At 50.9% G+C, this 70,528-nt stretch overlaps 1 long non-coding RNA gene across 1 annotated transcript; it reads right to left on the reverse strand.

Annotated features, from left to right (window-relative positions):
• Positions 1 to 6,067: 6,067 nt before the first annotated feature.
• On the reverse strand, positions 6,068 to 12,598 carry LOC125726841 (uncharacterized). Its single transcript, XR_007388443.1, has 2 exons — positions 7,409 to 12,598; positions 6,068 to 6,855 (listed from the first exon to the last, which is right to left on the reverse strand). It is a non-coding gene; the product is annotated as an uncharacterized LOC125726841 (long non-coding RNA).
• Between the last annotated feature and the right edge of the window lie 57,930 nt (positions 12,599 to 70,528).

Genomic DNA, 70,528 nt, shown 5'->3' on the forward strand with positions numbered 1-70,528 from the left:
GCCATAAGGCAGTGTGGAATAGTCAGGCAGTAGCTGCCGCTTGGTGTACACAACCTTGAAACACTTGTTGACTGTCTTAGTTTTCAAAAGGAACCCCCTTTTATCCCTCAAGATTTGCTGCGTAGATGTCCTGATCTCTCGAGGGGGGGTCACGTGGGTTACTCACAAAATCGTGAACTAACTCTGTGAGGGATGCGATGTTGACAACTTTCGAATTGGTGTTGTGCAGCGTTATTCCCTTAACTTTCAAGTTTGTTTTACTTTTTGCGGTTCTGTACCCATACGTTTTGGGTCCCCCTGAAACAAATTCCACAATGTGATCATCTGGGTCCAACTCGCTTGTCAGCTCACCGAGAAAGTCACCCAAAGGTGGCATCCAGTCCCCCGGCTTGCTGACAAAAATGACAGAGTCTGTATCATGGTACAGCGCATTTTATTATTTTTGCCACAACAAAAGTATGGATGTATGTAAAATAAAAAACAAAAGGGTTGTATTACATTCAGCATAATAATAGGTTAACGACAATTACACACATGCGACAGCATGGCTATTTCATACCATGCTGTTGCTTGGTTTCTGTTTGTCGCTATACATATCCCAAAAGCCCCGTATCCCCACGTGTATATCACTATTGTGCTGAGGCTCTATAAAATCACGAACCAATTCGTCCAACTTGCTGCGTACATCCGCCACATTTTTCAACTCGTTCAAGATCGCCTCAATAACCCTTTGAACAATGGAGGCAGGCGGTGGATTCGGGTTAAATGCCTTGATACCGTTCAATATAACATCAAGCAGCCATGGTGTATATAGCCTTTTTGCAACCCTTTCAAAATTATATATAAAATAATACGGCTCGGGTCCGTTGTAGCAGGCGTGCCACCGTAGGACCGTACAATGGTGTGCACACGCCATACAATCATCATCTATAATCGTGTCCGTTAACCATGCGATCATGGCCGTGATGAATTTTATGCAGTACAGCTGCCGCTTTCGTCGATCATCGACGTCTCTCGATGTCGTCGCACCCGCAATAAACCCTCGTTGGACCACAGCCTCCACATGACAGCGCACTTCTTCATCTGTCAGGCCTCCAATGCCTGGACCTGTGTGGATATAAACATTCTGTCTTTCCCCCAATTTAAAACAGTAAAACCCATTGATATGCTTATCATTGATATTAACTTACCGTTAATCCAGTCCTCTGCTTTACCGTCCATGCACATCTCCCTCAATTCCCTTGATAACACAGAAAATTCTTGGTCAAAAGTAATCGCTAAGGCTTTCACAACAGCTACAAATCAACCAATTTTAAAGTATGGCGAAAGAAATTTATCATACCTCCAGTTTGGTGTTTCCATCTTTGTCGTGAGCTGATCGTCGAAATCGTTCCAAGTTTTCAGTATTTTGGTGATAGGCGTCCCCTAATATAGGGTTGATACTTAGGAGTGGGCGTGTTCGGGGGCCTCCTTGTTTACGACATTAGTAGGGGTGTCGTGTGCTTTATTCCTTAAACTTTTATATATTTTATACGTAAGCATGTGTAATTAATGGTTTTTATTCTTTGTTTAGCCCATTAGTGGTACGGCTGTTTGTGGAGTCAGTCGGATACCCTGTTGTTTAATTCCAACTCCTTGCATAAATGGCATATATACCACACCCATACAAATTTAAAATAACGCTATAACGAAAGAATTTGTTGCTGCCTAAATTTCAGCCGTTCCTACACAACATCCTGCTGTTCTGTTGATCTAACGACACTGTCAAGTATTGCCTGTCGACCCGAGAAAAAGGTAGTTGCATTGCAAAGGTAGATGCATGAATTCTTGGTCCAGCGACAATTGTTCCTACAACCCTGCGCATTCCACACACCCTTTAATAACCATGATTAAATGTTTTTCCATCTCTTAAAATAACTACGGTCTTAGTCTAACAAAGTTTTTTTAAATGTTTTTGAAGTACGTAGCTAAATGCCCCTAACTAGGCCCGGTATCTAATAAATTAATAATGCGTAGTGTGTATTTATTGAAAATAAAACTAACAAAATACAACTAAATTATTTTATTAATTAAATCTTATTGGCTTAAAACTTTATACTAATTTGTCATACGCCTGTTTAAATTGCTGCTCCGTTAGATCGCGTCTTTATTTCAATTAGACATATATTATTTATTACTATTTACGAATAAAGCAGATTAACAAATAGATGTAATGTGCTTTCGGCCGGATGAGTATACCTTTGGTGCCATATGGTTTTATCTTGTGTGTCTTAGGAGAGGACCAATTCTAACATCTATAGGCCTCTGGGTACGTATGCTTAAATTCTTTATTAATTAACGTTGGCTATGTTCATTATAACCCATTTATACTTATTGTGGGTATCCTTTAAAGGATCGATAATGATTTGCTGTTTTCAATAAAAGACAGTGTTGTGTGGACATCATGGCGGCACGAACAAGCTCGGCATGGAGAGTTATTTTAACAATGGTCCGACAGCGTTATTCCTTGATTCATGCTGTTGAGATGCTTAAGCTGTTTTATTTTAAATAACAAATTGGCCGAGAAGAGTTTCATTGCTTAAAAACGATGTGGTTAAATGGGGTTATTTCGTCCTTTCCTACCTGCCATCTGCTGTTCTGATAAGCTACCCCCCTGTCTAACGATATTGTCAAGTATTGCATGTCAAACCGTAAATGCTAGTTGTCTCATGAATTCAATATCCCTGCTCGTTTGTTCCTACAGACCAGCGCACCCCCCCCCCCCCCCCCCCCCTTTAATACGCAAATTAAATGTTTTTCCACCTCTTAAAATAACTACGGTGTTAGTCTACCAAAGCTTTTAAAATGATTTTGCTGTACGTCCCTAAATGCATCTCACTAGTAACGGTATCTATTAATTAATAATGCGCTGGGGTGTGTTTTATTGAAAATAAGCTAACAAAATACAACTAAATTATTTTATTAATTAAATCTTATTGGCTTAAACTTTATACTAATTTGTCATACCCCCGTTTAAGTTACGGCACTTTACCCTACTGATTAAGCCATTGAAGTTAGATACTTCATCCAGCCCCCCAGGCCCTCAGCGGGGCGTCCGGGGCTATGCTAGAGTCCCAGAGCTGTGGTGTTAGACACAGCGGGGCGCCCGGGGGTATGCTAGAGTCCCAGATCGGTGGTGTTAGACATCGACTTTTATTTCAATTAGACATATATTATTTTATACTATTTACGAATAAAACATATTAACAAATACACGTAATGTGCTTTCTGTCGGTGCGTGAATGCTGTCTGTCTGCTTGTCACACTCAGGACCAGCGGTTAAACGAGATGTTACACGCACTCTGCAACAATTTGTCAATTGACGCGTCCTTCTCATAGGCTTATCGCTCACTGCCGCGGCCATTAGCTGATCGACATGTCTAGACATGCAATACGCATAAATCCCCATAAAACAGGATTGCTGTGTTTTTATCGTTATAAAATAGGACATTTTGTTAAAAATAAACCGTTAACAATACACAACTACTGCTTTTACCATTCAAAACTGCCCGACTCTCTTTCCTCTCTAGCTAGAAAAGCTCGACGCATCCGGTGACCCCTTAAAATTATTATGCCTTAAAACGTATTTAAAATGTCGCATTGATAAATTCATATAATGTATTTTATTCTTTTAAAGACTACTGATTCCAATTTGGGGCCATATGCTTTTATCTTGTAGGCCGTAGGATAGCTCTCTTTCTACCGGCTATAGGCCATGGTACGTATGGGGTATTATGCTTAAATTCTTTATTAATTAATGTTGGCTATGTGCTTTATAACACATTTTATACTTCTTTTACACACGTTTACTTATTGTATACACACTTTACAGTTCCGAAAACGACTTGCCTCAGCTGTTTTCAATAAAAGACAGTGGTGTGTGGGTGTCGTGGCTGCCCGCACAAGCGCGACATGGAGAGTTATTTTAACAAGGATCGCCAGCGTTATTCCTTGATTCTTGTTGTCGAAATGCTTAAGATGTTTTATTTTAAATAACACATTAGCCGAAAAGAGTTTCATTGCTTAAAAACGATGAGGTTAAAGAGGCTTATTTGAAATAAAAGATCAGCATGTGTTGTCATACATCTTTTCAAGTTCTGTTTATACCTTTTGATTAACCATACGTAGATAAATTTAGCTAAATGTAGCAATCCGGGGGTGTTGTGTTAGAGATCGACTTTTATTTAAATTAGAAATAGATTATTTTACACTATTTACAAATAAGCATATGAAATATAGAATTAGTGTGCATTCTGCCAGAATGGCGGCATGCTTCTCACAATCCAGGCCAACGGTTCGCATCACGACAACAATTTCCGCTGGTAGCCATTTGACAGCTGCTTCACGGTTATAGGGGTTTAATTTGCTAAAACAGGCGCTCCGCCGGCGTCGCCATTTTGAAAGGGGAGGCGGCGTGGGTGCGCATGCGCCAAGCGCCGGACTAGCGATCGGCCATTCCGCCCCGCGTTGTTCAAACAGAGTAGTCGCATGTGGCAGTGCTCCGGGATCGTTTCGTCTTATTTCTTCTAGAAGTTTGCCGCTTGCATGCTTTCTTCAACCTGGTAAATATAACTAAAGTCTTTTGTGTTGGTTAAATGTAATGAGTGTATTCTTCTTTTAAAACGGCGGGGTGTATGTTTGTTGGTTTCGCTTGTTTACATTTGCTCTTCTGCTGCTTCTTTTGGGCATGTTTGTTTAAATTCACCCCTGCTTTTTCTTTTAAAATAACCCTAAGGGTTTTCTTCTTTAACACACTTGGTGCTTTCTTCTTTTAAAACATTTGGGTGCTTTCTTTTAAAATACGCCGCGGTGCTTACTAACAACACAGGGCCGGACGGACGCCCCCGCTGAATGTGTATGCGCTAGCTTGCCATTATCCTGCTCTATGTTTTATTATTCCTTAAAAACGTAATTAAAAAACATGTAATGTATTTTTATTCTATTAAAGTTTAATCTCCCAAACCCCCCCTATCGGCAACACGTGGCATAAGCATGTATTGATACCATATATGGGCATAAACCCTCGACCAATCAGCATCAAGGATAATCCACTTCCTCTTATGACGTCAGAAGCGGAGAATTAAGCTCCGCCCAAGGTACCACCTAACAATATATGGTGTCAGCCTCTCAGTCGAACTCAGCCAACTTCGAAAGAGGAACTCCCCTCGCAGTATCTTTTATTGAGGTACACAAACAGGATATGCAAATAACATTCAACATTGTTTATCGCCATGTATGGGGGTGGAAATTTTCAAGCGACAGTTCTTAAGAAGTGTTATTGCTAAATTAAGATCAAGGTGCTGCAGGGTGTTATTTCCAAGCGTCTATCAAAATGACAATAAAAAAAGTACATATTTCTCTAACATAATATCAAAAAGATCTGAAATATTCACAATGAATATGAGTCTAAAAGTTTGGAAAGCACAAAAAAGCCCAGTTATGTTAATTATCTATTTTATTTCAATGGATTAAAAATAACAAATAATAACAAAATAACAAAGGAAATTTAAGTGCATATTTTATTTGTACCATTTGTTTCTGTCAGCGCTACTAATGATTACAGCCTAGAAAAATTCTGTGTTTCTAGGACATTATTCTTTATTTTTGTGACTGGGGACCTGTAGTCTATTCTCCAGCTGGGGTCATCAATTGTAATGGAATAACTATATTTTATTCTTCAAAACAAATATAAAAATAATTATGCAATAAAAATGATTGTGTGAGCTTGCTGGAAAACTGTTTGGCTACACATTAACTCACATCAAAGTATATGATGTTTCTGTGATCAGTTATGGCCAATAAGCAACATCTTATGCATGATTTAAAGTGCTCAAAACAGCAAACTGGGATGTCTTGGTGCTGGGTGATACTGGTAATTTAATCAGTCTCAGTTAGCCTCATATCACACCAAATCCCATCAGTCTAAGTGAAGTAGTTCAACAACGAACATAAATCTACCTGATGGCTGTGGGGCTTCTTTGGATAGTATGCTGCCTTCTGTCTTTTCTGAATGAACACAAAACAGTGATTGGTTTAAGAAAAAGGCATTTATTTGCTTAACACAAACTCCAACAAATGCATGTAAGGTGCAGAGTGCTGCAAGCTGGGTGATCATTGCCATGGTGCCTGGGGTGGGGGCACAGCTGGCAGAGGGTGGCAGTCCTTGATCCTTCTGTTGGCCTGGGGGTACAGACTGTTCTGGAGTCTGGGTGTTGTGGTATTAACACTCCTGTACAGGTTTCATGAGAGTGACGATTAGTTGGGTGAGGTGGGTGAGACTGCTGACAATGCTGCTGGCCCATCTGCAGATTCTCCTGTCACAGATGTCCTGCAGTGAAGGGAGACCTAACCCTGTGATTTTCTGAGCTAACATGATCACCCACTGCAGTGCCTGTCTGTCCTGTCCAGCGCAGCTGCCAAAGCACGCAGCTATGCAGCAGATTAATATGCTCTCCACTGTGCACCTGTAGAAGCTGCCTAGGACTGTCAGCAACATGCCAAATTTCTTCAGCCTCCACATAAAGAGTAGGCTTTGGTGAGCTTTCTTAAGCAGCCATACCATGGTCTTTGACCAGTTTAGATCCTAAAACCAGCTGAAAGAAGCAAAACACACAGCCACAGAAACACAAAGTAAATGGCTGAACAAAGCCAAGGGGGAGAGGGAGGGAGCACGCAAGCTGCATAGGAAGCCTCACACTGCATTGCTTGATATGATGAGGGGCAGCCCTGCCCCCTGCTGGTGGGATGGCAACAGCTGTTCACTGAACATCTGCTTTAATTAAGTTTTGCATCATTTTCATTCCAGTGCTGGAAAAGCTAGGAAACATAAATGGGTGATATGTAGCTTAATTAATTAATGTAAGTTAATTTATGTGCAAAGCTGAATTTTACACCACTGCATAAAGTTAATTAAGAAGTTTAACCTTTTGAATGGCTGGATAGGCCAGCTTTACAAATACCAAATTGAAATTCGATTCAGATGATTTCGGTTCAACTTGCAATATGCAAGGCTCATTTCAGCGGCATAGATATATACATTTTTAAAAGATTTACATCCAGTGCCTTGCTGGAGTCGACAGTCAGATTAAACTCCTCTGCAAGAACCACGTTGAAAAGGTCTGAATTGACTCCTTTACTGGCACCAGTTGAAGGGCAATACTGAGAAATTAGCATACAATGTATATAAAATGGTAGGCAGCAACAATCAAGGCACCATTAGTGTAAAAAATTTAGCTTGCTAACCACGATATTTAGTATCTTTACAAAAAAGCATTCGTACTAAATAAACAATATTGCAGATACTCAGAAGGCGCTTATTAATAAAAATACACCGTGCAGTTGAAATTACATAATGCAGCGTCGGGGGTACCGATGCAATGCAGAAGCAGAAAGAACCACGGAGACTCGCCGGGCGGAGAGAAAACGCTCTACATTAGTCGCCCTGAAAAGAACCATATCAGACAAGCAAAGCGCATCCAATCAATTACATACACGAAACATAAGGTTGCCAGACACCGAACTGTAAGACGCGTGCTGGAAGATTTACGTAAATTAATTACACACGAGGATGCAACACACAAGCGCAACATTAAGGAAATGTAACCAGTAACATTAACAATAACGACAAAACAAGGGCTACTTACAACTTGCATGCGAGGCATGCTGGGACATGCGCCCAGCCGGCGCTACGATACAAATAATCCCTTCAAAGACTAACAAGCTGTAAAAGACGGACAACTCGAGTCCCTACGTCGTGACTACAACAATTTGAGCTCCTACCCATGACATCATTAAACAAGGACCTATTCGCAGGCGCATTGTTTTGAATTAGACGTCTAAAGAGCAAAGGAATAAACTTTCACAGCTAATATATTCTAATTAATTCAATGTAATACAATGATAACAGAACAATTACTATTAGTAGGGATGTTACCTTCAATCTAAAGAAATACGGGACTTAGGAAATACAAGACACCGGAACACAGAGTGGGACCGGGGGATTCTGATTGGATGCTTAGTTTCAAATGATTCCGATCTCTCTTTTTATGCAAAATAGTAAATAGATGAAAATAAGTGGGAGGTAACGATTAGTAAGGCGACTAGCTGCTGCTACGAAAATTACTTTTACCAGTTACTACAGCTTTTTTGTAAATCTCTAAGCGACCCATGTTTATATTTAGCTAATAATTGCGTGGTCAAAGCAGTGGTAAAATAAACTTACATGTGGACCGCATTTCCGTTTTTATTTGAAAGGGCGGTGAAACGTGTTTGTTTTGCAAGTTTACCCTGTACTTACGTAATCCCGTTTCTCATTGGCTATCGGGTTTAATCGCGATATGACGGGCAGCTGTGTTGACGCAGTTCTAGAACTTCTACGTCACTCTGTCCTCTGGCCACAGAGGGACAGGACGTACAGTAGGTGGGTGGAAGTACTTATAGTTAGGTGCTATTCCATTACTCTGAACTTGGTGCCAGCATCTACAGAGAGCCAGTGAAGAGAGACAAGGTACGGTGTATCATTGGAGCATTTGGGCTAACTGAATACCAGACTTCTTAGTTTTGAACGGATCGGATGAAGATGGAAAAAGTATGTGAGCTGTGCTGTGGGCTATATCCATGACTGGATCGGGACATTGGACTCAAACAGAAGACATTAGGATCAGCGGGTGAGTTTGGCATGCTGACCATCGAGGGATCGAATGCCGGTAGGTGCTGTTTCATTAAACTAATCATGTTGCAAGCGCCTATATATATGGAGCCAATGAAGACAAACGAAGTTGTATCTTTGGCGTATTTCGTCTGATTGAGTACCAAATGTTCTGCTTTGTCTTAGAAAAGTTCAGTTGGACATGGTGAATGTCTGGGGCTCCGCTGCCGCGTTTTAGTATCTAGTGATTTTACTTTGCAGCTGCAATATCACGGGATCCTTACCGACCCCAACATTGTGTGCATGGACTTGCTGTCCCTATATTTCAGTGGATTCCTCCCATATTTTTATTAATCAAAAAGGAAAGACCTGATAAGAAGAATGATAATATGAAATAAATTAAAATAATTCAAATAAGCTAAGAGAAAAAAAAATGATAAAAAATATAAAGATAAAAAATAAGATGATAAAAAATAAAATCACTAATATATTTGTTGTTGCTGCTGATGTTCTTGCTGCTGCTGATGTTCTTGCTGCTGCTGATGTTCTTGCTGATGTTCTTTGCTGCTGCTCATGTTCTGTGCTGATGTTATTTGCTGCTGTTGATCTTACTGATGTTATTTGCTGCTGCGGATGTTCTTGCTGCTGTTGATTTTCTTGCTGATGTTCTTTGTTGCTGCTGATGTTCTGTGCTGATGTTATTTGCTGCTGCTGATCTTCTTGCTGATGTTCTTTGTTGCTGCGGATGTTCTGTGCTGATGTTATTTGCTACTGCTGATCTTCTTGCTGATGTTATTTGCTGCTGATGATGTTCTTTGCTGCTGCGGATGTTCTTGTTGCTGCTGATGTTCTTGCTGCTGCTGATTTTCTTGCTGATGTTCTTTGCTACTGCAGATGTTTTTGCTGCTGCTGATGTTCTTTGTTGCTGCTGATGTTCTTGCTGCTGCTAATCTTCTTGGTGATGTTCTTTGCTGCTGATGATGTTCTTGCTGATGTTGATGTTCTTACTGATGTTCTTGGTGCTGCTGATGTTCTTGGTGCTGCTGATGTTCTTGGTGCTGCTGATGTTCTTGCTGTTGCTATTGTTCTTGGTGCTGCTGATGTTCTTTCTGCCAGTGGTTTCTGATGTTTTTAATCCCTGCCTGTTCCTGTGCAGCTAGTTTCACTTTGTAGATCATTTTGTTCTCTTAGTTACTTTAGTGGTCCTTTTTGTTTTGTAGTGTTCTCCGTGTTTTTGGTTTTTGTTAATAAATCCCTCGCCCCCATGCCAGAACCTCTCGAGGTCATGACAACAATGCATATCTTAACCTACTGATTGTCAAGACCTAATATAAAGAATGATAGTAAAAACACAAATCAAAATATAACTGCAGGCTGTAAGGAACGGGTCCAAAGCGTAAGATGGTCGTCTTGGTAGGACAAACAGTAGAGGAGCGTACTAGAAAGTCAAACAGAACTATAGGTCAGCAGATGTCCGACAGAACAGGACTTGTTTGGGTCAGATAGTCTGAATAGTAGGTAGAAATGAGGATGGAGATTGTTGAGTGTTGGTCTAAAAGATCAGCAAATGTAGGACAGAATGTAGAACCCAGTGGTGGAGTGCCTGAGCTTGACTGAATGCATGGTTAGGCGTCTGATGGTCTGACTAGTTGGTAGATTTAGGCACCTTCATACCTGGTCTGATAAGTCTACATCTTACAGGGTTGCTTTGTTTATACTGCTTGTGTAAACATAGGCTGTGTTGTATATTATTAACAAAGTGCTGAGTTGCGGGACTGCTGCATGTAACAGCAGTAATATCATGCTGTATCCTGTTCTAGGCTGTTCATTTAGACAAGAGGACGGCTGATAGTATTGAATTGAATTTTATAAATGGTGCACTGACTCCACCTGCTGGCCAATTTATTTAAAAATTCCAATTGCTGCAGTGTACACAGCCTGAAGTATCATTGAAGGTTCTATGAGAAATAAGGACATTTCAGCTGAATTTGCTATGGTGGGTGTTAGACATTTATAGACAGTGGCCTTAGCGCCTCTGTTTGACCGATTGGCACCAAACATGGAGGGTCTGTTTGTGGTCTCGTGCTACATTAGTCGGTCAAATTTGGTGAGGATTGGTTGAAGCATGCCTGAGATAAAGACACCTGATTGAAATGAGTATGGAAATGGTGCAGGGTTGGTTGTGGCTGGTGGCCATACTGTACAGGCAGGTCAAGTTATTTTTATGAATCATCCATAAGGGCAGTGTCATAATTGACCTGAGACCAGAATGACCTAGCTGGGGTGTACATTGTAGGAATATGGCATTTATTGAGTTTTTAAACATCATGACGGGATGCAAATCACTGTCATTGGACAGTACATATATCTTGATTTGGCAGGACTCACAGAACTTGCAGTACAAAGGATTTTGACTATTAATATGTCAGTAGAACAGAATGAGGAAAATGTCAGTTTCACTGATTTTGCAGGTTTAGAGACACATGTTAAATTGCTGTGCCACCCCCGTTTGACCGTTTGGCACCAGATTTGGAGGGCCTACCCCCACTACTGTCCTAACAGGATTTATTCAAGTTTGGTAGTGATTGGCTGAGACAGGCCTGAGATACAGCTGTCTGATTGAAATGGGCGTGCCACCTGTATGGTGTGAGTATGGCTGGTTGCCGTACTTTACAGAAACTTTAGGATTTTTTGAGTAATTATTTATGAGGACGGTCTCCTGATTTGAATGATACCAGATTCATGTAGGTTGGATGAAAATTCTAGGAGGTTAACGAAAAGTCCTGTTATCAGACCTACCTAAATCATGCAAAAGTGCAAATATGGAGAACTAAGTTCTACATGTTGTTTGATTTGGCTTGACATACTGAATTGGCTTGGCAATAAATGTCAACTGTACGCTTGACAGTTCTGGAGAAATAGGCAGAAACGGCAAAAGTTGTTGCTGTAGCGCTCTCATCTGGCAGACTATGGTGCTCTTACCAGGGTGAGGTCAGGGTCTGTAGTCACATGGATCATCCAGATTTAGTTGAGATTGGTGATTGCTAGGCCTGTGAAATGCATGCTTGATTTTCATTGGCTAATTATGGCCACCATTGTATGACTTATGACTGTCATATTACGGGTCTGACCTCAGGTTTGGCCATAGTACACATGTGCCAAATTTCCTTTGGATAGGCAAAGCAGTTCAGGAGATATTGGAAGTAGGCATTTGTAGCGCCCCCTATTGACTAAATGCAGCCCGCTTTGTTTGGTGTCCCCAGAATGGAACATGGGGTTAGCATTTCAAATTTGGTCATGGCTGATGGCCGTATCATACAGAAATATCATGCTTTTTTATATATGTTCATCAGCTCAGAGGACTGATCAGTTTGACACCTCATTTGTCTGATTTGGTCAGACTTTAAGGCAGAAGTAGGATTTCCAAATTATGCAAATTAGCAAAAAATCTAAGTAGGTGGGGCTTCATAGTCCAAATGGCAAGTTGGTAGGGCAAGGCTGTCTGTATCGGAATTTCGATTGTAGGACTAACAGGACAGGAGATATCAACCAAAACGTGTTGGGCTCATCTGGCTGACAGACTTGGGTCGGACAGTCTGAATAGTGGGTAGGAATTGACATCTTCCTGCCGAATTTGGTCGGCCAAGGTCTTACAGTTTAGGCTGCCCATTCAGATTTAGGGAAGAAAAATAAAAACAAATCCTACGAAAAACAATAAGGTTCCATAGCACTACGAGCTTTGGACTCTAAATTAAAAGAATAAAAAAACTATGATAAAACAACAAAATGAAATTTATTTCTCACATAGAAAACATCTAATACAAAGAACATCCATTTAATGAAATTAAAATGCCAAATATGATTAAATAATAAATATAGCTTTAATATAACCAACAATTTGTCATCCTCTCCTGCCTTCTGGAGTGAGACCAAGTCAGACTCAGACACTAATAAATATTTTCTCGAAATAAGACTCCTCGGACTCCTTTTTAAGAAAGCGATATTTAGAGAATTTTGTGCCTAGAAGCCCAGCTAAAATAAAATAATACAATCTCTGGAGGGAAATTTTTTCCGCCATCAGATCACTCGAGGAAGGCGTGAGGTAGGAGGCTGTGAACAGAGCTGCGTGGGATGAGCTGGAAGACCACGAGCTGAGCCGCGTGGCGTGAGCAATGAGGCTCTGAGCTGAGCCGCGTGGCGCGAGCGAGGAGGCCGCAGGCTGAGCTGCGTGTCGCGAGCTAGGAAGCCGTGAGCTGAGAGGCCACGAGCTGAGCCGCGTTCCGCAAGCTGGGATGCCCCAAGCTGAGCCGCGTCCTGTGAGCTAGGAGGCAGCGAGCTGAGCCATGACCGATGAGCTAGGAAGCCGTGGTCTGAGCCATGTCCCGCAAGCTAAGAGGCCTCAAACATTGCTGAAATCATAGTCTAAAGCCTCCAACAATTTGTCATCCTCTCCTGCCATCTGTAGCCAGACCCAGTCAATATCGGACACTAATAAATATTTTCTCGAAATAAAAGACTCCTCGGACTCCTTTTTAAGAAAGCGATATTTAGAGAATTTTGTGCCTAGAAGCCCAGCTAAAATAAAATAATACAATCTCTGGAGGGCAATTTTTTCCGCCATCAGATCACTCGAGGAAGGCGTGAGGTACGAGGTTGTGAACAGAGCTGCATGGCATGAGCTGGAAGACCACGAGCTGAGCCGCGTGGCGTGAGCAATGAGGGTCTGAGCTGAGCTGAGCTGCGTGGCATGAGCGAGGAGGCCGCAGGCTGAGCTGCGTGTCGCGAGCTAGGAAGCCGTGAGCTGAGAGGCCACGAGCTGAGCCGCGTTCTGTGAGCTAGGAGGCAGCGAGCTGAGCCATGACCGATGAGCTAGGAAGCCGTGGTCTGAGCCGTGTCCCGCAAGCTAAGAGGCCTCAAACATTGCTGAAATCATAGTCTAAAGCCTCCAACAATTTGTCATCCTCTCCTGCCATCTGTAGCCAGACCCAGTCAATATCGGACACTAATAAATATTTTCTCGAAATAAAAGACTCCTCGGACTCCTTGTTAAGAAAGCGATATTTAGAGAATTTTGTGCCTAGAAGCCCAGCTAAAATAAAATAATACAATCTCTGGAGGGCAATTTTTTCCGCCATCAGATCACTCGAGGAAGGCGTGAGGTAGGAGGCTGTGAACAGAGCTGCGTGGCATGAGCTGGAAGACCACGAGCTGAGCCGCGTGGCGTGAGCAATGAGGCTCTGAGCTGAGCCACGTGGCGCGAGCGAGGAGGCCGCAGGCTGAGCTGCGTGTCGCGAGCTAGGAAGCCGTGAGCTGAGAGGCCACGAGCTGAGCCGCGTTCCGCAAGCTGGGATGCCCCAAGCTGAGCCGCGTCCTGTGAGCTAGGAGGCAGCGAGCTGAGCCATGACCGATGAGCTAGGAAGCCGTGGTCTGAGCCATGTCCCGCAAGCTAAGAGGCCTCAAACATTGCTGAAATCATAGTCTAAAGCCTCCAACAATTTGTCATCCTCTCCTGCCATCTGTAGCCAGACCCAGTCAATATCGGACACTAATAAATATTTTCTCGAAATAAGACTCCTCGGACTCCTTTTTAAGAAAGCGATATTTAGAGAATTTTGTGCCTAGAAGCCCAGCTAAAATAAAATAATACAATCTCTGGAGGGAAATTTTTTCCGCCATCAGATCACTCGAGGAAGGCGTGAGGTAGGAGGCTGTGAACAGAGCTGCGTGGGATGAGCTGGAAGACCACGAGCTGAGCCGCGTGGCGTGAGCAATGAGGCTCTGAGCTGAGCCGCGTGGCGCGAGCGAGGAGGCCGCAGGCTGAGCTGCGTGTCGCGAGCTAGGAAGCCGTGAGCTGAGAGGCCACGAGCTGAGCCGCGTTCCGCAAGCTGGGATGCCCCAAGCTGAGCCGCGTCCTGTGAGCTAGGAGGCAGCGAGCTGAGCCATGACCGATGAGCTAGGAAGCCGTGGTCTGAGCCATGTCCCGCAAGCTAAGAGGCCTCAAACATTGCTGAAATCATAGTCTAAAGCCTCCAACAATTTGTCATCCTCTCCTGCCATCTGTAGCCAGACCCAGTCAATATCGGACACTAATAAATATTTTCTCGAAATAAAAGACTCCTCGGACTCCTTTTTAAGAAAGCGATATTTAGAGAATTTTGTGCCTAGAAGCCCAGCTAAAATAAAATAATACAATCTCTGGAGGGCAATTTTTTCCGCCATCAGATCACTCGAGGAAGGCGTGAGGTACGAGGTTGTGAACAGAGCTGCATGGCATGAGCTGGAAGACCACGAGCTGAGCCGCGTGGCGTGAGCAATGAGGGTCTGAGCTGAGCTGAGCTGCGTGGCGTGAGCGAGGAGGCCGCAGGCTGAGCTGCGTGTCGCGAGCTAGGAAGCCGTGAGCTGAGAGGCCACGAGCTGAGCCGCGTTCTGTGAGCTAGGAGGCAGCGAGCTGAGCCATGACCGATGAGCTAGGAAGCCGTGGTCTGAGCCGTGTCCCGCAAGCTAAGAGGCCTCAAACATTGCTGAAATCATAGTCTAAAGCCTCCAACAATTTGTCATCCTCTCCTGCCATCTGTAGCCAGACCCAGTCAATATCGGACACTAATAAATATTTTCTCGAAATAAAAGACTCCTCGGACTCCTTGTTAAGAAAGCGATATTTAGAGAATTTTGTGCCTAGAAGCCCAGCTAAAATAAAATAATACAATCTCTGGAGGGCAATTTTTTCCGCCATCAGATCACTCGAGGAAGGCGTGAGGTAGGAGGCTGTGAACAGAGCTGCGTGGCATGAGCTGGAAGACCACGAGCTGAGCCGCGTGGCGTGAGCAATGAGGCTCTGAGCTGAGCCACGTGGCGCGAGTGAGGAGGCCGCAGGCTGAGCTGCGTGTCGCGAGCTAGGAAGCCGTGAGCTGAGAAGCCACGAGCTGAGCCGCGTTCCGCAAGCTGGGATGCCCCAAGCTGAGCCGCGTCCTGTGAGCTAGGAGGCAGCGAGCTGAGCCATGACCGATGAGCTAGGAAGCCGTGGTCTGAGCCATGTCCCGCAAGCTAAGAGGCCTCAAACATTGCTGAAATCATAGTCTAAAGCCTCCAACAATTTGTCATCCTCTCCTGCCATCTGTAGCCAGACCCAGTCAATATCGGACACTAATAAATATTTTCTCGAAATAAAAGACTCCTCGGACTCCTTTTTAAGAAAGCGATATTTAGAGAATTTTGTGCCTAGAAGCCCAGCTAAAATAAAATAATACAATCTCTGGAGGGCAATTTTTTCCGCCATCAGATCACTCGAGGAAGGCGTGAGGTAGGAGGCTGTGAACAGAGCTGCGTGGCATGAGCTGGAAGACCACGAGCTGAGCCGCGTGGCGTGAGCAATGAGGCTCTGAGCTGAGCCACGTGGCGCGAGCGAGGAGGCCGCAGGCTGAGCTGCGTGTCGCGAGCTAGGAAGCCGTGAGCTGAGAGGCCACGAGCTGAGCCGCGTTCCGCAAGCTGGGATGCCCCAAGCTGAGCCGCGTCCTGTGAGCTAGGAGGCAGCGAGCTGAGCCATGACCGATGAGCTAGGAAGCCGTGGTCTGAGCCTTGTCCCGCAAGCTAAGACGCCTCAAACATTGCTGAAATCGTAGTCTAAAGCATCCAACAATTTGTCATCCTCTCCTGCCATCTGTAGCCAGACCCAGTCAATATCGGACACTACTAAATATTTTCTCGAAATAAAAGACTCCTCGGACTCCTTGTTAAGAAAGCGATATTTAGAGAATTTTGTGCCTAGAAACCCAGCTAAAATAAAATAATACAATCTCTGGAGGGCAATTTTTTCCGGCATCAGATTACTCGAGGAAGGCGTGAGGTAGGAGGCTGTGAACAGCGCTGCGTGGCATGAGCTGGAAGACCACGAGCTGAGCCGCGTGGCGTGAGCAATGAGGCTCTGAGCTGAGCCGCGTGGCGCGAGCGAGGAGGCCGCAGGCTGAGCTGCGTGTCGCGAGCTAGGAAGCCGTGAGCTGAGAGGCCACGAGCTGAGCCGCGTTCCGCAAGCTGGGATGCCCCAAGCTGAGCCGCGTCCTGTGAGCTAGGAGGCAGCGAGCTGAGCCATGACCGATGAGCTAGGAAGCCGTGGTCTGAGCCGTGTCCCGCAAGCTAAGAGGCCTCAAACATTGCTGAAATCATAGTCTAAAGCATCCAACAATTTGTCATCCTCTCCTGCCATCTGTAGCCAGACCCAGTCAATATCGGACACTAATAAATATTTTCTCGAAATAAAAGACTCCTCGGACTCCTTTTTAAGAAAGTGATATTTAGAGAATTTTGTGCCTAGAAGCCCAGCTAAAATAAAAAATACAATCTCTGGAGGGCAATTTTTTCCGCCATCAGATCACTCGAGGAAGGCGTGAGGTACGAGGCTGTGAACAGAGCTGCGTGGCACGAGCTGGAAGACCACGAGCTGAGCCGCGTGGCGTGAGCAATGAGGCTCTGAGCTGAGCCGCGTGGCGCGAGCGAGGAGGCCGCAGGCTGAGCTGCGTGTCACGAGCTAGGAAGCCGTGAGCTGAGAGGCCACGAGCTGAGCCGCGTTCCGCAAGCTGGGATGCCCCAAGCTGAGCCGCGTCCTGTGAGCTAGGAGGCAGCGAGCTGAGCCATGACCGATGAGCTAGGAAGCCGTGGTCTGAGCCATGTCCCGGCAAGCTGAGGCCACAAACATTGCTGAAATCGTAGTCTAAAGCATCCAACAATTTGTCATCCTCTCCAGCCATCTGTAGCCAGACCCAGTCAATATCGGACACTAATAAATATTTTCTCGAAATAAAAGACTCCTCGGACTCCTTTTTAAGAAAGCGATATTTAGAGAATTTTGTTCCGAGATACCCAGCTAAAATAAAATAATACAATCTCTGGAGGGCAATTTTTTCCAGCATCAGATCACTCGAGGAAGGCGTGAGGTAGGAGGCTGTGAACAGAGCTGCGTGGCATGAGCTGGAAGACCACGAGCTGAGCCGCGTGGCGTGAGCAATGAGGCTCTGAGCTGAGCCGCGTGGCGCGAGCGAGGAGGCCGCAGGCTGAGCTGCGTGTCGCGAGCTAGGAAGCCGTGAGCTGAGAGGCCACGAGCTGAGCCGCGTTCCGCAAGCTGGGATGCCCCAAGCTGAGCCGCGTCCTGTGAGCTAGGAGGCAGCGAGCTGAGCCATGACCGATGAGCTAGGAAGCCGTGGTCTGAGCCATGTCCCGGCAATCTGAGGCCACAAACATTGCTGAAATTGTAGTCTAAAGCATCCAACAATTTGTCATCCTCTCCAGCCATCTGTAGCCAGACCCAGTCAATATCGGACACTAATAAATATTTTCTCGAAATAAAAGACTCCTCGGACTCCTTTTTAAGAAAGTGATATTTAGAGAATTTTGTGCCTAGAAGCCCAGCTAATATAAAAAATACAATCTCTGGAGGACAATTTTTTCCGCCATCAGATCACTCGAGGAAGGCGTGAGGTACGAGGCTGTGAACAGAGCTGCGTGGCATGAGCTGGAAGACCACGAGCTGAGCCGCGTGGCGTGAGCAATGAGGCTCTGAGCTGAGCCGTGTGGCGCGAGCGAGGAGGCCGCAGGCTGAGCTGCGTGTCGCGAGCTAGGAAGCCGTGAGCTGAGAGGCCACGAGCTGAGCCGCGTTCCGCAAGCTGGGATGCCCCAAGCTGAGCCGCGTCCTGTGAGCTAGGAGGCAGCGAGCTGAGCCATGACCGATGAGCTAGGAAGCCGTGGTCTGAGCCGTGTCCCGCAAGCTAAGAGGCCTCAAACATTGCTGAAATCATAGTCTAAAGCATCCAACAATTTGTCATCCTCTCCTGCCATCTGTAGCCAGACCCAGTCAATATCGGACACTAATAAATATTTTCTCGAAATAAAAGACTCCTCGGACTCCTTTTTAAGAAAGTGATATTTAGAGAATTTTGTGCCTAGAAGCCCAGCTAATATAAAAAATACAATCTCTGGAGGACAATTTTTTCCGCCATCAAGCTGAGGCCACAAACATTGCTGAAATCGTAGTCTAAAGCATCCAACAATTTGTCATCCTCTCCAGCCATCTGTAGCCAGACCCAGTCAATATCGGACACTAATAAATATTTTCTCGAAATAAAAGACTCCTCGGACTCCTTTTTAAGAAAGCGATATTTAGAGAATTTTGTTCCGAGAAACCCAGCTAAAATAAAATAATACAATCTCTGGAGGGCAATTTTTTCCAGCATCAGATCACTCGAGGAAGGCGTGAGGTAGGAGGCTGTGAACAGAGCTGCGTGGCATGAGCTGGAAGACCACGAGCTGAGCCGCGTGGCGTGAGCAATGAGGCTCTGAGCTGAGCCGCGTGGCGCGAGCGAGGAGGCCGCAGGCTGAGCTGCGTGTCGCGAGCTAGGAAGCCGTGAGCTGAGAGGCCATGAGCTGAGCCGCGTTCCGCAAGCTGGGATGCCCCAAGCTGAGCCGCGTCCTGTGAGCTAGGAGGCAGCGAGCTGAGCCATGACCGATGAGCTAGGAAGCCGTGGTCTGAGCCGTGTCCCGCAAGCTAAGAGGCCTCAAACATTGCTGAAATCATAGTCTAAAGCATCCAACAATTTGTCATCCTCTCCTGCCATCTGTAGCCAGACCCAGTCAATATCGGACACTAATAAATATTTTCTCGAAATAAAAGACTCCTCGGACTCCTTTTTAAGAAAGCGATATTTAGAGAATTTTGTTCCGAGAAACCCAGCTAAAATAAAATAATACAATCTCTGGAGGGCAATTTTTTCCAGCATCAGATCACTCGAGGAAGGCGTGAGGTAGGAGGCTGTGAACAGAGCTGCGTGGCATGAGCTGGAAGACCACGAGCTGAGCCGCGTGGCGTGAGCAATGAGGCTCTGAGCTGAGCCGCGTGGCGCGAGCGAGGAGGCCGCAGGCTGAGCTGCGTGTCGCGAGCTAGGAAGCCGTGAGCTGAGAGGCCACGAGCTGAGCCGCGTTCCGCAAGCTGGGATGCCCCAAGCTGAGCCGCGTCCTGTGAGCTAGGAGGCAGCGAGCTGAGCCATGACCGATGAGCTAGGAAGCCGTGGTCTGAGCCATGTCCCGGCAAGCTGAGGCCACAAACATTGCTGAAATCGTAGTCTAAAGCATCCAACAATTTGTCATCCTCTCCAGCCATCTGTAGCCAGACCCAGTCAATATCGGACACTAATAAATATTTTCTCGAAATAAAAGACTCCTCGGACTCCTTTTTAAGAAAGCGATATTTAGAGAATTTTGTTCCGAGAAACCCAGCTAAAATAAAATAATACAATCTCTGGAGGGCAATTTTTTCCAGCATCAGATCACTCGAGGAAGGCGTGAGGTAGGAGGCTGTGAACAGAGCTGCGTGGCATGAGCTGGAAGACCACGAGCTGAGCCGCGTGGCTTGAGCAATGAGGCTCTGAGCTGAGCCGCGTGGCGCGAGCGAGGAGGCCGCAGGCTGAGCTGCGTGTCGCGAGCTAGGAAGCCGTGAGCTGAGAGGCCACGAGCTGAGCCGCGTTCCGCAAGCTGGGATGCCCCAAGCTGAGCCGCGTCCTGTGAGCTAGGAGGCAGCGAGCTGAGCCATGACCGATGAGCTAGGAAGCCGTGGTCTGAGCCGTGTCCCGCAAGCTAAGAGGCCTCAAACATTGCTGAAATCATAGTCTAAAGCATCCAACAATTTGTCATCCTCTCCTGCCATCTGTAGCCAGACCCAGTCAATATCGGACACTAATAAATATTTTCTCGAAATAAAAGACTCCTCGGACTCCTTTTTAAGAAAGCGATATTTAGAGAATTTTGTTCCGAGAAACCCAGCTAAAATAAAATAATACAATCTCTGGAGGGCAATTTTTTCCAGCATCAGATCACTCGAGGAAGGCGTGAGGTAGGAGGCTGTGAACAGAGCTGCGTGGCATGAGCTGGAAGACCACGAGCTGAGCCGCGTGGCGTGAGCAATGAGGCTCTGAGCTGAGCCGCGTGGCGCGAGCGAGGAGGCCGCAGGCTGAGCTGCGTGTCGCGAGCTAGGAAGCCGTGAGCTGAGAGGCCATGAGCTGAGCCGCGTTCCGCAAGCTGGGATGCCCCAAGCTGAGCCGCGTCCTGTGAGCTAGGAGGCAGCGAGCTGAGCCATGACCGATGAGCTAGGAAGCCGTGGTCTGAGCCGTGTCCCGCAAGCTAAGAGGCCTCAAACATTGCTGAAATCATAGTCTAAAGCATCCAACAATTTGTCATCCTCTCCTGCCATCTGTAGCCAGACCCAGTCAATATCGGACACTAATAAATATTTTCTCGAAATAAAAGACTCCTCGGACTCCTTTTTAAGAAAGTGATATTTAGAGAATTTTGTGCCTAGAAGCCCAGCTAATATAAAAAATACAATCTCTGGAGGACAATTTTTTCCGCCATCAAGCTGAGGCCACAAACATTGCTGAAATCGTAGTCTAAAGCATCCAACAATTTGTCATCCTCTCCAGCCATCTGTAGCCAGACCCAGTCAATATCGGACACTAATAAATATTTTCTCGAAATAAAAGACTCCTCGGACTCCTTTTTAAGAAAGCGATATTTAGAGAATTTTGTTCCGAGAAACCCAGCTAAAATAAAATAATACAATCTCTGGAGGGCAATTTTTTCCAGCATCAGATCACTCGAGGAAGGCGTGAGGTAGGAGGCTGTGAACAGAGCTGCGTGGCATGAGCTGGAAGACCACGAGCTGAGCCGCGTGGCGTGAGCAATGAGGCTCTGAGCTGAGCCGCGTGGCGCGAGCGAGGAGGCCGCAGGCTGAGCTGCGTGTCGCGAGCTAGGAAGCCGTGAGCTGAGAGGCCATGAGCTGAGCCGCGTTCCGCAAGCTGGGATGCCCCAAGCTGAGCCGCGTCCTGTGAGCTAGGAGGCAGCGAGCTGAGCCATGACCGATGAGCTAGGAAGCCGTGGTCTGAGCCGTGTCCCGCAAGCTAAGAGGCCTCAAACATTGCTGAAATCATAGTCTAAAGCATCCAACAATTTGTCATCCTCTCCTGCCATCTGTAGCCAGACCCAGTCAATATCGGACACTAATAAATATTTTCTCGAAATAAAAGACTCCTCGGACTCCTTTTTAAGAAAGCGATATTTAGAGAATTTTGTTCCGAGAAACCCAGCTAAAATAAAATAATACAATCTCTGGAGGGCAATTTTTTCCAGCATCAGATCACTCGAGGAAGGCGTGAGGTAGGAGGCTGTGAACAGAGCTGCGTGGCATGAGCTGGAAGACCACGAGCTGAGCCGCGTGGCGTGAGCAATGAGGCTCTGAGCTGAGCCGCGTGGCGCGAGCGAGGAGGCCGCAGGCTGAGCTGCGTGTCGCGAGCTAGGAAGCCGTGAGCTGAGAGGCCACGAGCTGAGCCGCGTTCCGCAAGCTGGGATGCCCCAAGCTGAGCCGCGTCCTGTGAGCTAGGAGGCAGCGAGCTGAGCCATGACCGATGAGCTAGGAAGCCGTGGTCTGAGCCATGTCCCGGCAAGCTGAGGCCACAAACATTGCTGAAATCGTAGTCTAAAGCATCCAACAATTTGTCATCCTCTCCAGCCATCTGTAGCCAGACCCAGTCAATATCGGACACTAATAAATATTTTCTCGAAATAAAAGACTCCTCGGACTCCTTTTTAAGAAAGCGATATTTAGAGAATTTTGTTCCGAGAAACCCAGCTAAAATAAAATAATACAATCTCTGGAGGGCAATTTTTTCCAGCATCAGATCACTCGAGGAAGGCGTGAGGTAGGAGGCTGTGAACAGAGCTGCGTGGCATGAGCTGGAAGACCACGAGCTGAGCCGCGTGGCTTGAGCAATGAGGCTCTGAGCTGAGCCGCGTGGCGCGAGCGAGGAGGCCGCAGGCTGAGCTGCGTGTCGCGAGCTAGGAAGCCGTGAGCTGAGAGGCCACGAGCTGAGCCGCGTTCCGCAAGCTGGGATGCCCCAAGCTGAGCCGCGTCCTGTGAGCTAGGAGGCAGCGAGCTGAGCCATGACCGATGAGCTAGGAAGCCGTGGTCTGAGCCGTGTCCCGCAAGCTAAGAGGCCTCAAACATTGCTGAAATCATAGTCTAAAGCATCCAACAATTTGTCATCCTCTCCTGCCATCTGTAGCCAGACCCAGTCAATATCGGACACTAATAAATATTTTCTCGAAATAAAAGACTCCTCGGACTCCTTTTTAAGAAAGCGATATTTAGAGAATTTTGTTCCGAGAAACCCAGCTAAAATAAAATAATACAATCTCTGGAGGGCAATTTTTTCCAGCATCAGATCACTCGAGGAAGGCGTGAGGTAGGAGGCTGTGAACAGAGCTGCGTGGCATGAGCTGGAAGACCACGAGCTGAGCCGCGTGGCGTGAGAAATGAGGCTCTGAGCTGAGCCGCGTGGCGCGAGCGAGGAGGCCGCAGGCTGAGCTGCGTGTCGCGAGCTAGGAAGCCGTGAGCTGAGAGGCCACGAGCTGAGCCGCGTTCCGCAAGCTGGGATGCCCCAAGCTGAGCCGCGTCCTGTGAGCTAGGAGGCAGCGAGCTGAGCCATGACCGATGAGCTAGGAAGCCGTGGTCTGAGCCATGTCCCGGCAAGCTGAGGCCACAAACATTGCTGAAATCGTAGTCTAAAGCATCCAACAATTTGTCATCCTCTCCAGCCATCTGTAGCCAGACCCAGTCAATATCGGACACTAATAAATATTTTCTCGAAATAAAAGACTCCTCGGACTCCTTTTTAAGAAAGCGATATTTAGAGAATTTTGTTCCGAGAAACCCAGCTAAAATAAAATAATACAATCTCTGGAGGGCAATTTTTTCCAGCATCAGATCACTCGAGGAAGGCGTGAGGTAGGAGGCTGTGAACAGAGCTGCGTGGCATGAGCTGGAAGACCACGAGCTGAGCCGCGTGGCGTGAGCAATGAGGCTCTGAGCTGAGCCGCGTGGCGCGAGCGAGGAGGCCGCAGGCTGAGCTGCGTGTCGGGAGCTAGGAAGCCGTGAGCTGAGAGGCCACGAGCTGAGCCGCGTTCCGCAAGCTGGGATGCCCCAAGCTGAGCCGCGTCCTGTGAGCTAGGAGGCAGCGAGCTGAGCCATGACCGATGAGCTAAGAAGCCGTGGTCTGAGCCGTGTCCCGCAAGCTAAGAGGCCTCAAACATTGCTGAAATCATAGTCTAAAGCATCCAACAATTTGTCATCCTCTCCTGCCATCTGTAGCCAGACCCAGTCAATATCGGACACTAATAAATATTTTCTCGAAATAAAAGACTCCTCGGACTCCTTTTTAAGAAAGCGATATTTAGAGAATTTTGTTCCGAGAAACCCAGCTAAAATAAAATAATACAATCTCTGGAGGGCAATTTTTTCCAGCATCAGATCACTCGAGGAAGGCGTGAGGTAGGAGGCTGTGAACAGAGCTGCGTGGCATGAGCTGGAAGACCACGAGCTGAGCCGCGTGGCGTGAGCAATGAGGCTCTGAGCTGAGCCGCGTGGCGCGAGCGAGGAGGCCGCAGGCTGAGCTGCGTGTCGCGAGCTAGGAAGCCGTGAGCTGAGAGGCCACGAGCTGAGCCGCGTTCCGCAAGCTGGGATGCCCCAAGCTGAGCCGCGTCCTGTGAGCTAGGAGGCAGCGAGCTGAGCCATGACCGATGAGCTAGGAAGCCGTGGTCTGAGCCATGTCCCGGCAAGCTGAGGCCACAAACATTGCTGAAATCGTAGTCTAAAGCATCCAACAATTTGTCATCCTCTCCAGCCATCTGTAGCCAGACCCAGTCAATATCGGACACTAATAAATATTTTCTCGAAATAAAAGACTCCTCGGACTCCTTTTTAAGAAAGCGATATTTAGAGAATTTTGTTCCGAGAAACCCAGCTAAAATAAAATAATACAATCTCTGGAGGGCAATTTTTTCCAGCATCAGATCACTCGAGGAAGGCGTGAGGTAGGAGGCTGTGAACAGAGCTGCGTGACATGAGCTGGAAGACCACGAGCTGAGCCGCGTGGCGTGAGCAATGAGGCTCTGAGCTGAGCCGCGTGGCGTGAGCGAGGAGGCCGCAGGCTGAGCTGCGTGTCGCGAGCTAGGAAGCCGTGAGCTGAGAGGCCACGAGCTGAGCCGCGTTCCGCAAGCTGGGATGCCCCAAGCTGAGCCGCGTCCTGTGAGCTAGGAGGCAGCGAGCTGAGCCATGACCGATGAGCTAGGAAGCCGTGGTCTGAGCCGTGTCCCACAAGCTAAGAGGCCTCAAACATTGCTGAAATCATAGTCTAAAGCATCCAACAATTTGTCATCCTCTCCTGCCATCTGTAGCCAGACCCAGTCAATATCGGACACTAATAAATATTTTCTCGAAATAAAAGACTCCTCGGACTCCTTTTTAAGAAAGTGATATTTAGAGAATTTTGTGCCTAGAAGCCCAGGTAAAATAAAAAATACAATCTCTGGAGGGCAATTTTTTCCGCCATCAGATCACTCGAGGAAGGCGTGAGGTAGGAGGCTGTGAACAGAGCTGCGTGGCATGAGCTGGAAGACCACGAGCTGAGCCGCGTGACGCGAGCAATGAGGCTCTGAGCTGAGCCGTGTGGCGCGAGCGAGGAGGCCGCAGGCTGAGCTGCGTGACGCGAGCTAGGAAGCCGTGAGCTGAGAGGCCACGAGCTGAGCCGCGTTCCGCAAGCTGGGATGCCCCAAGCTGAGCCGCGTCCTGTGAGCTAGGAGGCAGCGAGCTGAGCCATGACCGATGAGCTAGGAAGCCGTGGTCTGAGCCGTGTCCCGCAAGCTGAGGCCTCAAACATTGCTGAAATCGTAATCTAAAGCATCCAACAATTTGTAATCCTCTCCTGCCATCTGTAGCCAGACCCAGTCAATATCGGACACTAATAAATATTTTCTCGAAATAAAAGACTCCTCGGACTCCTTTTTAAGAAAGCGATATTAAGAGAATTTTGTTCCGAAAAACCCAGCTAAAATAAAATAATACAATCTCTGGAGGGCAATTTTTTCCAGCATCAGATCACTCGAGGAAGGCGTGAGGTAGGAGGCTGTGAACAGAGCTGCGTGGCATGAGCTGGAAGACCACGAGCTGAGCCGCGTGGCGTGAGCAATGAGGCTCTGAGCTGAGCCGCGTGGCGCGAGCGAGGAGGCCGCAGGCTGAGCTGCGTGTCGCGAGCTAGGAAGCCGTGAGCTGAGAGGCCACGAGCTGAGCCGCGTTCCGCAAGCTGGGATGCCCCAAGCTGAGCCGCGTCCTGTGAGCTAGGAGGCAGCAAGCTGAGCCATGACCGATGAGCTAGGAAGCCGTGGTCTGAGCCGTGTCCCGCAAGCTAAGAGGCCTCAAACATTGCTGAAATCATAGTCTAAAGCATCCAACAATTTGTCATCCTCTCCTGCCATCTGTAGCCAGACCCAGTCAATATCGGACACTAATAAATATTTTCTCGAAATAAAAGACTCCTCGGACTCCTTGTTAAGAAAGCGATATTTAGAGAATTTTGTGCCTAGAAACCCAGCTAAAATAAAATAATACAATCTCTGGAGGGCAATTTTTTCCGGCATCAGATTACTCGAGGAAGGCGTGAGGTAGGAGGCTGTGAACAGCGCTGCGTGGCATGAGCTGGAAGACCACGAGCTGAGCCGCGTGGCGTGAGCAATGAGGCTCTGAGCTGAGCCGCGTGGCGCGAGCGAGGAGGCCGCAGGCTGAGCTGCGTGTCGCGAGCTAGGAAGCCGTGAGCTGAGAGGCCACGAGCTGAGCCGCGTTCCGCAAGCTGGGATGCCCCAAGCTGAGCCGCGTCCTGTGAGCTAGGAGGCAGCGAGCTGAGCCATGACCGATGAGCTAGGAAGCCGTGGTCTGAGCCATGTCCCGGCAAGCTGAGGCCACAAACATTGCTGAAATCGTAGTCTAAAGCATCCAACAATTTGTCATCCTCTCCAGCCATCTGTAGCCAGACCCAGTCAATATCGGACACTAATAAATATTTTCTCGAAATAAAAGACTCCTCGGACTCCTTTTTAAGAAAGCGATATTTAGAGAATTTTGTTCCGAGAAACCCAGCTAAAATAAAATAATACAATCTCTGGAGGGCAATTTTTTCCAGCATCAGATCACTCGAGGAAGGCGTGAGGTAGGAGGCTGTGAACAGAGCTGCGTGGCATGAGCTGGAAGACCACGAGCTGAGCCGTGTGGCGTGAGTAATGAGGCTCTGAGCTGAGCCGCGTGGCGCGAGCGAGGAGGCCGCAGGCTGAGCTGCGTGTCACGAGCTAGGAAGCCGTGAGCTGAGAGGCCACGAGCTGAGCCGCGTTCCGCAAGCTGGGATGCCCCAAGCTGAGCCGCGTCCTGTGAGCTAGGAGGCAGCGAGCTGAGCCATGACCGATGAGCTAGGAAGCCGTGGTCTGAGCCATGTCCCGGCAAGCTGAGGCCACAAACATTGCTGAAATCGTAGTCTAAAGCATCCAACAATTTGTCATCCTCTCCAGCCATCTGTAGCCAGACCCAGTCAATATCGGACACTAATAAATATTTTCTCGAAATAAAAGACTCCTCGGACTCCTTTTTAAGAAAGCGATATTTAGAGAATTTTGTTCCGAGAAACCCAGCTAAAATAAAATAATACAATCTCTGGAGGGCAATTTTTTCCAGCATCAGATCACTCGAGGAAGGCGTGAGGTAGGAGGCTGTGAACAGAGCTGCGTGGCATGAGCTGGAAGACCACGAGCTGAGCCGTGTGGCGTGAGTAATGAGGCTCTGAGCTGAGCCGCGTGGCGCGAGCGAGGAGGCCGCAGGCTGAGCTGCGTGTCGCGAGCTAGGAAGCCGTGAGCTGAGAGGCCACGAGCTGAGCCGCGTTCCGCAAGCTGGGATGCCCCAAGCTGAGCCGCGTCCTGTGAGCTAGGAGGCAGCAAGCTGAGCCATGACCGATGAGCTAGGAAGCCGTGGTCTGAGCCATGTCCCGCAAGCTGAGGCCTCAAACATTGCTGAAATCGTAGTCTGAAAGCATCCAACAATTTGTCATCCTCTCCTGCCATCTGTAGCCAGACCCAGTCAATATCGGACACTAATAAATATTTTCTCGAAATAAAAGACTCCTCGGACTCCTTTTTAAGAAAGTGATATTTAGAGAATTTTGTGCCTAGAAGCCCAGCTAATATAAAAAATACAATCTCTGGAGGACAATTTTTTCCGCCATCAGATCACTCGAGGAAGGCGTGAGGTACGAGGCTGTGAACAGAGCTGCGTGGCATGAGCTGGAAGACCACGAGCTGAGCCGCGTGGCGTGAGCAATGAGGCTCTGAGCTGAGCCGCGTGGCGCGAGCGAGGAGGCCGCAGGCTGAGCTGCGTGTCGCGAGCTAGGAAGCCGTGAGCTGAGAGGCCACGAGCTGAGCCGCGTTCCGCAAGCTGGGATGCCCCAAGCTGAGCCGCGTCCTGTGAGCTAGGAGGCAGCGAGCTGAGCCATGACCGATGAGCTAGGAAGCCGTGGTCTGAGCCGTGTCCCGCAAGCTAAGAGGCCTCAAACATTGCTGAAATCATAGTCTAAAGCATCCAACAATTTGTCATCCTCTCCTGCCATCTGTAGCCAGACCCAGTCAATATCGGACACTAATAAATATTTTCTCGAAATAAAAGACTCCTCGGACTCCTTTTTAAGAAAGTGATATTTAGAGAATTGTGTGCCTAGAAGCCCAGCTAAAATAAAAAATACAATCTCTGGAGGGCAATTTTTTCCGCCATCAGATCACTCGAGGAAGGCGTGAGGTACGAGGCTGTGAACAGAGCTGCGTGGCACGAGCTGGAAGACCACGAGCTGAGCCGCGTGGCGTGAGCAATGAGGCTCTGAGCTGAGCCGCGTGGCGCGAGCGAGGAGGCCGCAGGCTGAGCTGCGTGTCACGAGCTAGGAAGCCGTGAGCTGAGAGGCCACGAGCTGAGCCGCGTTCCGCAAGCTGGGATGCCCCAAGCTGAGCCGCGTCCTGTGAGCTAGGAGGCAGCGAGCTGAGCCATGACCGATGAGCTAGGAAGCCGTGGTCTGAGCCATGTCCCGGCAAGCTGAGGCCACAAACATTGCTGAAATCGTAGTCTAAAGCATCCAACAATTTGTCATCCTCTCCAGCCATCTGTAGCCAGACCCAGTCAATATCGGACACTAATAAATATTTTCTCGAAATAAAAGACTCCTCGGACTCCTTTTTAAGAAAGCGATATTTAGAGAATTTTGTTCCGAGAAACCCAGCTAAAATAAAATAATACAATCTCTGGAGGGCAATTTTTTCCAGCATCAGATCACTCGAGGAAGGCGTGAGGTAGGAGGCTGTGAACAGAGCTGCGTGGCATGAGCTGGAAGACCACGAGCTGAGCCGTGTGGCGTGAGTAATGAGGCTCTGAGCTGAGCCGCGTGGCGCGAGCGAGGAGGCCGCAGGCTGAGCTGCGTGTCACGAGCTAGGAAGCCGTGAGCTGAGAGGCCACGAGCTGAGCCGCGTTCCGCAAGCTGGGATGCCCCAAGCTGAGCCGCGTCCTGTGAGCTAGGAGGCAGCGAGCTGAGCCATGACCGATGAGCTAGGAAGCCGTGGTCTGAGCCATGTCCCGGCAAGCTGAGGCCACAAACATTGCTGAAATCGTAGTCTAAAGCATCCAACAATTTGTCATCCTCTCCAGCCATCTGTAGCCAGACCCAGTCAATATCGGACACTAATAAATATTTTCTCGAAATAAAAGACTCCTCGGACTCCTTTTTAAGAAAGCGATATTTAGAGAATTTTGTTCCGAGAAACCCAGCTAAAATAAAATAATACAATCTCTGGAGGGCAATTTTTTCCAGCATCAGATCACTCGAGGAAGGCGTGAGGTAGGAGGCTGTGAACAGAGCTGCGTGGCATGAGCTGGAAGACCACGAGCTGAGCCGTGTGGCGTGAGTAATGAGGCTCTGAGCTGAGCCGCGTGGCGCGAGCGAGGAGGCCGCAGGCTGAGCTGCGTGTCGCGAGCTAGGAAGCCGTGAGCTGAGAGGCCACGAGCTGAGCCGCGTTCCGCAAGCTGGGATGCCCCAAGCTGAGCCGCGTCCTGTGAGCTAGGAGGCAGCAAGCTGAGCCATGACCGATGAGCTAGGAAGCCGTGGTCTGAGCCATGTCCCGCAAGCTGAGGCCTCAAACATTGCTGAAATCGTAGTCTGAAAGCATCCAACAATTTGTCATCCTCTCCTGCCATCTGTAGCCAGACCCAGTCAATATCGGACACTAATAAATATTTTCTCGAAATAAAAGACTCCTCGGACTCCTTTTTAAGAAAGTGATATTTAGAGAATTTTGTGCCTAGAAGCCCAGCTAATATAAAAAATACAATCTCTGGAGGACAATTTTTTCCGCCATCAGATCACTCGAGGAAGGCGTGAGGTACGAGGCTGTGAACAGAGCTGCGTGGCATGAGCTGGAAGACCACGAGCTGAGCCGCGTGGCGTGAGCAATGAGGCTCTGAGCTGAGCCGCGTGGCGCGAGCGAGGAGGCCGCAGGCTGAGCTGCGTGTCGCGAGCTAGGAAGCCGTGAGCTGAGAGGCCACGAGCTGAGCCGCGTTCCGCAAGCTGGGATGCCCCAAGCTGAGCCGCGTCCTGTGAGCTAGGAGGCAGCGAGCTGAGCCATGACCGATGAGCTAGGAAGCCGTGGTCTGAGCCATGTCCCGGCAAGCTGAGGCCACAAACATTGCTGAAATCGTAGTCTAAAGCATCCAACAATTTGTCATCCTCTCCAGCCATCTGTAGCCAGACCCAGTCAATATCGGACACTAATAAATATTTTCTCGAAATAAAAGACTCCTCGGACTCCTTTTTAAGAAAGTGATATTTAGAGAATTTTGTTCCGAGAAACCCAGCTAATATAAAAAATACAATCTCTGGAGGGCAATTTTTTCCAGCATCAGATCACTCGAGGAAGGCGTGAGGTACGAGGCTGTGAACAGAGCTGCGTGGCATGAGCTGGAAGACCACGAGCTGAGCCGCGTGGCGTGAGCAATGAGGCTCTGAGCTGAGCCGCGTGGCGCGAGCGAGGAGGCCGCAGGCTGAGCTGCGTGTCGCGAGCTAGGAAGCCGTGAGCTGAGAGGCCACGAGCTGAGCCGCGTTCCGCAAGCTGGGATGCCCCAAGCTGAGCCGCGTCCTGTGAGCTAGGAGGCAGCGAGCTGAGCCATGACCGATGAGCTAGGAGGCCGTGGTCTGAGCCGTGTCCCGCAAGCTAAGAGGCCTCAAACATTGCTGAAATCATAGTCTAAAGCATCCAACAATTTGTCATCCTCTCCTGCCATCTGTAGCCAGACCCAGTCAATATCGGACACTAATAAATATTTTCTCGAAATAAAAGACTCCTCGGACTCCTTTTTAAGAAAGCGATATTTAGAGAATTTTGTTCCGAGAAACCCAGCTAAAATAAAATAATACAATCTCTGGAGGGCAATTTTTTCCAGCATCAGATCACTCGAGGAAGGCGTGAGGTAGGAGGCTGTGAACAGAGCTGCGTGGCATGAGCTGGAAGACCACGAGCTGAGCCGCGTGGCGTGAGCAATGAGGCTCTGAGCTGAGCCGCGTGGCGCGAGCAAGGAGGCCGCAGGCTGAGCTGCGTGTCGCGAGCTAGGAAGCCGTGAGCTGAGAGGCCACGAGCTGAGCCGCGTTCCGCAAGCTGGGATGCCCCAAGCTGAGCCGCGTCCTGTGAGCTAGGAGGCAGCGAGCTGAGCCATGACCGATGAGCTAGGAAGCCGTGGTCTGAGCCGTGTCCCGCAAGCTAAGAGGCCTCAAACATTGCTGAAATCATAGTCTAAAGCATCCAACAATTTGTCATCCTCTCCTGCCATCTGTAGCCAGACCCAGTCAATATCGGACACTAATAAATATTTTCTCGAAATAAAAGACTCCTCGGACTCCTTTTTAAGAAAGCGATATTTAGAGAATTTTGTTCCGAGAAACCCAGCTAAAATAAAATAATACAATCTCTGGAGGGCAATTTTTTCCAGCATCAGATCACTCGAGGAAGGCGTGAGGTAGGAGGCTGTGAACAGAGCTGCGTGGCATGAGCTGGAAGACCACGAGCTGAGCCGCGTGGCGTGAGCAATGAGGCTCTGAGCTGAGCCGCGTGGCGCGAGCGAGGAGGCCGCAGGCTGAGCTGCGTGTCGCGAGCTAGGAAGCCGTGAGCTGAGAGGCCACGAGCTGAGCCGCGTTCCGCAAGCTGGGATGCCCCAAGCTGAGCCGCGTCCTGTGAGCTAGGAGGCAGCGAGCTGAGCCATGACCGATGAGCTAGGAAGCCGTGGTCTGAGCCATGTCCCGGCAAGCTGAGGCCACAAACATTGCTGAAATCGTAGTCTAAAGCATCCAACAATTTGTCATCCTCTCCAGCCATCTGTAGCCAGACCCAGTCAATATCGGACACTAATAAATATTTTCTCGAAATAAAAGACTCCTCGGACTCCTTTTTAAGAAAGCGATATTTAGAGAATTTTGTTCCGAGAAACCCAGCTAAAATAAAATAATACAATCTCTGGAGGGCAATTTTTTCCAGCATCAGATCACTCGAGGAAGGCGTGAGGTAGGAGGCTGTGAACAGAGCTGCGTGGCATGAGCTGGAAGACCACGAGCTGAGCCGCGTGGCGTGAGCAATGAGGCTCTGAGCTGAGCCGCGTGGCGCGAGCGATGAGGCCGCAGGCTGAGCTGCGTGTCGCGAGCTAGGAAGCCGTGAGCTGAGAGGCCACGAGCTGAGCCGCGTTCCGCAAGCTGGGATGCCCCAAGCTGAGCCGCGTCCTGTGAGCTAGGAGGCAGCGAGCTGAGCCATGACCGATGAGCTAGGAAGCCGTGGTCTGAGCCGTGTCCCGCAAGCTAAGAGGCCTCAAACATTGCTGAAATCATAGTCTAAAGCATCCAACAATTTGTCATCCTCTCCTGCCATCTGTAGCCAGACCCAGTCAATATCGGACACTAATAAATATTTTCTCGAAATAAAAGACTCCTCGGACTCCTTTTTAAGAAAGTGATATTTAGAGAATTTTGTTCCGAGAAACCCAGCTAATATAAAAAATACAATCTCTGGAGGGCAATTTTTTCCAGCATCAGATCACTCGAGGAAGGCGTGAGGTACGAGGCTGTGAACAGAGCTGCGTGGCATGAGCTGGAAGACCACGAGCTGAGCCGCATGGCGTGAGCAATGAGGCTCTGAGCTGAGCCGGGTGGTGCGAGCGAGGAGGCCGCAGGCTGAGCTGCGTGTCGCGAGCTAGGAAGCCGTGAGCTGAGAGGCCACGAGCTGAGCCGCGTTCCGCAAGCTGGGATGCCCCAAGCTGAGCCGCGTCCTGTGAGCTAGGAGGCAGCGAGCTGAGCCATGACCGATGAGCTAGGAAGCCGTGGTCTGAGCCGTGTCCCGCAAGCTAAGAGGCCTCAAACATTGCTGAAATCATAGTCTAAAGCATCCAACAATTTGTCATCCTCTCCTGCCATCTGTAGCCAGACCCAGTCAATATCGGACACTAATAAATATTTTCTCGAAATAAAAGACTCCTCGGACTCCTTTTTAAGAAAGTGATATTTAGAGAATTTTGTTCCGAGAAACCCAGCTAATATAAAAAATACAATCTCTGGAGGGCAATTTTTTCCAGCATCAGATCACTCGAGGAAGGCGTGAGGTACGAGGCTGTGAACAGAGCTGCGTGGCATGAGCTGGAAGACCACGAGCTGAGCCGCATGGCGTGAGCAATGAGGCTCTGAGCTGAGCCGGGTGGTGCGAGCGAGGAGGCCGCAGGCTGAGCTGCGTGTCGCGAGCTAGGAAGCCGTGAGCTGAGAGGCCACGAGCTGAGCCGCGTTCCGCAAGCTGGGATGCCCCAAGCTGAGCCGCGTCCTGTGAGCTAGGAGGCAGCGAGCTGAGCCATGACCGATGAGCTAGGAAGCCGTGGTCTGAGCCGTGTCCCGCAAGCTAAGAGGCCTCAAACATTGCTGAAATCATAGTCTAAAGCATCCAACAATTTGTCATCCTCTCCTGCCATCTGTAGCCAGACCCAGTCAATATCGGACACTAATAAATATTTTCTCGAAATAAAAGACTCCTCGGACTCCTTTTTAAGAAAGCGATATTTAGAGAATTTTGTTCCGAGAAACCCAGCTAAAATAAAATAATACAATCTCTGGAGGGCAATTTTTTCCAGCATCAGATCACTCGAGGAAGGCGTGAGGTAGGAGGCTGTGAACAGAGCTGCGTGACATGAGCTGGAAGACCACGAGCTGAGCCGCGTGGCGTGAGCAATGAGGCTCTGAGCTGAGCCGCGTGGCGTGAGCGAGGAGGCCGCAGGCTGAGCTGCGTGTCGCGAGCTAGGAAGCCGTGAGCTGAGAGGCCACGAGCTGAGCCGCGTTCCGCAAGCTGGGATGCCCCAAGCTGAGCCGCGTCCTGTGAGCTAGGAGGCAGCGAGCTGAGCCATGACCGATGAGCTAGGAAGCCGTGGTCTGAGCCGTGTCCCGCAAGCTAAGAGGCCTCAAACATTGCTGAAATCATAGTCTAAAGCATCCAACACTTTGTCATCCTCTCCTGCCATCTGTAGCCAGACCCAGTCAATATCGGACACTAATAAATATTTTCTCGAAATAAAAGACTCCTCGGACTCCTTTTTAAGAAAGCGATATTTTGAGAATTTTGTTCCGAGAAACCCAGCTAAAATAAAATAATACAATCTCTGGAGGGCAATTTTTTCCAGCATCAGATCACTCGAGGAAGGCGTGAGGTAGGAGGCTGTGAACAGAGCTGCGTGGCATGAGCTGGAAGACCACGAGCTGAGCCGCGTGGCGTGAGCAATGAGGCTCTGAGCTGAGCCGCGTGGCGCGAGCGAGGAGGCCGCAGGCTGAGCTGCGTGTCGCGAGCTAGGAAGCCGTGAGCTGAGAGGCCACGAGCTGAGCCGCGTTCCGCAAGCTGGGATGCCCCAAGCTGAGCTGCGTCCTGTGAGCTAGGAGGCAGCGAGCTGAGCCATGACCGATGAGCTAGGAAGCCGTGGTCTGAGCCGTGTCCCGCAAGCTAAGAGGCCTCAAACATTGCTGAAATCATAGTCTAAAGCATCCAACAATTTGTCATCCTCTCCAGCCATCTGTAGCCAGACCCAGTCAATATCGGACACTAATAAATATTTTCTCGAAATAAAAGACTCCTCGGACTCCTTTTTAAGAAAGCGATATTTAGAGAATTTTGTTCCGAGAAACCCAGCTAAAATAAAATAATACAATCTCTGTAGGGCAATTTTTTCCAGCATCAGATCACTCGAGGAAGGCGTGAGGTAGGAGGCTGTGAACAGAGCTGCGTGACATGAGCTGGAAGACCACGAGCTGAGCCGCGTGGCGTGAGCAATGAGGCTCTGAGCTGAGCCGCGTGGCGTGAGCGAGGAGGCCGCAGGCTGAGCTGCGTGTCGCGAGCTAGGAAGCCGTGAGCTGAGAGGCCACGAGCTGAGCCGCGTTCCGCAAGCTGGGATGCCCCAAGCTGAGCCGCGTCCTGTGAGCTAGGAGGCAGCGAGCTGAGCCATGACCGATGAGCTAGGAAGCCGTGGTCTGAGCCGTGTCCCGCAAGCTAAGAGGCCTCAAACATTGCTGAAATCATAGTCTAAAGCATCCAACACTTTGTCATCCTCTCCTGCCATCTGTAGCCAGACCCAGTCAATATCGGACACTAATAAATATTTTCTCGAAATAAAAGACTCCTCGGACTCCTTTTTAAGAAAGCGATATTTTGAGAATTTTGTTCCGAGAAACCCAGCTAAAATAAAATAATACAATCTCTGGAGGGCAATTTTTTCCAGCATCAGATCACTCGAGGAAGGCGTGAGGTAGGAGGCTGTGAACAGAGCTGCGTGGCATGAGCTGGAAGACCACGAGCTGAGCCGCGTGGCGTGAGCAATGAGGCTCTGAGCTGAGCCGCGTGGCGCGAGCGAGGAGGCCGCAGGCTGAGCTGCGTGTCGCGAGCTAGGAAGCCGTGAGCTGAGAGGCCACGAGCTGAGCCGCGTTCCGCAAGCTGGGATGCCCCAAGCTGAGCTGCGTCCTGTGAGCTAGGAGGCAGCGAGCTGAGCCATGACCGATGAGCTAGGAAGCCGTGGTCTGAGCCGTGTCCCGCAAGCTAAGAGGCCTCAAACATTGCTGAAATCATAGTCTAAAGCATCCAACAATTTGTCATCCTCTCCAGCCATCTGTAGCCAGACCCAGTCAATATCGGACACTAATAAATATTTTCTCGAAATAAAAGACTCCTCGGACTCCTTTTTAAGAAAGCGATATTTAGAGAATTTTGTTCCGAGAAACCCAGCTAAAATAAAATAATACAATCTCTGGAGGGCAATTTTTTCCAGCATCAGATCACTCGAGGAAGGCGTGAGGTAGGAGGCTGTGAACAGAGCTGCGTGACATGAGCTGGAAGACCACGAGCTGAGCCGCGTGGCGTGAGCAATGAGGCTCTGAGCTGAGCCGCGTGGCGTGAGCGAGGAGGCCGCAGGCTGAGCTGCGTGTCGCGAGCTAGGAAGCCGTGAGCTGAGAGGCCACGAGCTGAGCCGCGTTCCGCAAGCTGGGATGCCCCAAGCTGAGCCGCGTCCTGTGAGCTAGGAGGCAGCGAGCTGAGCCATGACCGATGAGCTAGAAAGCCGTGGTCTGAGCCGTGTCCCGCAAGCTAAGAGGCCTCAAACATTGCTGAAATCATAGTCTAAAGCATCCAACACTTTGTCATCCTCTCCTGCCATCTGTAGCCAGACCCAGTCAATATCGGACACTAATAAATATTTTCTCGAAATAAAAGACTCCTCGGACTCCTTTTTAAGAAAGCGATATTTTGAGAATTTTGTTCCGAGAAACCCAGCTAAAATAAAATAATACAATCTCTGGAGGGCAATTTTTTCCAGCATCAGATCACTCGAGGAAGGCGTGAGGTAGGAGGCTGTGAACAGAGCTGCGTGGCATGAGCTGGAAGACCACGAGCTGAGCCGCGTGGCGTGAGCAATGAGGCTCTGAGCTGAGCCGCGTGGCGCGAGCGAGGAGGCCGCAGGCTGAGCTGCGTGTCGCGAGCTAGGAAGCCGTGAGCTGAGAGGCCACGAGCTGAGCCGCGTTCCGCAAGCTGGGATGCCCCAAGCTGAGCTGCGTCCTGTGAGCTAGGAGGCAGCGAGCTGAGCCATGACCGATGAGCTAGGAAGCCGTGGTCTGAGCCGTGTCCCGCAAGCTAAGAGGCCTCAAACATTGCTGAAATCATAGTCTAAAGCATCCAACAATTTGTCATCCTCTCCAGCCATCTGTAGCCAGACCCAGTCAATATCGGACACTAATAAATATTTTCTCGAAATAAAAGACTCCTCGGACTCCTTTTTAAGAAAGTGATATTTAGAGAATTTTGTGCCTAGAAGCCCAGGTAAAATAAAAAATACAATCTCTGGAGGGCAATTTTTTCCGCCATCAGATCACTCGAGGAAGGCGTGAGGTAGGAGGCTGTGAACAGAGCTGCGTGGCATGAGCTGGAAGACCACGAGCTGAGCCGCGTGCCGCGAGCAATGAGGCTCTGAGCTGAGCCGTGTGGCGCGAGCGAGGAGGCCGCAGGCTGAGCTACGTGACGCGAGCTAGGAAGCCGTGAGCTGAGAGGCCACGAGCTGAGCCGCGTTCCGCAAGCTGGGATGCCCGAAGCTGAGCCGCGTCCTGTGAGCTAGGAGGCAGCGAGCTGAGCCATGACCGATGAGCTAGGAAGCCGTGGTCTGAGCCGTGTCCCGCAAGCTGAGGCCTCAAACATTGCTGAAATCGTAATCTAAAGCATCCAACAATTTGTCATCCTCTCCTGCCATCTGTAGCCAGACCCAGTCAATATCGGACACTAATAAATATTTTCTCGAAATAAAAGACTCCTCGGACTCCTTTTTAAGAAAGCGATATTAAGAGAATTTTGTTCCGAAAAACCCAGCTAAAATAAAATAATACAATCTCTGGAGGGCAATTTTTTCCAGCATCAGATCACTCGAGGAAGGCGTGAGGTAGGAGGCTGTGAACAGAGCTGCGTGGCATGAGCTGGAAGACCACGAGCTGAGCCGCGTGGCGTGAGCAATGAGGCTCTGAGCTGAGCCGCGTGGCGCGAGCGAGGAGGCCGCAGGCTGAGCTGCGTGTCGCGAGCTAGGAAGCCGTGAGCTGAGAGGCCACGAGCTGAGCCGCGTTCCGCAAGCTGGGATGCCCCAAGCTGAGCCGCGTCCTGTGAGCTAGGAGGCAGCGAGCTGAGCCATGACCGATGAGCTAGGAAGCCGTGGTCTGAGCCGTGTCCCGCAAGCTAAGAGGCCTCAAACATTGCTGAAATCATAGTCTAAAGCATCCAACAATTTGTCATCCTCTCCTGCCATCTGTAGCCAGACCCAGTCAATATCGGACACTAATAAATATTTTCTCGAAATAAAAGACTCCTCGGACTCCTTTTTAAGAAAGCGATATTTAGAGAATTTTGTTCCGAGAAACCCAGCTAAAATAAAATAATACAATCTCTGGAGGGCAATTTTTTCCAGCATCAGATCACTCGAGGAAGGCGTGAGGTAGGAGGCTGTGAACAGAGCTGCGTGGCATGAGCTGGAAGACCACGAGCTGAGCCGCGTGGCGTGAGCAATGAGGCTCTGAGCTGAGCCGCGTGGCGCGAGCGAGGAGGCCGCAGGCTGAGCTGCGTGTCGCGAGCTAGGAAGCCGTGAGCTGAGAGGCCACGAGCTGAGCCGCGTTCCGCAAGCTGGGATGCCCCAAGCTGAGCCGCGTCCTGTGAGCTAGGAGGCAGCGAGCTGAGCCATGACCGATGAGCTAGGAAGCCGTGGTCTGAGCCGTGTCCCGCAAGCTAAGAGGCCTCAAACATTGCTGAAATCATAGTCTAAAGCATCCAACAATTTGTCATCCTCTCCTGCCATCTGTAGCCAGACCCAGTCAATATCGGACACTAATAAATATTTTCTCGAAATAAGACTCCTCGGACTCCTTTTTAAGAAAGTGATATTTAGAGAATTTTGTTCCGAGAAACCCAGCTAATATAAAAAATACAATCTCTGGAGGGCAATTTTTTCCAGCATCAGATCACTCGAGGAAGGCGTGAGGTACGAGGCTGTGAAGAGAGCTGCGTGGCATGAGCTGGAAGACCACGAGCTGAGCCGCGTGGCGTGAGCAATGAGGCTCTGAGCTGAGCCGGGTGGTGCGAGCGAGGAGGCCGTAGGCTGAGCTGCGTGTCGCGAGCTAGGAAGCCGTGAGCTGAGAGGCCACGAGCTGAGCCGCGTTCCGCAAGCTGGGATGCCCCAAGCTGAGCCGCGTCCTGTGAGCTAGGAGGCAGCGAGCTGAGCCATGACCGATGAGCTAGGAAGCCGTGGTCTGAGCCGTGTCCCGCAAGCTAAGAGGCCTCAAACATTGCTGAAATCATAGTCTAAAGCATCCAACAATTTGTCATCCTCTCCTGCCATCTGTAGCCAGACCCAGTCAATATCGGACACTAATAAATATTTTCTCGAAATAAAAGACTCCTCGGACTCCTTTTTAAGAAAGCGATATTTAGAGAATTTTGTTCCGAGAAACCCAGCTAAAATAAAATAATACAATCTCTGGAGGGCAATTTTTTCCAGCATCAGATCACTCGAGGAAGGCGTGAGGTAGGAGGCTGTGAACAGAGCTGCGTGGCATGAGCTGGAAGACCACGAGCTGAGCCGCGTGGCGTGAGCAATGAGGCTCTGAGCTGAGCCGCGTGGCGCGAGCGAGGAGGCCGCAGGCTGAGCTGCGTGTCGCGAGCTAGGAAGCCGTGAGCTGAGAGGCCACGAGCTGAGCCGCGTTCCGCAAGCTGGGATGCCCCAAGCTGAGCCGCGTCCTGTGAGCTAGGAGGCAGCGAGCTGAGCCATGACCGATGAGCTAGGAAGCCGTGGTCTGAGCCATGTCCCGGCAAGCTGAGGCCACAAACATTGCTGAAATCGTAGTCTAAAGCATCCAACAATTTGTCATCCTCTCCAGCCATCTGTAGCCAGACCCAGTCAATATCGGACACTAATAAATATTTTCTCGAAATAAAAGACTCCTCGGACTCCTTTTTAAGAAAGCGATATTTAGAGAATTTTGTTCCGAGAAACCCAGCTAAAATAAAATAATACAATCTCTGGAGGGCAATTTTTTCCAGCATCAGATCACTCGAGGAAGGCGTGAGGTAGGAGGCTGTGAACAGAGCTGCGTGGCATGAGCTGGAAGACCACGAGCTGAGCCGCGTGGCGTGAGCAATGAGGCTCTGAGCTGAGCCGCGTGGCGCGAGCGAGGAGGCCGCAGGCTGAGCTGCGTGTCGCGAGCTAGGAAGCCGTGAGCTGAGAGGCCACGAGCTGAGCCGCGTTCCGCAAGCTGGGATGCCCCAAGCTGAGCCGCGTCCTGTGAGCTAGGAGGCAGCGAGCTGAGCCATGACCGATGAGCTAGGAAGCCGTGGTCTGAGCCGTGTCCCGCAAGCTAAGAGGCCTCAAACATTGCTGAAATCATAGTCTAAAGCATCCAACAATTTGTCATCCTCTCCTGCCATCTGTAGCCAGACCCAGTCAATATCGGACACTAATAAATATTTTCTCGAAATAAAAGACTCCTCGGACTCCTTTTTAAGAAAGCGATATTTAGAGAATTTTGTTCCGAGAAACCCAGCTAAAATAAAATAATACAATCTCTGGAGGGCAATTTTTTCCAGCATCAGATCACTCGAGGAAGGCGTGAGGTAGGAGGCTGTGAACAGAGCTGCGTGGCATGAGCTGGAAGACCACGAGCTGAGCCGCGTGGCGTGAGCAATGAGGCTCTGAGCTGAGCCGCGTGGCGCGAGCGAGGAGGCCGCAGGCTGAGCTGCGTGTCGCGAGCTAGGAAGCCGTGAGCTGAGAGGCCACGAGCTGAGCCGCGTTCCGCAAGCTGGGATGCCCCAAGCTGAGCCGCGTCCTGTGAGCTAGGAGGCAGCGAGCTGAGCCATGACCGATGAGCTAGGAAGCCGTGGTCTGAGCCATGTCCCGGCAATCTGAGGCCACAAACATTGCTGAAATCGTAGTCTAAAGCATCCAACAATTTGTCATCCTCTCCAGCCATCTGTAGCCAGACCCAGTCAATATCGGACACTAATAAATATTTTCTCGAAATAAAAGACTCCTCGGACTCCTTTTTAAGAAAGCGATATTTAGAGAATTTTGTTCCGAGAAACCCAGCTAAAATAAAATAATACAATCTCTGGAGGGCAATTTTTTCCAGCATCAGATCACTCGAGGAAGGCGTGAGGTAGGAGGCTGTGAACAGAGCTGCGTGGCATGAGCTGGAAGACCACGAGCTGAGCCGCGTGGCGTGAGCAATGAGGCTCTGAGCTGAGCCGCGTGGCGCGAGCGAGGAGGCCGCAGGCTGAGCTGCGTGTCGCGAGCTAGGAAGCCGTGAGCTGAGAGGCCACGAGCTGAGCCGCGTTCCGCAAGCTGGGATGCCCCAAGCTGAGCCGCGTCCTGTGAGCTAGGAGGCAGCGAGCTGAGCCATGACCGATGAGCTAGGAAGCCGTGGTCTGAGCCGTGTCCCGCAAGCTAAGAGGCCTCAAACATTGCTGAAATCGTAGTCTAAAGCATCCAACAATTTGTCATCCTCTCCAGCCATCTGTAGCCAGACCCAGTCAATATCGGACACTAATAAATATTTTCTCGAAATAAAAGACTCCTCGGACTCATTTTTAAGAAAGCGATATTTAGAGAATTTTGTTCCGAGAAACCCAGCTAAAATAAAATAATACAATCTCTGGAGGGCAATTTTTTCCAGCATCAGATCACTCGAGGAAGGCGTGAGGTAGGAGGCTGTGAACAGAGCTGCGTGGCATGAGCTGGAAGACCACGAGCTGAGCCGCGTGGCGTGAGCAATGAGGCTCTGAGCTGAGCCGCGTGGCGCGAGCGAGGAGGCCGCAGGCTGAGCTGCGTGTCGCGAGCTAGGAAGCCGTGAGCTGAGAGGCCACGAGCTGAGCCGCGTTCCGCAAGCTGGGATGCCCCAAGCTGAGCCGCGTTCCGCAAGCTGGGATGCCCCAAGCTGAGCCGCGTCCTGTGAGCTAGGAGGCAGCGAGCTGAGCCATGACCGATGAGCTAGGAAGCCGTGGTCTGAGCCGTGTCCCGCAAGCTAAGAGGCCTCAAACATTGCTGAAATCATAGTCTAAAGCATCCAACAATTTGTCATCCTCTCCTGCCATCTGTAGCCAGACCCAGTCAATATCGGACACTAATAAATATTTTCTCGAAATAAAAGACTCCTCGGACTCCTTTTTAAGAAAGCGATATTTAGAGAATTTTGTTCCGAGAAACCCAGCTAAAATAAAATAATACAATCTCTGGAGGGCAATTTTTTCCAGCATCAGATCACTCGAGGAAGGCGTGAGGTAGGAGGCTGTGAACAGAGCTGCGTGGCATGAGCTGGAAGACCACGAGCTGAGCCGCGTGGCGTGAGCAATGAGGCTCTGAGCTGAGCCGCGTGGCGCGAGCGAGGAGGCCGCAGGCTGAGCTGCGTGTCGCGAGCTAGGAAGCCGTGAGCTGAGAGGCCACGAGCTGAGCCGCGTTCCGCAAGCTGGGATGCCCCAAGCTGAGCCGCGTCCTGTGAGCTAGGAGGCAGCGAGCTGAGCCATGACCGATGAGCTAGGAAGCCGTGGTCTGAGCCATGTCCCGGCAATCTGAGGCCACAAACATTGCTGAAATCATAGTCTAAAGCATCCAACAATTTGTCATCCTCTCCTGCCATCTGTAGCCAGACCCAGTCAATATCGGACACTAATAAATATTTTCTCGAAATAAAAGACTCCTCGGACTCCTTTTTAAGAAAGCGATATTTAGAGAATTTTGTTCCGAGAAACCCAGCTAAAATAAAATAATACAATCTCTGGAGGGCAATTTTTTCCAGCATCAGATCACTCGAGGAAGGCGTGAGGTAGGAGGCTGTGAACAGAGCTGCGTGGCATGAGCTGGAAGACCACGAGCTGAGCCGCGTGGCGTGAGCAATGAGGCTCTGAGGTGAGCCGCGTGGCGCGAGCGAGGAGGCCGCAGGCTGAGCTGCGTGTCGCGAGCTAGGAAGCCGTGAGCTGAGAGGCCACGAGCTGAGCCGCGTTCCGCAAGCTGGGATGCCCCAAGCTGAGCCGCGTCCTGTGAGCTAGGAGGCAGCGAGCTGAGCCATGACCGATGAGCTAGGAAGCCGTGGTCTGAGCCATGTCCCGGCAAGCTGAGGCCACAAACATTGCTGAAATCGTAGTCTAAAGCATCCAACAATTTGTCATCCTCTCCAGCCATCTGTAGCCAGACCCAGTCAATATCGGACACTAATAAATATTTTCTCGAAATAAAAGACTCCTCGGACTCCTTTTTAAGAAAGCGATATTTAGAGAATTTTGTTCCGAGAAACCCAGCTAAAATAAAATAATACAATCTCTGGAGGGCAATTTTTTCCAGCATCAGATCACTCGAGGAAGGCGTGAGGTAGGAGGCTGTGAACAGAGCTGCGTGACATGAGCTGGAAGACCACGAGCTGAGCCGCGTGACGCGAGCAATGAGGCTCTGAGCTGAGCCGTGTGGCGCGAGCGAGGAGGCCGCAGGCTGAGCTGCGTGACGCGAGCTAGGAAGCCGTGGTCTGAGCCGTGTCCCACAAGCTAAGAGGCCTCAAACATTGCTGAAATCATAGTCTAAAGCATCCAACAATTTGTCATCCTCTCCTGCCATCTGTAGCCAGACCCAGTCAATATCGGACACTAATAAATATTTTCTCGAAATAAAAGACTCCTCGGACTCCTTTTTAAGAAAGTGATATTTAGAGAATTTTGTGCCTAGAAGCCCAGGTAAAATAAAAAATACAATCTCTGGAGGGCAATTTTTTCCGCCATCAGATCACTCGAGGAAGGCGTGAGGTAGGAGGCTGTGAACAGAGCTGCGTGGCATGAGCTGGAAGACCACGAGCTGAGCCGCGTGACGCGAGCAATGAGGCTCTGAGCTGAGCCGTGTGGCGCGAGCGAGGAGGCCGCAGGCTGAGCTGCGTGACGCGAGCTAGGAAGCCGTGAGCTGAGAGGCCACGAGCTGAGCCGCGTTCCGCAAGCTGGGATGCCCGAAGCTGAGCCGCGTCCTGTGAGCTAGGAGGCAGCGAGCTGAGCCATGACCGATGAGCTAGGAAGCCGTGGTCTGAGCCGTGTCCCGCAAGCTGAGGCCTCAAACATTGCTGAAATCGTAATCTAAAGCATCCAACAATTTGTCATCCTCTCCTGCCATCTGTAGCCAGACCCAGTCAATATCGGACACTAATAAATATTTTCTCGAAATAAAAGACTCCTCGGACTCCTTTTTAAGAAAGCGATATTAAGAGAATTTTGTTCCGAAAATCCCAGCTAAAATAAAATAATACAATCTCTGGAGGGCAATTTTTTCCAGCATCAGATCACTTGAGGAAGGCGTGAGGTAGGAGGCTGTGAACAGAGCTGCGTGGCATGAGCTGGATGACCACGAGCTGAGCCGCGTGGCGTGAGCAATGAGGCTCTGAGCTGAGCCGCGTGGCGCGAGCGAGGAGGCCGCAGGCTGAGCTGCGTGTCGCGAGCTAGGAAGCCGTGAGCTGAGAGGCCACGAGCTGAGCCGCGTTCCGCAAGCTGGGATGCCCCAAGCTGAGCCGCGTCCTGTGAGCTAGGAGGCAGCAAGCTGAGCCATGACCGATGAGCTAGGAAGCCGTGGTCTGAGCCGTGTCCCGCAAGCTAAGAGGCCTCAAACATTGCTGAAATCATAGTCTAAAGCATCCAACAATTTGTCATCCTCTCCTGCCATCTGTAGCCAGACCCAGTCAATATCGGACACTAATAAATATTTTCTCGAAATAAAAGACTCCTCGGACTCCTTGTTAAGAAAGCGATATTTAGAGAATTTTGTGCCTAGAAACCCAGCTAAAATAAAATAATACAATCTCTGGAGAGCAATTTTTTCCGGCATCAGATTACTCGAGGAAGGCGTGAGGTAGGAGGCTGTGAACAGCGCTGCGTGGCATGAGCTGGAAGACCACGAGCTGAGCCGCGTGGCGTGAGCAATGAGGCTCTGAGCTGAGCCGCGTGGCGCGAGCGAGGAGGCCGCAGGCTGAGCTGCGTGTCGCGAGCTAGGAAGCCGTGAGCTGAGAGGCCACGAGCTGAGCCGCGTTCCGCAAGCTGGGATGCCCCAAGCTGAGCCGCGTCCTGTGAGCTAGGAGGCAGCGAGCTGAGCCATGACCGATGAGCTAGGAAGCCGTGGTCTGAGCCGTGTCCCGCAAGCTAAGAGGCCTCAAACATTGCTGAAATCATAGTCTAAAGCATCCAACAATTTGTCATCCTCTCCTGCCATCTGTAGCCAGACCCAGTCAATATCGGACACTAATAAATATTTTCTCGAAATAAAAGACTCCTCGGACTCCTTTTTAAGAAAGTGATATTTAGAGAATTGTGTGCCTAGAAGCCCAGCTAAAATAAAAAATACAATCTCTGGAGGGCAATTTTTTCCGCCATCAGATCACTCGAGGAAGGCGTGAGGTACGAGGCTGTGAACAGAGCTGCGTGGCACGAGCTGGAAGACCACGAGCTGAGCCGCGTGGCGTGAGCAATGAGGCTCTGAGCTGAGCCGCGTGGCGCGAGCGAGGAGGCCGCAGGCTGAGCTGCGTGTCACGAGCTAGGAAGCCGTGAGCTGAGAGGCCACGAGCTGAGCCGCGTTCCGCAAGCTGGGATGCCCCAAGCTGAGCCGCGTCCTGTGAGCTAGGAGGCAGCGAGCTGAGCCATGACCGATGAGCTAGGAAGCCGTGGTCTGAGCCATGTCCCGGCAAGCTGAGGCCACAAACATTGCTGAAATCGTAGTCTAAAGCATCCAACAATTTGTCATCCTCTCCAGCCATCTGTAGCCAGACCCAGTCAATATCGGACACTAATAAATATTTTCTCGAAATAAAAGACTCCTCGGACTCCTTTTTAAGAAAGCGATATTTAGAGAATTTTGTTCCGAGAAACCCAGCTAAAATAAAATAATACAATCTCTGGAGGGCAATTTTTTCCAGCATCAGATCACTCGAGGAAGGCGTGAGGTAGGAGGCTGTGAACAGAGCTGCGTGGCATGAGCTGGAAGACCACGAGCTGAGCCGCGTGGCGTGAGCAATGAGGCTCTGAGCTGAGCCGCGTGGCGCGAGCGAGGAGGCCGCAGGCTGAGCTGCGTGTCGCGAGCTAGGAAGCCGTGAGCTGAGAGGCCACGAGCTGAGCCGCGTTCCGCAAGCTGGGATGCCCCAAGCTGAGCCGCGTCCTGTGAGCTAGGAGGCAGCGAGCTGAGCCATGACCGATGAGCTAGGAAGCCGTGGTCTGAGCCGTGTCCCGCAAGCTAAGAGGCCTCAAACATTGCTGAAATCATAGTCTAAAGCATCCAACAATTTGTCATCCTCTCCTGCCATCTGTAGCCAGACCCAGTCAATATCGGACACTAATAAATATTTTCTCGAAATAAAAGACTCCTCGGACTCCTTTTTAAGAAAGCGATATTTAGAGAATTTTGTTCCGAGAAACCCAGCTAAAATAAAACAATACAATCTCTGGAGGGCAATTTTTTCCAGCATCAGATCACTCGAGGAAGGCGTGAGGTAGGAGGCTGTGAACAGAGCTGCGTGGCATGAGCTGGAAGACCACGAGCTGAGCCGCGTGGCGTGAGCAATGAGGCTCTGAGCTGAGCCGCGTGGCGCGAGCGAGGAGGCCGCAGGCTGAGCTGCGTGTCGCGAGCTAGGAAGCCGTGAGCTGAGAGGCCACGAGCTGAGCCGCGTTCCGCAAGCTGGGATGCCCCAAGCTGAGCCGCGTCCTGTGAGCTAGGAGGCAGCGAGCTGAGCCATGACCGATGAGCTAGGAAGCCGTGGTCTGAGCCATGTCCCGGCAAGCTGAGGCCACAAACATTGCTGAAATCGTAGTCTAAAGCATCCAACAATTTGTCATCCTCTCCAGCCATCTGTAGCCAGACCCAGTCAATATCAGACACTAATAAATATTTTCTCGAAATAAAAGACTCCTCGGACTCCTTTTTAAGAAAGCGATATTTAGAGAATTTTGTTCCGAGAAACCCAGCTAAAATAAAATAATACAATCTCTGGAGGGCAATTTTTTCCAGCATCAGATCGCTCGAGGAAGGCGTGAGGTAGGAGGCTGTGAACAGAGCTGCGTGGCATGAGCTGGAAGACCACGAGCTGAGCCGCGTGGCGTGAGCAATGAGGCTCTGAGCTGAGCCGCGTGGCGCGAGCGATGAGGCCGCAGGCTGAGCTGCGTGTCGCGAGCTAGGAAGCCGTGAGCTGAGAGGCCACGAGCTGAGCCGCGTTCCGCAAGCTGGGATGCCCCAAGCTGAGCCGCGTCCTGTGAGCTAGGAGGCAGCGAGCTGAGCCATGACCGATGAGCTAGGAAGCCGTGGTCTGAGCCGTGTCCCGCAAGCTAAGAGGCCTCAAACATTGCTGAAATCATAGTCTAAAGCATCCAACAATTTGTCATCCTCTCCTGCCATCTGTAGCCAGACCCAGTCAATATCGGACACTAATAAATATTTTCTCGAAATAAAAGACTCCTCGGACTCCTTTTTAAGAAAGTGATATTTAGAGAATTTTGTTCCGAGAAACCCAGCTAATATAAAAAATACAATCTCTGGAGGGCAATTTTTTCCAGCATCAGATCACTCGAGGAAGGCGTGAGGTACGAGGCTGTGAACAGAGCTGCGTGGCATGAGCTGGAAGACCACGAGCTGAGCCGCATGGCGTGAGCAATGAGGCTCTGAGCTGAGCCGGGTGGTGCGAGCGAGGAGGCCGCAGGCTGAGCTGCGTGTCGCGAGCTAGGAAGCCGTGAGCTGAGAGGCCACGAGCTGAGCCGCGTTCCGCAAGCTGGGATGCCCCAAGCTGAGCCGCGTCCTGTGAGCTAGGAGGCAGCGAGCTGAGCCATGACCGATGAGCTAGGAAGCCGTGGTCTGAGCCGTGTCCCGCAAGCTAAGAGGCCTCAAACATTGCTGAAATCATAGTCTAAAGCATCCAACAATTTGTCATCCTCTCCTGCCATCTGTAGCCAGACCCAGTCAATATCGGACACTAATAAATATTTTCTCGAAATAAAAGACTCCTCGGACTCCTTTTTAAGAAAGCGATATTTAGAGAATTTTGTTCCGAGAAACCCAGCTAAAATAAAATAATACAATCTCTGGAGGGCAATTTTTTCCAGCATCAGATCACTCGAGGAAGGCGTGAGGTAGGAGGCTGTGAACAGAGCTGCGTGACATGAGCTGGAAGACCACGAGCTGAGCCGCGTGGCGTGAGCAATGAGGCTCTGAGCTGAGCCGCGTGGCGTGAGCGAGGAGGCCGCAGGCTGAGCTGCGTGTCGCGAGCTAGGAAGCCGTGAGCTGAGAGGCCACGAGCTGAGCCGCGTTCCGCAAGCTGGGATGCCCCAAGCTGAGCCGCGTCCTGTGAGCTAGGAGGCAGCGAGCTGAGCCATGACCGATGAGCTAGGAAGCCGTGGTCTGAGCCGTGTCCCGCAAGCTAAGAGGCCTCAAACATTGCTGAAATCATAGTCTAAAGCATCCAACAATTTGTCATCCTCTCCTGCCATCTGTAGCCAGACCCAGTCAATATCGGACACTAATAAATATTTTCTCAAAATAAAAGACTCCTCGGACTCCTTTTTAAGAAAGCGATATTTAGAGAATTTTGTTCCGAGAAACCCAGCTAAAATAAAATAATACAATCTCTGGAGGGCAATTTTTTCCAGCATCAGATCACTCGAGGAATGCGTGAGGTAGGAGGCTGTGAACAGAGCTGCGTGGCATGAGCTGGAAGACCACGAGCTGAGCCGCGTGGCGTGAGCAATGAGGCTCTGAGCTGAGCCGCGTGGCGCGAGCGAGGAGGCCGCAGGCTGAGCTGCGTGTCGCGAGCTAGGAAGCCGTGAGCTGAGAGGCCACGAGCTGAGCCGCGTTCCGCAAGCTGGGATGCCCCAAGCTGAGCTGCGTCCTGTGAGCTAGGAGGCAGCGAGCTGAGCCATGACCGATGAGCTAGGAAGCCGTGGTCTGAGCCGTGTCCCGCAAGCTAAGAGGCCTCAAACATTGCTGAAATCATAGTCTAAAGCATCCAACAATTTGTCATCCTCTCCAGCCATCTGTAGCCAGACCCAGTCAATATCGGACACTAATAAATATTTTCTCGAAATAAAAGACTCCTCGGACTCCTTTTTAAGAAAGCGATATTTAGAGAATTTTGTTCCGAGAAACCCAGCTAAAATAAAATAATACAATCTCTGGAGGGCAATTTTTTCCAGCATCAGATCACTCGAGGAAGGCGTGAGGTAGGAGGCTGTGAACAGAGCTGCGTGGCATGAGCTGGAAGACCACGAGCTGAGCCGCGTGGCGTGAGCAATGAGGCTCTGAGCTGATCCGCGTGGCGCGAGCGAGGAGGCCGCAGGCTGAGCTGCGTGTCGCGAGCTAGGAAGCCGTGAGCTGAGAGGCCACGAGCTGAGCCGCGTTCCGCAAGCGGGGATGCCCCAAGCTGAGCCGCGTCCTGTGAGCTAGGAGGCAGCGAGCTGAGCCATGACCGATGAGCTAGGAAGCCGTGGTCTGAGCCGTGTCCCGCAAGCTAAGAGGCCTCAAACATTGCTGAAATCATAGTCTAAAGCATCCAACAATTTGTCATCCTCTCCTGCCATCTGTAGCCAGACCCAGTCAATATCGGACACTAATAAATATTTTCTCGAAATAAAAGACTCCTCGGACTCCTTTTTAAGAAAGCGATATTTAGAGAATTTTGTTCCGAGAAACCCAGCTAAAATAAAATAATACAATCTCTGGAGGGCAATTTTTTCCAGCATCAGATCACTCGAGGAATGCGTGAGGTAGGAGGCTGTGAACAGAGCTGCGTGGCATGAGCTGGAAGACCACGAGCTGAGCCGCGTGGCGTGAGCAATGAGGCTCTGAGCTGAGCCGCGTGGCGCGAGCGAGGAGGCCGCAGGCTGAGCTGCGTGTCGCGAGCTAGGAAGCCGTGAGCTGAGAGGCCACGAGCTGAGCCGCGTTCCGCAAGCTGGGATGCCCCAAGCTGAGCCGCGTCCTGTGAGCTAGGAGGCAGCGAGCTGAGCCATGACCGATGAGCTAGGAAGCCGTGGTCTGAGCCTTGTCCCGCAAGCTAAGAGGCCTCAAACATTGCTGAAATCGTAGTCTAAAGCATCCAACAATTTGTCATCCTCTCCTGCCATCTGTAGCCAGACCCAGTCAATATCGGACACTACTAAATATTTTCTCGAAATAAAAGACTCCTCGGACTCCTTGTTAAGAAAGCGATATTTAGAGAATTTTGTGCCTAGAAACCCAGCTAAAATAAAATAATACAATCTCTGGAGGGCAATTTTTTCCAGCATCAGATCACTCGAGGAAGGCGTGAGGTAGGAGGCTGTGAACAGAGCTGCGTGGCATGAGCTGGAAGACCACGAGCTGAGCCGCGTGGCGTGAGCAATGAGGCTCTGAGCTGAGCCGCGTGGCGCGAGCGAGGAGGCCGCAGGCTGAGCTGCGTGTCGCGAGCTAGGAAGCCGTGAGCTGAGAGGCCACGAGCTGAGCCGCGTTCCGCAAGCTGGGATGCCCCAAGCTGAGCCGCGTCCTGTGAGCTAGGAGGCAGCGAGCTGAGCCATGACCGATGAGCTAGGAAGCCGTGGTCTGAGCCATGTCCCGGCAAGCTGAGGCCACAAACATTGCTGAAATCGTAGTCTAAAGCATCCAACAATTTGTCATCCTCTCCAGCCATCTGTAGCCAGACCCAGTCAATATCGGACACTAATAAATATTTTCTCGAAATAAAAGACTCCTCGGACTCCTTTTTAAGAAAGCGATATTTAGAGAATTTTGTTCCGAGAAACCCAGCTAAAATAAAATAATACAATCTCTGGAGGGCAATTTTTTCCAGCATCAGATCATTCGAGGAAGGCGTGAGGTAGGAGGCTGTGAATAGAGCTGCGTGGCATGAGCTGGAAGACCACGAGCTGAGCCGCGTGGCGTGAGCAATGAGGCTCTGAGCTGAGCCGCGTGGTGCGAGCGAGGAGGCCGCAGGCTGAGCTGCGTGTCGCGAGCTAGGAAGCCGTGAGCTGAGAGGCCACGAGCTGAGCCGCGTTCCGCAAGCTGGGATGCCCCAAGCTGAGCCGCGTCCTGTGAGCTAGGAGGCAGCGAGCTGAGCCATGACCGATGAGCTAGGAAGCCGTGGTCTGAGCCGTGTCCCGCAAGCTAAGAGGCCTCAAACATTGCTGAAATCATAGTCTAAAGCATCCAACAATTTGTCATCCTCTCCTGCCATCTGTAGCCAGACCCAGTCAATATCGGACACTAATAAATATTTTCTCGAAATAAAAGACTCCTCGGACTCCTTTTTAAGAAAGCGATATTTAGAGAATTTTGTTCCGAGAAACCCAGCTAAAATAAAAAATACAATCTCTGGAGGACAATTTTTTCCGCCATCAGATCACTCGAGGAAGGCGTGAGGTACGAGGCTGTGAACAGAGCTGCGTGGCATGAGCTGGAAGACCACGAGCTGAGCCGCGTGGCGTGAGCAATGAGGCTCTGAGCTGAGCCGCGTGGCGCGAGCGAGGAGGCCGCAGGCTGAGCTGCGTGTCGCGAGCTAGGAAGCCGTGAGCTGAGAGGCCACGAACTGAGCCGCGTTCCGCAAGCTGGGATGCCCCAAGCTGAGCCGCGTCCTGTGAGCTAGGAGGCAGCGAGCTGAGCCATGACCGATGAGCTAGGAAGCCGTGGTCTGAGCCATGTCCCGGCAAGCTGAGGCCACAAACATTGCTGAAATCGTAGTCTAAAGCATCCAACAATTTGTCATCCTCTCCAGCCATCTGTAGCCAGACCCAGTCAATATCGGACACTAATAAATATTTTCTCGAAATAAAAGACTCCTCGGACTCCTTTTTAAGAAAGTGATATTTAGAGAATTTTGTTCCGAGAAACCCAGCTAATATAAAAAATACAATCTCTGGAGGGCAATTTTTTCCAGCATCAGATCACTCGAGGAAGGCGTGAGGTACGAGGCTGTGAACAGAGCTGCGTGGCATGAGCTGGAAGACCACGAGCTGAGCCGCGTGGCGTGAGCAATGAGGCTCTGAGCTGAGCCGCGTGGCGCGAGCGAGGAGGCCGTGAGCTGAGAGGCCACGAGCTGAGCCGCGTTCCGCAAGCTGGGATGCCCCAAGCTGAGCCGCGTCCTGTGAGCTAGGAGGCAGCGAGCTGAGCCATGACCGATGAGCTAGGAAGCCGTGGTCTGAACCGTGTCCCGCAAGCTAAGAGGCCTCAAACATTGCTGAAATCATAGTCTAAAGCATCCAACAATTTGTCATCCTCTCCTGCCATCTGTAGTCAGACCCAGTCAATATCGGACACTAATAAATATTTTCTTGAAATAAAAGACTCCTCGGACTCCTTTTTAAGTAAGCGATATTTAGAGAATTTTGTTCCGAGAAACCCAGCTAAAATAAAATAATACAATCTCTGGAGGGCAATTTTTTCCAGCATCAGATCACTCGAGGAAGGCGTGAGGTAGGAGGCTGTGAACAGAGCTGCGTGGCATGAGCTGGAAGACCACGAGCTGAGCCGCGTGGCGTGAGCAATGAGGCTCTGAGCTGAGCCGCGTGGCGCGAGCGAGGAGGCCGCAGGCTGAGCTGCGTGTCGCGAGCTAGGAAGCCGTGAGCTGAGAGGCCACGAGCTGAGCCGCGTTCCGCAAGCTGGGATGCCCCAAGCTGAGCCGCGTCCTGTGAGCTAGGAGGCAGCGAGCTGAGCCATGACCGATGAGCTAGGAAGCCGTGGTCTGAGCCATGTCCCGGCAAGCTGAGGCCACAAACATTGCTGAAATCGTAGTCTAAAGCATCCAACAATTTGTCATCCTCTCCAGCCATCTGTAGCCAGACCCAGTCAATATCGGACACTAATAAATATTTTCTCGAAATAAAAGACTCCTCGGACTCCTTTTTAAGAAAGCGATATTTAGAGAATTTTGTTCCGAGAAACCCAGCTAAAATAAAATAATACAATCTCTGGAGGGCAATTTTTTCCAGCATCAGATCATTCGAGGAAGGCGTGAGGTAGGAGGCTGTGAACAGAGCTGCGTGGCATGAGCTGGAAGACCACGAGCTGAGCCGCGTGGCGTGAGCAATGAGGCTCTGAGCTGAGCCGCGTGGTGCGAGCGAGGAGGCCGCAGGCTGAGCTGCGTGTCGCGAGCTAGGAAGCCGTGAGCTGAGAGGCCACGAGCTGAGCCGCGTTCCGCAAGCTGGGATGCCCCAAGCTGAGCCGCGTCCTGTGAGCTAGGAGGCAGCGAGCTGAGCCATGACCGATGAGCTAGGAAGCCGTGGTCTGAGCCGTGTCCCGCAAGCTAAGAGGCCTCAAACATTGCTGAAATCATAGTCTAAAGCATCCAACAATTTGTCATCCTCTCCTGCCATCTGTAGCCAGACCCAGTCAATATCGGACACTAATAAATATTTTCTCGAAATAAAAGACTCCTCGGACTCCTTTTTAAGAAAGCGATATTTAGAGAATTTTGTTCCGAGAAACCCAGCTAAAATAAAATAATACAATCTCTGGAGGGCAATTTTTTCCAGCATCAGATCACTCGAGGAAGGCGTGAGGTAGGAGGCTGTGAACAGAGCTGCGTGGCATGAGCTGGAAGACCACGAGCTGAGCCGCGTGGCGTGAGCAATGAGGCTCTGAGCTGAGCCGCGTGGTGCGAGCGAGGAGGCCGCAGGCTGAGCTGCGTGTCGCGAGCTAGGAAGCCGTGAGCTGAGAGGCCACGAGCTGAGCCGCGTTCCGCAAGCTGGGATGCCCCAAGCTGAGCCGCGTCCTGTGAGCTAGGAGGCAGCGAGCTGAGCCATGACCGATGAGCTAGGAAGCCGTGGTCTGAGCCGTGTCCCGCAAGCTAAGAGGCCTCAAACATTGCTGAAATCATAGTCTAAAGCATCCAACAATTTGTCATCCTCTCCTGCCATCTGTAGCCAGACCCAGTCAATATCGGACACTAATAAATATTTTCTCGAAATAAAAGACTCCTCGGACTCCTTTTTAAGAAAGCGATATTTAGAGAATAGTGTTCCGAGAAACCCAGCTAAAATAAAATAATACAATCTCTGGAGGGCAATTTTTTCCAGCATCAGATCACTCGAGGAATGCGTGAGGTAGGAGGCTGTGAACAGAGCTGCGTGGCATGAGCTGGAAGACCACGAGCTGAGCCGCGTGGCGTGAGCAATGAGGCTCTGAGCTGAGCCGCGTGGCGCGAGCGAGGAGGCCGCAGGCTGAGCTGCGTGTCGCGAGCTAGGAAGCCGTGAGCTGAGAGGCCACGAGCTGAGCCGCGTTCCGCAAGCTGGGATGCCCCAAGCTGAGCCGCGTCCTGTGAGCTAGGAGGCAGCGAGCTGAGCCATGACCGATGAGCTAGGAAGCCGTGGTCTGAGCCGTGTCCCGCAAGCTAAGAGGCCTCAAACATTGCTGAAATCATAGTCTAAAGCATCCAACAATTTGTCATCCTCTCCTGCCATCTGTAGCCAGACCCAGTCAATATCGGACACTAATAAATATTTTCTCGAAATAAAACACTCCTCGGACTCCTTTTTAAGAAAGTGATATTTAGAGAATTTTGTGCCTAGAAGCCCAGGTAAAATAAAAAATACAATCTCTGGAGGGCAATTTTTTCCGCCATCAGATCACTCGAGGAAGGCGTGAGGTAGGAGGCTGTGAACAGAGCTGCGTGGCATGAGCTGGAAGACCACGAGCTGAGCCGCGTGGCGCGAGCAATGAGGCTCTGAGCTGAGCCGTGTGGCGCGAGCGAGGAGGCCGCAGGCTGAGCTGCGTGACGCGAGCTAGGAAGCCGTGAGCTGAGAGGCCACGAGCTGAGCCGCGTTCCGCAAGCTGGGATGCCCCAAGCTGAGCCGCGTCCTGTGAGCTAGGAGGCAGCGAGCTGAGCCATGACCGATGAGCTAGGAAGCCGTGGTCTGAGCCATGTCCCGGCAAGCTGAGGCCACAAACATTGCTGAAATCGTAGTCTAAAGCATCCAACAATTTGTCATCCTCTCCAGCCATCTGTAGCCAGACCCAGTCAATATCGGACACTAATAAATATTTTCTCGAAATAAAAGACTCCTCGGACTCCTTTTTAAGAAAGCGATATTTAGAGAATTTTGTTCCGAGAAACCCAGCTAAAATAAAATAATACAATCTCTGGAGGGCAATTTTTTCCAGCATCAGATCACTCGAGGAAGGCGTGAGGTAGGAGGCTGTGAACAGAGCTGCGTGGCATGAGCTGGAAGACCACGAGCTGAGCCGCGTGGCGTGAGCAATGAGGCTCTGAGCTGAGCCGCGTGGCGCGAGCGATGAGGCCGCAGGCTGAGCTGCGTGTCGCGAGCTAGGAAGCCGTGAGCTGAGAGGCCACGAGCTGAGCCGCGTTCCGCAAGCTGGGATGCCCCAAGCTGAGCCGCGTCCTGTGAGCTAGGAGGCAGCGAGCTGAGCCATGACCGATGAGCTAGGAAGCCGTGGTCTGAGCCGTGTCCCGCAAGCTAAGAGGCCTCAAACATTGCTGAAATCATAGTCTAAAGCATCCAACAATTTGTCATCCTCTCCTGCCATCTGTAGCCAGACCCAGTCAATATCGGACACTAATAAATATTTTCTCGAAATAAAAGACTCCTCGGACTCCTTTTTAAGAAAGCGATATTTAGAGAATTTTGTTCCGAGAAACCCAGCTAAAATAAAATAATACAATCTCTGGAGGGCAATTTTTTCCAGCATCAGATCACTCGAGGAAGGCGTGAGGTAGGAGGCTGTGAACAGAGCTGCGTGACATGAGCTGGAAGACCACGAGCTGAGCCGCGTGGCGTGAGCAATGAGGCTCTGAGCTGAGCCGCGTGGCGTGAGCGAGGAGGCCGCAGGCTGAGCTGCGTGTCGCGAGCTAGGAAGCCGTGAGCTGAGAGGCCACGAGCTGAGCCGCGTTCCGCAAGCTGGGATGCCCCAAGCTGAGCCGCGTCCTGTGAGCTAGGAGGCAGCGAGCTGAGCCATGACCGATGAGCTAGGAAGCCGTGGTCTGAGCCGTGTCCCGCAAGCTAAGAGGCCTCAAACATTGCTGAAATCATAGTCTAAAGCATCCAACAATTTGTCATCCTCTCCTGCCATCTGTAGCCAGACCCAGTCAATATCGGACACTAATAAATATTTTCTCAAAATAAAAGACTCCTCGGACTCCTTTTTAAGAAAGCGATATTTAGAGAATTTTGTTCCGAGAAACCCAGCTAAAATAAAATAATACAATCTCTGGAGGGCAATTTTTTCCAGCATCAGATCACTCGAGGAATGCGTGAGGTAGGAGGCTGTGAACAGAGCTGCGTGGCATGAGCTGGAAGACCACGAGCTGAGCCGCGTGGCGTGAGCAATGAGGCTCTGAGCTGAGCCGCGTGGCGCGAGCGAGGAGGCCGCAGGCTGAGCTGCGTGTCGCGAGCTAGGAAGCCGTGAGCTGAGAGGCCACGAGCTGAGCCGCGTTCCGCAAGCTGGGATGCCCCAAGCTGAGCTGCGTCCTGTGAGCTAGGAGGCAGCGAGCTGAGCCATGACCGATGAGCTAGGAAGCCGTGGTCTGAGCCGTGTCCCGCAAGCTAAGAGGCCTCAAACATTGCTGAAATCATAGTCTAAAGCATCCAACAATTTGTCATCCTCTCCAGCCATCTGTAGCCAGACCCAGTCAATATCGGACACTAATAAATATTTTCTCGAAATAAAAGACTCCTCGGACTCCTTTTTAAGAAAGCGATATTTAGAGAATTTTGTTCCGAAAAACCCAGCTAAAATAAAATAATACAATCTCTGGAGGGCAATTTTTTCCAGCATCAGATCACTCGAGGAAGGCGTGAGGTAGGAGGCTGTGAACAGAGCTGCGTGGCATGAGCTGGAAGACCACGAGCTGAGCCGCGTGGCGTGAGCAATGAGGCTCTGAGCTGATCCGCGTGGCGCGAGCGAGGAGGCCGCAGGCTGAGCTGCGTGTCGCGAGCTAGGAAGCCGTGAGCTGAGAGGCCACGAGCTGAGCCGCGTTCCGCAAGCGGGGATGCCCCAAGCTGAGCCGCGTCCTGTGAGCTAGGAGGCAGCGAGCTGAGCCATGACCGATGAGCTAGGAAGCCGTGGTCTGAGCCGTGTCCCGCAAGCTAAGAGGCCTCAAACATTGCTGAAATCATAGTCTAAAGCATCCAACAATTTGTCATCCTCTCCTGCCATCTGTAGCCAGACCCAGTCAATATCGGACACTAATAAATATTTTCTCGAAATAAAAGACTCCTCGGACTCCTTTTTAAGAAAGCGATATTTAGAGAATTTTGTTCCGAGAAACCCAGCTAAAATAAAATAATACAATCTCTGGAGGGCAATTTTTTCCAGCATCAGATCACTCGAGGAAGGCGTGAGGTAGGAGGCTGTGAACAGAGCTGCGTGGCATGAGCTGGAAGACCACGAGCTGAGCCGCGTGGCGTGAGCAATGAGGCTCTGAGCTGAGCCGCGTGGCGCGAGCGATGAGGCCGCAGGCTGAGCTGCGTGTCGCGAGCTAGGAAGCCGTGAGCTGAGAGGCCACGAGCTGAGCCGCGTTCCGCAAGCTGGGATGCCCCAAGCTGAGCCGCGTCCTGTGAGCTAGGAGGCAGCGAGCTGAGCCATGACCGATGAGCTAGGAAGCCGTGGTCTGAGCCTTGTCCCGCAAGCTAAGAGGCCTCAAACATTGCTGAAATCGTAGTCTAAAGCATCCAACAATTTGTCATCCTCTCCTGCCATCTGTAGCCAGACCCAGTCAATATCGGACACTACTAAATATTTTCTCGAAATAAAAGACTCCTCGGACTCCTTGTTAAGAAAGCGATATTTAGAGAATTTTGTGCCTAGAAACCCAGCTAAAATAAAATAATACAATCTCTGGAGGGCAATTTTTTCCAGCATCAGATCACTCGAGGAAGGCGTGAGGTAGGAGGCTGTGAACAGAGCTGCGTGGCATGAGCTGGAAGACCACGAGCTGAGCCGCGTGGCGTGAGCAATGAGGCTCTGAGCTGAGCCGCGTGGCGCGAGCGAGGAGGCCGCAGGCTGAGCTGCGTGTCGCGAGCTAGGAAGCCGTGAGCTGAGAGGCCACGAGCTGAGCCGCGTTCCGCAAGCTGGGATGCCCCAAGCTGAGCCGCGTCCTGTGAGCTAGGAGGCAGCGAGCTGAGCCATGACCGATGAGCTAGGAAGCCGTGGTCTGAGCCATGTCCCGGCAAGCTGAGGCCACAAACATTGCTGAAATCGTAGTCTAAAGCATCCAACAATTTGTCATCCTCTCCAGCCATCTGTAGCCAGACCCAGTCAATATCGGACACTAATAAATATTTTCTCGAAATAAAAGACTCCTCGGACTCCTTTTTAAGAAAGCGATATTTAGAGAATTTTGTTCCGAGAAACCCAGCTAAAATAAAATAATACAATCTCTGGAGGGCAATTTTTTCCAGCATCAGATCATTCGAGGAAGGCGTGAGGTAGGAGGCTGTGAATAGAGCTGCGTGGCATGAGCTGGAAGACCACGAGCTGAGCCGCGTGGCGTGAGCAATGAGGCTCTGAGCTGAGCCGCGTGGTGCGAGCGAGGAGGCCGCAGGCTGAGCTGCGTGTCGCGAGCTAGGAAGCCGTGAGCTGAGAGGCCACGAGCTGAGCCGCGTTCCGCAAGCTGGGATGCCCCAAGCTGAGCCGCGTCCTGTGAGCTAGGAGGCAGCGAGCTGAGCCATGACCGATGAGCTAGGAAGCCGTGGTCTGAGCCGTGTCCCGCAAGCTAAGAGGCCTCAAACATTGCTGAAATCATAGTCTAAAGCATCCAACAATTTGTCATCCTCTCCTGCCATCTGTAGCCAGACCCAGTCAATATCGGACACTAATAAATATTTTCTCGAAATAAAAGACTCCTCGGACTCCTTTTTAAGAAAGCGATATTTAGAGAATTTTGTTCCGAGAAACCCAGCTAAAATAAAAAATACAATCTCTGGAGGACAATTTTTTCCGCCATCAGATCACTCGAGGAAGGCGTGAGGTACGAGGCTGTGAACAGAGCTGCGTGGCATGAGCTGGAAGACCACGAGCTGAGCCGCGTGGCGTGAGCAATGAGGCTCTGAGCTGAGCCGCGTGGCGCGAGCGAGGAGGCCGCAGGCTGAGCTGCGTGTCGCGAGCTAGGAAGCCGTGAGCTGAGAGGCCACGAGCTGAGCCGCGTTCCGCAAGCTGGGATGCCCCAAGCTGAGCCGCGTCCTGTGAGCTAGGAGGCAGCGAGCTGAGCCATGACCGATGAGCTAGGAAGCCGTGGTCTGAGCCATGTCCCGGCAAGCTGAGGCCACAAACATTGCTGAAATCGTAGTCTAAAGCATCCAACAATTTGTCATCCTCTCCAGCCATCTGTAGCCAGACCCAGTCAATATCGGACACTTATAAATATTTTCTCGAAATAAAAGACTCCTCGGACTCCTTTTTAAGAAAGTGATATTTAGAGAATTTTGTTCCGAGAAACCCAGCTAATATAAAAAATACAATCTCTGGAGGGCAATTTTTTCCAGCATCAGATCACTCGAGGAAGGCGTGAGGTACGAGGCTGTGAACAGAGCTGCGTGGCATGAGCTGGAAGACCACGAGCTGAGCCGCGTGGCGTGAGCAATGAGGCTCTGAGCTGAGCCGCGTGGCGCGAGCGAGGAGGCCGTGAGCTGAGAGGCCACGAGCTGAGCCGCGTTCCGCAAGCTGGGATGCCCCAAGCTGAGCCGCGTCCTGTGAGCTAGGAGGCAGCGAGCTGAGCCATGACCGATGAGCTAGGAAGCCGTGGTCTGAGCCGTGTCCCGCAAGCTAAGAGGCCTCAAACATTGCTGAAATCATAGTCTAAAGCATCCAACAATTTGTCATCCTCTCCTGCCATCTGTAGTCAGACCCAGTCAATATCGGACACTAATAAATATTTTCTTGAAATAAAAGACTCCTCGGACTCCTTTTTAAGAAAGCGATATTTAGAGAATTTTGTTCCGAGAAACCCAGCTAAAATAAAATAATACAATCTCTGGAGGGCAATTTTTTCCAGCATCAGATCATTCGAGGAAGGCGTGAGGTAGGAGGCTGTGAACAGAGCTGCGTGGCATGAGCTGGAAGACCACGAGCTGAGCCGCGTGGCGTGAGCAATGAGGCTCTGAGCTGAGCCGCGTGGCGCGAGCGAGGAGGCCGCAGGCTGAGCTGCGTGTCGCGAGCTAGGAAGCCGTGAGCTGAGAGGCCACGAGCTGAGCCGCGTTCCGCAAGCTGGGATGCCCCAAGCTGAGCCGCGTCCTGTGAGCTAGGAGGCAGCGAGCTGAGCCATGACCGATGAGCTAGGAAGCCGTGGTCTGAGCCATGTCCCGGCAAGCTGAGGCCACAAACATTGCTGAAATCGTAGTCTAAAGCATCCAACAATTTGTCATCCTCTCCAGCCATCTGTAGCCAGACCCAGTCAATATCGGACACTAATAAATATTTTCTCGAAATAAAAGACTCCTCGGACTCCTTTTTAAGAAAGCGATATTTAGAGAATTTTGTTCCGAGAAACCCAGCTAAAATAAAATAATACAATCTCTGGAGGGCAATTTTTTCCAGCATCAGATCATTCGAGGAAGGCGTGAGGTAGGAGGCTGTGAACAGAGCTGCGTGGCATGAGCTGGAAGACCACGAGCTGAGCCGCGTGGCGTGAGCAATGAGGCTCTGAGCTGAGCCGCGTGGTGCGAGCGAGGAGGCCGCAGGCTGAGCTGCGTGTCGCGAGCTAGGAAGCCGTGAGCTGAGAGGCCACGAGCTGAGCCGCGTTCCGCAAGCTGGGATGCCCCAAGCTGAGCCGCGTCCTGTGAGCTAGGAGGCAGCGAGCTGAGCCATGACCGATGAGCTAGGAAGCCGTGGTCTGAGCCGTGTCCCGCAAGCTAAGAGGCCTCAAACATTGCTGAAATCATAGTCTAAAGCATCCAACAATTTGTCATCCTCTCCTGCCATCTGTAGCCAGACCCAGTCAATATCGGACACTAATAAATATTTTCTCGAAATAAAAGACTCCTCGGACTCCTTTTTAAGAAAGCGATATTTAGAGAATTTTGTTCCGAGAAACCCAGCTAAAATAAAATAATACAATCTCTGGAGGGCAATTTTTTCCAGCATCAGATCACTCGAGGAAGGCGTGAGGTAGGAGGCTGTGAACAGAGCTGCGTGGCATGAGCTGGAAGACCACGAGCTGAGCCGCGTGGCGTGAGCAATGAGGCTCTGAGCTGAGCCGCGTGGTGCGAGCGAGGAGGCCGCAGGCTGAGCTGCGTGTCGCGAGCTAGGAAGCCGTGAGCTGAGAGGCCACGAGCTGAGCCGCGTTCCGCAAGCTGGGATGCCCCAAGCTGAGCCGCGTCCTGTGAGCTAGGAGGCAGCGAGCTGAGCCATGACCGATGAGCTAGGAAGCCGTGGTCTGAGCCGTGTCCCGCAAGCTAAGAGGCCTCAAACATTGCTGAAATCATAGTCTAAAGCATCCAACAATTTGTCATCCTCTCCTGCCATCTGTAGCCAGACCCAGTCAATATCGGACACTAATAAATATTTTCTCGAAATAAAAGACTCCTCGGACTCCTTTTTAAGAAAGCGATATTTAGAGAATAGTGTTCCGAGAAACCCAGCTAAAATAAAATAATACAATCTCTGGAGGGCAATTTTTTCCAGCATCAGATCACTCGAGGAATGCGTGAGGTAGGAAGCTGTGAACAGAGCTGCGTGGCATGAGCTGGAAGACCACGAGCTGAGCCGCGTGGCGTGAGCAATGAGGCTCTGAGCTGAGCCGCGTGGCGCGAGCGAGGAGGCCGCAGGCTGAGCTGCGTGTCGCGAGCTAGGAAGCCGTGAGCTGAGAGGCCACGAGCTGAGCCGCGTTCCGCAAGCTGGGATGCCCCAAGCTGAGCCGCGTCCTGTGAGCTAGGAGGCAGCGAGCTGAGCCATGACCGATGAGCTAGGAAGCCGTGGTCTGAGCCGTGTCCCGCAAGCTAAGAGGCCTCAAACATTGCTGAAATCATAGTCTAAAGCATCCAACAATTTGTCATCCTCTCCTGCCATCTGTAGCCAGACCCAGTCAATATCGGACACTAATAAATATTTTCTCGAAATAAAACACTCCTCGGACTCCTTTTTAAGAAAGTGATATTTAGAGAATTTTGTGCCTAGAAGCCCAGGTAAAATAAAAAATACAATCTCTGGAGGGCAATTTTTTCCGCCATCAGATCACTCGAGGAAGGCGTGAGGTAGGAGGCTGTGAACAGAGCTGCGTGGCATGAGCTGGAAGACCACGAGCTGAGCCGCGTGGCGCGAGCAATGAGGCTCTGAGCTGAGCCGTGTGGCGCGAGCGAGGAGGCCGCAGGCTGAGCTGCGTGACGCGAGCTAGGAAGCCGTGAGCTGAGAGGCCACGAGCTGAGCCGCGTTCCGCAAGCTGGGATGCCCCAAGCTGAGCCGCGTCCTGTGAGCTAGGAGGCAGCGAGCTGAGCCATGACCGATGAGCTAGGAAGCCGTGGTCTGAGCCATGTCCCGGCAAGCTGAGGCCACAAACATTGCTGAAATCGTAGTCTAAAGCATCCAACAATTTGTCATCCTCTCCAGCCATCTGTAGCCAGACCCAGTCAATATCGGACACTAATAAATATTTTCTCGAAATAAAAGACTCCTCGGACTCCTTTTTAAGAAAGCGATATTTAGAGAATTTTGTTCCGAGAAACCCAGCTAAAATAAAATAATACAATCTCTGGAGGGCAATTTTTTCCAGCATCAGATCACTCGAGGAAGGCGTGAGGTAGGAGGCTGTGAACAGAGCTGCGTGGCATGAGCTGGAAGACCACGAGCTGAGCCGCGTGGCGTGAGCAATGAGGCTCTGAGCTGAGCCGCGTGGCGCGAGCGATGAGGCCGCAGGCTGAGCTGCGTGTCGCGAGCTAGGAAGCCGTGAGCTGAGAGGCCACGAGCTGAGCCGCGTTCCGCAAGCTGGGATGCCCCAAGCTGAGCCGCGTCCTGTGAGCTAGGAGGCAGCGAGCTGAGCCATGACCGATGAGCTAGGAAGCCGTGGTCTGAGCCGTGTCCCGCAAGCTAAGAGGCCTCAAACATTGCTGAAATCATAGTCTAAAGCATCCAACAATTTGTCATCCTCTCCTGCCATCTGTAGCCAGACCCAGTCAATATCGGACACTAATAAATATTTTCTCGAAATAAAAGACTCCTCGGACTCCTTTTTAAGAAAGTGATATTTAGAGAATTTTGTTCCGAGAAACCCAGCTAATATAAAAAATACAATCTCTGGAGGGCAATTTTTTCCAGCATCAGATCACTCGAGGAAGGCGTGAGGTACGAGGCTGTGAACAGAGCTGCGTGGCATGAGCTGGAAGACCACGAGCTGAGCCGCATGGCGTGAGCAATGAGGCTCTGAGCTGAGCCGGGTGGTGCGAGCGAGGAGGCCGCAGGCTGAGCTGCGTGTCGCGAGCTAGGAAGCCGTGAGCTGAGAGGCCACGAGCTGAGCCGCGTTCCGCAAGCTGGGATGCCCCAAGCTGAGCCGCGTCCTGTGAGCTAGGAGGCAGCGAGCTGAGCCATGACCGATGAGCTAGGAAGCCGTGGTCTGAGCCGTGTCCCGCAAGCTAAGAGGCCTCAAACATTGCTGAAATCATAGTCTAAAGCATCCAACAATTTGTCATCCTCTCCTGCCATCTGTAGCCAGACCCAGTCAATATCGGACACTAATAAATATTTTCTCGAAATAAAAGACTCCTCGGACTCCTTTTTAAGAAAGCGATATTTAGAGAATTTTGTGCCTAGAAGCCCAGCTAAAATAAAATAATACAATCTCTGGAGGGCAATTTTTTCCGCCATCAGATCACTCGAGGAAGGCGTGAGGTACAAGGCTGTGAACAGAGCTGCGTGGCATGAGCTGGAAGACCACGAGCTGAGCCGCGTGGCGCGAGCAATGAGGCTCTGAGCTGAGCTGTGTGGCGCGAGCGAGGAGGCCGCAGGCTGAGCTGCGTGTCGCGAGCTAGGAAGCCGTGAGCTGAGAGGCCACGAGCTGAGCCGCGTTCCGCAAGCTGGGATGCCCCAAGCTGAGCCGCGTCCTGTGAGCTAGGAGGCAGCGAGCTGAGCCATGACCGATGAGCTAGGAAGCCGTGGTCTGAGCCGTGTCCCGCAAGCTAAGAGGCCTCAAAAACATTGCTGAAATCGTAGTCTAAAGCATCCAACAATTTTTCATCCTCTCCTGCCATCTGTAGCCAGACCCAGTCAATATCGGACACTAATAAATATTTTCTCGGAACTAAAAGACTCCTCGGACTCCTTTTTAAGAAAGCAATATTTAGAGAATTTTGTGCCTAGAAGCCCAGCTAAAATTAAATAATACAATCTCTGGAGGGCAATTTTTTCCGCCATCAGATCACTCGAGGAAGGCGTGAGGTACGAGGCTGTGAACAGAGCTGCGTGGCATGAGCTGGAAGCCCATGAGCTGAGCCGCGTGGCGTGAGCAATGAGGCTCTGAGCTGAGCCGCGTGGCACGAGCGAGGAGGCCGCAGGCTGAGATGCGTGTCGCGAGCTAGGAAGCCGTGAGCTGAGAGGCCACGAGCTGAGCCGCGTTCCGCAAGCTGGGATGCCCCAAGCTGAGCCGCGTCCTGTGAGCTAGGAGGCAGCGAGCTGAGCCATGACCGATGAGCTAGGAAGCCGTGGTCTGAGCCGTGTCCCGCAAGCTAAGAGGCCTCAAACATTGCTGAAATCATAGTCTAAAGCATCCAACAATTTGTCATCCTCTCCTGCCATCTGTAGCCAGACCCAGTCAATATCGGACACTAATAAATATTTTCTCGAAATAAAAGACTCCTCGGACTCCTTTTTAAGAAAGTGATATTTAGAGAATTTTGTGCCTAGAAGCCCAGCTAAAATAAAAAATACAATCTCTGGAGGGCAATTTTTTCCGCCATCAGATCACTCGAGGAAGGCGTGAGGTAGGAGGCTGTGAACAGAGCTGCGTGGCATGAGCTGGAAGTCCACGAGCTGAGCCACGTGGCGCGAGCAATGAGGCTCTGAGCTGAGCCGTGTGGCGCGAGCGAGGAGGCCGCAGGCTGAGCTGCGTGACGCGAGCTAGGAAGCCGTGAGCTGAGAGGCCACGAGCTGAGCCGCGTTCCGCAAGCTGGGATGCCCGAAGCTGAGCCGCATCCTGTGAGCTAGGAGGCAGCGAGCTGAGCCATGACCGATGAGCTAGGAAGCCGTGGTCTGAGCCGTGTCCCGCAAGCTGAGGCCTCAAACATTGCTGAAATCGTAATCTAAAGCATCCAACAATTTGTCATCCTCTCCTGCCATCTGTAGCCAGACCCAGTCAATATCGGACACTAATAAATATTTTCTCGAAATAAAAGACTCCTCGGACTCCTTTTTAAGAAAGCGATATTTAGAGAATTTTGTGCCTAGAAGCCCAGCTAAAATAAAATAATACAATCTCTGGAGGGCAATTTTTTCCGCCATCAGATCACTCGAGGAAGGCGTGAGGTACAAGGCTGTGAACAGAGCTGCGTGGCATGAGCTGGAAGCCCACGAGCTGAGCCGCGTGGCGTGAGCAATGAGGCTCTGAGCTGAGCCGCGTGGCGCGAGCGAGGAGGCCGCAGGCTGAGATGCGTGTCGCGAGCTAGGAAGCCGTGAGCTGAGAGGCCACGAGCTGAGCCGCGTTCCGCAAGCTGGGATGCCCCAAGCTGAGCCGCGTCCTGTGAGCTAGGAGGCAGCGAGCTGAGCCATGACCGATGAGCTAGGAAGCCGTGGTCTGAGCCGTGTCCCGCAAGCTAAGAGGCCTCAAACATTGCTGAAATCATAGTCTAAAGCATCCAACAATTTGTCATCCTCTCCTGCCATCTGTAGCCAGACCCAGTCAATATCGGACACTAATAAATATTTTCTCGAAATAAAAGACTCCTCGGACTCCTTTTTAAGAAAGTGATATTTAGAGAATTTTGTGCCTAGAAGCCCAGCTAAAATAAAAAATACAATCTCTGGAGGGCAATTTTTTCCGCCATCAGATCACTCGAGGAAGGCGTGAGGTAGGAGGCTGTGAACAGAGCTGCGTGGCATGAGCTGGAAGTCCACGAGCTGAGCCACGTGGCGCGAGCAATGAGGCTCTGAGCTGAGCCGTGTGGCGCGAGCGAGGAGGCCGCAGGCTGAGCTGCGTGACGCGAGCTAGGAAGCCGTGAGCTGAGAGGCCACGAGCTGAGCCGCGTTCCGCAAGCTGGGATGCCCGAAGCTGAGCCGCATCCTGTGAGCTAGGAGGCAGCGAGCTGAGCCATGACCGATGAGCTAGGAAGCCGTGGTCTGAGCCGTGTCCCGCAAGCTGAGGCCTCAAACATTGCTGAAATCGTAATCTAAAGCATCCAACAATTTGTCATCCTCTCCTGCCATCTGTAGCCAGACCCAGTCAATATCGGACACTAATAAATATTTTCCCGAAATAAAAGACTCCTCGGACTCCTTTTTAAGAAAGCGATATTTAGAGAATTTTGTGCCTAGAAGCCCAGCTAAAATAAAATAATACAATCTCTGGAGGGCAATTTTTTCCGCCATCAGATCACTCGAGGAAGGCGTGAGGTACAAGGCTGTGAACAGAGCTGCGTGGCATGAGCTGGAAGACCACGAGCTGAGCTGTGTGGCGCGAGCGAGGAGGCCGCAGGCTGAGCTGCGTGTCGCGAGCTAGGAAGCCGTGAGCTGAGAGGCCACGAGCTGAGCCGCGTTCCGCAAGCTGGGATGCCCCAAGCTGAGCCGCGTCCTGTGAGCTAGGAGGCAGCGAGCTGAGCCATGACCGATGAGCTAGGAAGCCGTGGTCTGAGCCGTGTCCCGCAAGCTAAGAGGCCTCAAAAACATTGCTGAAATCGTAGTCTAAAGCATCCAACAATTTTTCATCCTCTCCTGCCATCTGTAGCCAGACCCAGTCAATATCGGACACTAATAAATATTTTCTCGGAACTAAAAGACTCCTCGGACTCCTTTTTAAGAAAGCGATATTTAGAGAATTTTGTGCCTAGAAGCCCAGCTAAAATAAAATAATACAATCTCTGGAGGGCAATTTTTTCCGCCATCAGATCACTCGAGGAAGGCGTGAGGTACGAGGCTGTGAACAGAGCTGCGTGGCATGAGCTGGAAGACCACGAGCCGCGTGGCGCGAGCGAGGAGGCCACAGGCTGAGCTGCGTGTCGCGAGCTAGGAAGCCGTGAGCTGAGAGGCCACAAGCTGAGCCGCGTTCTGCAAGCTGGGGTGCCCCAAGCTGAGCCGCGTCCTGTGAGCTAGGAGGCAGCGAGCTGAGCCATGACCGATGAACTAGGAAGCCGTGGTCTGAGCCGTGTCCCGCAAGCTGAGGCCTCAAACATTGCTGAAATCGTAGTCTAAAGCATCCAACAATTTGTCATCCTCTCCTGCCATCTGTAGCCAGACCCAGTCAATATCGGACACTAATAAATATTTTCTCGAAATAAAAGACTCCTCGGACTCCTTTTTAAGAAAGCGATATTTAGAGAATTTTGTGCCTAGAAGCCCAGCTAAAATAAAAAAATACAATCTCTGAAGGGCAATTTTTTCTGCCATCAGATCACTCGAGGAAGGCGTGAGGTACGAGGCTGTGAACAGAGCTGCGTGGCATGAGCTGGAAGACCACGAGCTGAGCCGCGTGAGCAATGAGGCTCTGAGCTGAGCCGCGTGGCGCGAGCGAGGAGGCCGCAGGCTGAGCTGCGTGTCGCGAGCTAGGAAGCCGTGAGCTGAGAGGCCACGAGCTGAGCCGCGTGCCGCAAGCTGGGATGCCCCAAGCTGAGCCGCGTCCTGTGAGCTAGGAGGCAGCGAGCTGAGCCATGACCGATGAGCTAGGAAGCCGTGGTCTGAGCCGTGTCCCGCAAGCTGAGGCCTCAAACATTGCTGAAATCGTAGTCTAAAGCATCCAACAATTTGTCATCCTCTCCTGCCATCTGTAGCCAGACCCAGTCAATATCGGACACTAATAAATATTTTCTCGAAATAAAAGACTCCTCGGACTCCTTTTTAAGAAAGCGATATTTAGAGAATTTTGTTCCGAGAAACCCAGCTAAAATAAAATAATACAATCTCTGGAGGGCAATTTTTTCCGCCATCAGATCACTCGAGGAAGGCGTGAGGTAGGAGGCTGTGAACAGAGCTGCGTGGCATGAGCTGGAAGACCACGAGCTGAGCCGCGTGGCGTGAGCAATGAAGCTCTGAGCTGAGCCGCGTGGCGCGAGCGAGGAGGCCGCAGGCTGAGCTGCGTGTCGCGAGCTAGGAAGCCGTGAGCTGAGAGGCCACGAGCTGAGCCGCGTTCCGCAAGCTGGGATGCCCTAAGCTGAGCCGCGTCCTGTGAGCTAGGAGGCAGCGAGCTGAGCCATGACCGATGAGCTCGGAAGCCGTGGTCTGAGCCATGTCCCGCAAGCTGAGGCCACAAACATTGCTGAAATCGTAGTCTGAAGCATCCAACAATTTGTCATCCTCTCCTGCCATCTGTAGCCAGACCCAGTCAATATCGGACACTAATAAATATTTTCTCGAAATAAAAGACTCCTCGGACTCCTTTTTAAGAAAGCGATATTTAGAGAATTTTGTTCCGAGAAACCCAGCTAAAATAAAATAATACAATCTCTGGAGGGCAATTTTTTCCGGCATCAGATCACTCGAGGAAGGCGTGAGGTAGGAGGCTGTGAACAGAGCTGCGTGGCATGAGCTGGAAGACCACGAGCTGAGCCGCGTGGCGCGAGCAATGAGGCTCTGAGCTGAGCCGCGTGGCGCGAGCGAGGAGGCCGCAGGCTGAGCTGCGTGTCGCGAGCTAGGAAGCCGTGAGCTGAGAGGCCACGAGCTGAGCCGCGTTCCGCAAGCTGGGATGCCCCAAGCTGAGCCGCGTCCTGTGAGCTAGGAGGCAGCGAGCTGAGCCATGACCGATGAGCTAGGAAGCCGTGGTCTGAGCCGTGTCCCGCAAGCTAAGAGGCCTCAAACATTGCTGAAATCATAGTCTAACGCATCCAACAATTTGTCATCCTCTCCTGCCATCTGTAGCCAGACCCAGTCAATATCGGACACTAATAAATATTTTCTCGAAATAAAAGACTCCTCGGACTCCTTTTTAAGAAAGCGATATTTAGAGAATTTTGTGCCTAGAAGCCCAGCTAAAATAAAATAATACAATCTCTGGAGGGCAATTTTTTCCGCCATCAGATCACTCGAGGAAGGCGTGAGGTAGGAGGCTGTGAACAGAGCTGCGTGGCATGAGCTGGAAGACCACGAGCTGAGCCGCGTGGCGTGAGCAATGAGGCTCTGAGCTGAGCCGCGTGGCGCGAGCGAGGAGGCCGCAGGCTGAGCTGCGTGTCGCGAGCTAGGAAGCCATGAGCTGAGAGGCCACGAGCTGAGCCGCGTTCCGCAAGCTGGGATGCCCCAAGCTGAGCCGCGTCCTGTGAGCTAGGAGGCAGCGAGCTGAGCCATGACCGATGAGCTAGGAAGCCGTGGTCTGAGCCGTGTCCCGCAAGCTAAGAGGCCTCAAACATTGCTGAAATCGTAGTCTAAAGCATCCAACAATTTGTCATCCTCTCCTGCCATCTGTAACCAGACCCAGTCAATATCGGACACTAATAAATATTTTCTCGAAATAAAAGACTCCTCGGACTCCTTTTTAAGAAAGCGATATTTAGAGAATTTTGTGCCTAGAAACCCAGCTAAAATAAAATAATACAATCTCTGGAGGGCAATTTTTTCCGGCATCAGATCACTCGAGGAAGGCGTGAGGTAGGAGGCTGTGAACAGCGCTGCGTGGCATGAGCTGGAAGATCACGAGCTGAGCCGCGTGGCGTGAGCAATGAGGCTCTGAGCTGAGCCGCGTGGCGCGAGCGAGGAGGCCGCAGGCTGAGCTGCGTGTCGCGAGCTAGGAAGCCGTGAGCTGAGAGGCCACGAGCTGAGCCGCGTTCCGCAAGCTGGGATGCCCCAAGCTGAGCCGCGTCCTGTGAGCTAGGAGGCAGCGAGCTGAGCCATGACCGATGAGCTAGGAAGCCGTGGTCTGAGCCGTGTCCCACAAGCTAAGAGGCCTCAAACATTGCTGAAATCGTAGTCTAAAGCATCCAACAATTTGTCATCCTCTCCTGCCATCTGTAGCCAGACCCAGTACTGAATAACAAGGGGAGTACGACACCCGGTACTGAATAACAAGGGGAGAATCGATACCCGGTACTGAATAACAAGGGGAGTACGACACCCTGTACTGAATAACAAGGGGAGAATCGACACCCGGTACTGAATAACAAGGGGAGTACGACACCCGGTACTGAATAACAAGGGGAGAATCGACACCCGGTACTGAATAACAAGGGGAGTACGACACCCGGTACTGAATAACAAGTGGAGAACCGACACCCGGTACTGAATAACAAGGGGAGTACGACACCCGGTACTGAATAACAAGGGGAGATCCGACACCCGGTACTGAATAACAAGGGGAGTACGACACCCGGTACTGAATAACAAGGGGAGAATCGACACGCGGTACTGAATAACAAGGGGAGAATCGACACCCGGTACTGAATAACAAGGGGAGTACGACACCCGGTACTGAATAACAAGGGGAGTACGACACCCGGTACTGAATAACAAGGGGAGACCACCAAGCAGACCAAGACATTGAGAGAGCAGCAAAGAACAAAAAGACTTGCTTGTCGGGGTAGAACACGCTCTTTATTTGCAGTCTTTAGCAGGAAAATAAGAAGCACCCAACAAGCACCAGACCTAACACAGTATGAAAACACAGGAAGGTCAGACGCTGGACCGTCAGGTACGCAAACGGTGGGTGTCGCGTTTTAAGGAAGACACGAGACAGGTTGTAAACCGAAGCTGTTCAGTAATTTTTTCCCAAAAAACCTGCTCTCCTCTTCCTGCGCACTGTCCACTTG

The sequence above is a fragment of the Brienomyrus brachyistius genome, unplaced genomic scaffold (assembly GCF_023856365.1).
Source record: "Brienomyrus brachyistius isolate T26 unplaced genomic scaffold, BBRACH_0.4 scaffold78, whole genome shotgun sequence".
NCBI lineage: Eukaryota > Metazoa > Chordata > Actinopteri > Osteoglossiformes > Mormyridae > Brienomyrus > Brienomyrus brachyistius.